The 72,089-nt window shown below is 38.1% G+C and overlaps 3 protein-coding genes, 1 long non-coding RNA gene and 1 pseudogene across 8 annotated transcripts; 2 read left to right on the top strand and 3 right to left on the bottom strand.

Moving 5' to 3' along the window:
- The first annotated feature begins 9,879 nt into the window (after window positions 1-9,879).
- LOC133723568 (uncharacterized) lies at window positions 9,880-30,449 on the top strand (annotated as a pseudogene).
- Window positions 23,355-25,503, bottom strand: LOC133723567 (ACT domain-containing protein ACR4-like). Of its 4 annotated transcripts, none has more exons than XR_009853125.1 (5): window positions 25,113-25,502; window positions 24,511-24,580; window positions 24,295-24,420; window positions 23,779-24,077; window positions 23,355-23,661 (listed from the first exon to the last, which is right to left on the bottom strand). XR_009853125.1 is itself a non-coding variant. In XM_062150425.1 (5 exons), the coding sequence occupies exons 1-4, from the start codon at window positions 25,195-25,197 to the stop codon at window positions 23,996-23,998; spliced, it is 279 nt and encodes a 92-aa protein (XP_062006409.1). In that variant the 5' UTR covers window positions 25,198-25,503; the 3' UTR covers window positions 23,355-23,661; window positions 23,779-23,995. The 4 variants fall into 4 exon arrangements, 1 of the variants encoding a protein (XP_062006409.1); XR_009853124.1 differs by having other exon boundaries at window positions 24,295-24,415; window positions 25,113-25,500; XR_009853123.1 differs by having other exon boundaries at window positions 24,379-24,415; window positions 25,113-25,491.
- Window positions 30,450-32,802: 2,353 nt separating the features above from the next.
- LOC133723343 (heavy metal-associated isoprenylated plant protein 21-like) lies at window positions 32,803-33,765 on the top strand. Of its 2 annotated transcripts, none has more exons than XM_062150156.1 (3): window positions 32,803-33,032; window positions 33,253-33,328; window positions 33,441-33,765. In XM_062150156.1, the coding sequence occupies exons 1-3, from the start codon at window positions 32,961-32,963 to the stop codon at window positions 33,728-33,730; spliced, it is 438 nt and encodes a 145-aa protein (XP_062006140.1). In that variant the 5' UTR covers window positions 32,803-32,960; the 3' UTR covers window positions 33,731-33,765. The 2 variants fall into 2 exon arrangements, with proteins under 2 accessions (XP_062006140.1, XP_062006141.1); XM_062150157.1 differs by having other exon boundaries at window positions 32,945-33,032; window positions 33,176-33,328.
- Window positions 33,766-39,956: 6,191 nt separating this feature from the next.
- On the bottom strand, window positions 39,957-43,396 carry LOC133721508 (E3 ubiquitin-protein ligase SINA-like 10). The gene is made up of 2 exons (XM_062148141.1): window positions 42,937-43,396; window positions 39,957-40,815 (listed from the first exon to the last, which is right to left on the bottom strand). The coding sequence occupies exons 1-2, from the start codon at window positions 43,333-43,335 to the stop codon at window positions 40,129-40,131; spliced, it is 1,086 nt and encodes a 361-aa protein (XP_062004125.1). The 5' UTR covers window positions 43,336-43,396; the 3' UTR covers window positions 39,957-40,128.
- A 25,815-nt stretch (window positions 43,397-69,211) lies between these two features.
- LOC133720195 (uncharacterized) lies at window positions 69,212-70,978 on the bottom strand. Its single transcript, XR_009851734.1, has 4 exons — window positions 70,554-70,978; window positions 69,921-69,968; window positions 69,578-69,639; window positions 69,212-69,376 (listed from the first exon to the last, which is right to left on the bottom strand). It is a non-coding gene; the product is annotated as an uncharacterized LOC133720195 (long non-coding RNA).
- Between the last annotated feature and the right edge of the window lie 1,111 nt (window positions 70,979-72,089).

A 72,089-nucleotide genomic window follows, 5' to 3' on the forward strand; every position in this document is an offset into this window, starting at 1 on the left:
TTGTTAGGTTGAGATGGTTTAAGCATGTGCTTCTGTTTGTTTGTTTTGAGTTACTCACACTGATGTGCTCATATTGTCATATATTTCTATGCCTCTTAATCTTGATATTTATGTTTAGTTCTCTTTATTTATGATTCATTTACATCTTTTAGTATTTTCGTAGGTTTGTTCCATAGAAAGAAGAAAAGAAGCCAAAATGAGCTAACTAGGATTGAAAAGACAATGTGCAATCTCAGACTGGGAATCTGCCTGTGCAGAACACCCAACTTCACCGAATTACTGGGAGTTACCTAGATCTAATAAGACAATGAGGCTTATATGCATGGAAAGCTACGGATGTCTACTTTCTGTAGAATTTTACGGATCTCGATTTCGGTACTTTTGGAGAACGTTATGATTATTTGAGTGAGATAGGTCGGACAGGAAATCTGCTCGGGAATTTACAACCATTCGTGGAGAACTCAAGTTCCGCGGTGCAAGATCATCAATCCTAATGTTTCAAGGAAGTTAATTCAGATGAGGATTCAATGAGGAACTTATTCCTACTTTTATTGAAGATATTTCAAGCTTTTCCACTAGGCCAATAACCTTAATATACAACACTTTTTACACAACGAAAAAAAAAATTTCGTTGTGTGATGTGGGAAAGTGAATCACACAACATGTTTACTAAACTTACGTTGTATAAGGTGGTTAAAATTCTGAATTTTTTTTTTAGAAGGTCATTGCACAACGGTTACAAGAATAATCTGTTGTGTGAATCAAAAAAAAAATGCGGCGGATTTCCCTCCTAGATGGACTCAAATTTGGCTCCAAATTGTACCCTAGATGCCACTAAATTGTACAACAGTTTAGTTACTTGTGTTGTAAGAGTGTACTTGCAAATTATCATACAATGGTTTTTAATGTGCCGTTGTGCAAGTGAGTGGCAAAATTTGGAGAAGTCTCCAAAATGACATTCATTTTCTCCCCAAAACGAGTAAATTTGGCTTCAATGGTTTGTTATGCTTGCAAGTTCCTACAACACAATGAATTATTTCTGTTGTGTGATTGAGAAATGTCTAATCTCAGCGCCAAAACTGAAATTTTGATTGCACAGGCGGGAAATTTCCATCTTTGTTCCCTCAGCTTTGCTACACTTCATACAACATATATAACTCTATATGTTGTCTGAGTAATTAAAAAAAATAAAAAAAATTAATGCGAGGTGCCTTTATACACACTACTAGAAAAATGCCCTTAGACATCATCACTATTAAATCGGTCGGAATTGCACGCGATGTAAAAAAAGGATCTAACATCGGTTCATCAAATAATCGATTTCTATTGTCATTATAAACATCGGTTATCAAATTAGCCGATGTGTAAAGTTTCGTTCGAAAATTTTGAAAAAACGCGGAGGGACCAAGTTAAAAAATTTTAGAGACGCGGGGACCAAATTTTCGTTCCCTCCAACACTTAGTACTTTTCAGACAAAAAACTCTCCAACCCTAGCTAATTATAACGACTCCCACCTTGACTTCGCGCAGCTCTTTCATCTTGCCCGACCTCACTCTCCCCAACCTCACTCTCCCCGACCTCGTTCTACGACCTGAGCCCGTTCTCGGACCCGACCTCGAGCTCCTTCAACGACCAGAGCCGCCTCAAGCTCCTTCACCGACCCAAAGTAGCCTCGACTTCCTTCTTCGACCTGACCACTAATTCATTCTCCGATCTGAACTCGTCATTGTTCGGCCTGAGCTTGTCGCTCTCCGACCTGAGCCGGCTCGAGGTACTTCTCCGACCGCCACCATCATAGGTTCACTCTCTCTCTTCTCTTCCCCACCAATGCTGATTTTGTGGCTGGTTTTGATCTAAAGTTTCAGTCTTTTTTGTTTAATTCTTGTGTATTTGAGTTGGGTTTGCTTTCGAATGGCTTAAAGCTCTGATCTTTTGAGCTGGTGCATGTCGATTCTATTTGATTTTTGAAAATTTTAGTTCTTGGTTTCGTCTCACGAACTTGGGTTTTCTATTGAAACTGTGGTGCTTAGATTGCTGTGGTGCTTAGATTGCTTGGTTTGGTCTCATGAATTTGGGTTTTCTGTCGAAACTATGGTGCTTAGATTCGTTAATTTGGTCTCATGAATTTGGGTTATGTTGGAACTATGGTGCTTAGATTAATCTCAGTTAATCCGTTTTTTATTCTTTGCTTTTTCCAGATCGACATCATAAAATGTCTTTGATTGTTCAATTTTTGTGGTTTTCTTTGTACTTGTTTCATTATCCAAGCTACTATCCTTATCTGTGTTATGTATTCTGCTAGCTGACTTGAGATGTAAATGTGTTATAAGGTTTGGTTAACTTTGTTTTCGTCCTTTGTTTTTGTTGTTAGTGGGGAGTTTGAAGGCTAGGACCTATTACTTTGGAATCGAAGAAGTAAAATCAAAATGCTGTGAAACAGGAACTGTGTTTGTTTGGTGGTGTTCCTCCGCGCCGTATTGTAATTGTATTCACTCGGTGAGACTACACGTACCTTCTCTGTTGTATAGCATGTTTAATGAGTTGGCTATGCCTTTGTCAATTCAGATTATAAGGTGTAGAAACTAATGTAAATATTGAAACTGCAATACCCATTTAGGTCCCTCATCTCCTTTTCCCTTTATATGCTCTGCAATATTTTTAACAGCACTGTAACTATATTTTTTTCTTTTGGTGTTTATGAAAAGTTTCTTTGTTACGAATCAAACAAAAACTTCTCTCAAGTGCAATGGATCCTTTTAGATAAATAACCTGTTAAGTATATTTTTCCCCACAGCTTTCTTTGATCACATAGAGCAATGGAATGATGTTTGCTTTGTTTCTTGTTTCTCTTTCAATTTCTTACTGACCATTGCTATTTTGTGGGTTTAATTCTGCAAGAGAAACTCTTTGGTTGTTGAAGCAATCTTTTATTTGGTGATTTTTATAGTAGGTAGAGTTGGCAGAATGTATATTGGGGTAGCCTGGCCTTAAAGAGATACAGAGCTGAGCTAGTACGTTGGGAAAGGCAGAAAATGCCACTGATCATTGCCTTCTGCCAACTTTACTAAGTTTGCCAGGTACAAACCAATATTTCATTTCCCTTCTAACATGGACATGCTGTTGTTAATCTTACACGAGCTCCATTTGGATTCTTTGACATGTCTATTGGTTTTCTAATGTTCATTAAGAAGGATAGAATAAGATAACATGATTGTGTTGATGCCCTAATATAACTTTGCTATATCCAGACTTTATAGAGGATGGTGGGCTGCCCTATATCATAGTTTGAAGTGTTATTATGAATTAACAGGTCATATAAATAGCAAGGAGAGGTACTTGCTTTCAGCAATAGAACAAGTTCACCTCTTCCTCCTCGGAAACCATAGGTAATACTAGCATCTCTATAAGCCGGCCGCATTAACTACTCTTAAGATATTGCAGATCCTACTCTGCCACATAACCCACGGAAAGCTGTCTTATATTGTCCTTCTGTTACACGTACATTTGCTGGCAGTAAGTCTGATAGGAATTAATGGTTGCCTGTTTCCCTTATAATTACTATGTTTTATTTGGCATGTCAGGTTGTGAATAGTAAAAATCTTCCTTGCGTAGTTCCTTAAGGAATTAATGGTTCTGTTACATCTCTACTTTTGTTGAAAACTCTTGGAATAATGTTTCTTTCTTGACCAATCTAGCTAGTCATCCCTTAGTTGGACTTGGACTAATCTTAGAATTTTTTTGGCTTTCTCCATTGATGCTAGTTGTACAAAAAAATCTTGAGGTGGGCAAGGTACTATCTGTTGATGTTTCTTGTATAGCAGTTGTGACTATCTACAACAGTCAACATCCAAATCAAATACAATGGGCCCATGAGAAGAGCAGTGTTTGGTGTAAGTTGCTTCAATTTCTGGAAATTTGCAGTCTCCTTGTGCTATTGCTGCTATATTGATTACGTACAGTCTCCTTACACATAACTCATGAGTTAGTATAAGGACATGAAAGCAAGTATTATGAGGAGATTGTATTATATCTCTGCTTGCAATATAAAGAGGTCGTTTTAGAGCCCTTTATTGTTTTCCCTTAGTGTCTTCAGCTCTAAAATGACCACATGAATTGAGTTCCACTTTAAATTGTTCCAACTTATTGTATTATGTATTCTACTTGCTGCATTTTTACATTAACATGAGTTTAGATATTTTGCAATGTGATAATCATCTGCTCACATTCTGTGAGATCTCCAATACCAGGATATAAAGGGTCAAATTTCTGGTAAGTTTTTGCAGAATGTATAAAATTTTGCTAGGATGCATCTTAAAGTTGTTTTTGGAGATTTGTATTTTCTTTTGCTTCAGCTAATAACATAGGTCGTGGACTTAACTAACATAGTAGTATCACTTTGAAAGTCCCAATTGTGCGTACATGTACAGATTAAAGTTCTATATTAATCCAGCCTATCCTCTTGCTTTTGCAGATAACTGAGATCCTCAAGCTAGTAAGAAGGCTTTACAGACTCATTCTAGATTCTGCAAAAGAGAGGGAAAATATTGATGGGCGCACCGTTTTCTGCTTCTGCTGGCATATAATATTTACATGCAGCAGCTGCTCATATTTTTGTCAATAATCATATTAATTTTTGATGGTTTATTGATTTTGATAATGGCATGGCACTAGAATGCTATCTTGTTTTGGAATAATTTGTATCAGTTTTGGATATCCCAAGTAGATGGGCATGTATTGGAATACTTTTTTTTTTTTAATGTTGGCTTGGATGATTGAGAAATGCTCCCTTTTAACATTTGATGTATATAGAATGGGTTAGATATATTACTCATTTGATGGTTTGTAATGTGTTTTCTTTCTAATTGATTGCGTTCATTAGGTAAAATGGAGTATTATTGTGCACAAAATATAGAAAATGAAAATGATTGTACAACAGTTTTATAGTGTAGCAATTCAACATTGTTTGAATACACAAAATTAGGCCATTCACACAATGCATTCATTACAATCACACAACGGTAAAAACTAAATTCTATTGTCCAAAACCAATTCACACAACAAGCATACTGCACAACTGAAGTGTGATGGTATATCAGATGACGGTGAAATTAAAAAAATTGTTGTCTGACTAGGCTTTCCAACAACAGCTTTGGAACAAGTTCTGTTATCTGAATGATGCACATGCCACGCACAGCATGACTGCGCGACAACTATGGCTGCCATCTGTCGAGAGAAGGCACAACACTTTTAACCAAATAAGTGTTGTCTGTTTGTGTTTCATACAACGGTGAAACCCGTTGTGCCATTTTTCATCACACAACGCTCCGATACACAACGGAGATCGTCCAAATCACACAACGAATTTGGTCCGTTGTCTGTTAGCTTTTTTGGCCTAGTGTTCCCATTCCAAATGAAGAAAGGAATCTAAACCCAAGTTTAACAAGGAAACTTGAAGCCAAAGCAGCAGAAATCTTCTCTATATAAGGGAGCACGAATTTACATGAGAAGGGGAGTCTCGGGAACACAATGTAGACGCCTAAGGAGCAGAGACGACTCATCCATCTTCCCTTTCCATTCTTTTTATGTTTTTCCTATGTTTTACTTAGTTATCTTTTGTTAAACCTTTTCTAGGGTTAGGATAATGCTCTATCATGATTGTTTATGTACTTTGATGTTTTATTGATGGATTTATAGTTTCTTTATGATGAATGCTTAATCACTATTTGAATTGATGCTTTATGTTTAAGTTCTTTGATTGATCACCTTAGGGCTTTGCATATAGTAATTGGAAGACAAATTTGAAGCAGAGATGCAATATAATTTGATTAGCTTCTTGTGATTAAGTGTGGTAAATTACATTATTACTTGAGAAAGACTAATGGTTTGCTTGATTCCCTTGTTTTCTAAAGCGTAATGAGTCTTGCATGTTAAATTTATACCTGAGAAGGATAAACTGCATAGTTAGGATATAAGATCTTTACCCGAGAGGGAGAGCATCATACACTTAAGGAAAACTATGGTCTAGAGTACCTGAGAAGGACTTAGATACGGGAATTATCATCTAGAGAAACAAAAGAATATGTTAATTGCATTGAAACATAAATAGGATTGTTAGTGGTTGATTCGGAAACCCTAGGTTTTATCATTATTTGTTTGTTTCTTTAATTCTCAAATTATTTGTTTATTGAAAAAACCCAAAAATCAATATCTTCTTTTGCTTGATTGTTTATGTGATTTTGTGTTTGGATTAATTGAGTTAGGGTTTAAATTGATTATCAATCCTCAGTTGGAACGACCTCGTACTTGCACAATATACGATGATTCGTGCGCTTGCGAGTTTTAATTAAAATTTTACAACACACACGAGCTTGCAAAAGCTTACTGGGTTTGTTATTTTAACCCGGTGCACTATTAATCAATGGTGTAGGGGGTCTATCCTGCAGGTTAGGGTGAACATGATGGAGCTGTGGTCCCTTGCCATTGCAGTCGTGAGTTTAGGAACTTATTGTTGTATGTACTTGTTAGTCTTCCGCTATGTACTGAGTGTGGTGGGGTTGTCTACTTATTGAATTGTTATTTCAATTTAATTTGTAAACTTGATGTAATGAAGTATATGACTCTAAAGAACGAATCTGTATTGACATTGTGGGTTCAACGCATCATTTTGTACTTGTTTTAAAACAGAAAAATTTCTAGGTATTTAGTGTTGATGTCTGAAGCATCACGCCCGGAGTATTTGTATTTGTTAATTTATGTTTATGTATTAATTGTGCTTCAAAATCGGGGCATGACAGTGCGCTTCAAAGTGACTCTGAACATGGAGGAATAAGGGTAATTGTGAGAGATGAGGCTGGAAACTTAATGTATTGAGATCCACTTATTATTCCAAAAAAATGTTTATTTTTAGGTATAATAAGTTCTAAATAGAATGCAAATCGGGTTTGAGAAATTGAAGTTGTGTATAAAAGATTTTTCGATGTAAACCCTTCCACTATACCCCACTCTGCCTATTCTTGGTACTAGTAAAGTTTTAAACCGTGATCACATTGTTGGTTATTTTAGAAATTGGACATTATATTTGATCGGAGTGATATTTTCTATGTTTTTAGTATAATTTCCTCTACATTTTACTTAGTTATTCTCTTAACATTATCATTTCTGACTTAGTTTCGTGTTTATAGGTACATTTGAGCTCCAAACGCAAGAAATGAACTAAGAAGAGCTAGAAATGATGGAAATGAAGGCAAGGAGGAAATGAGGCGCAGAAATAACAAAGAAATGGAGAAATGGAAACTTTCCTATTCTGAAACAGGAAATCCCAGTTGAAGTAGGAATCCTAATGCAACTAGGAGTGAGCTCGGAAAAATGATGTTCGGAAATGAGAAATGACAGAGTCCTAGTTGGATGAGGAAACCTGATGACACTAGGAATCCTGGTGATGCTAGGAGATGCTGTGTCTTGAAGATGACTCTAGATAGTTCAAGATTGTTCTAGAATATTGAAGGAATTTCGGCAACAACACAATGTGGATTTTGAATTGAGGGCATTTGGGGAAGTTTGGCCCGAAGTTTGAAGCATGTGACTTGCACATGAGTCTCTAGATCCTTCTTGACGTTTTTGATGAGTCATAGGCCCATTCTACATGCTTTTGCCGTGAGAATTACAAAGAAGATTAGAAGATTTCGGCAAAATATATATTGAGTTATTATTGGATTTTCTTGGGATTTTATGAGAGAAAATAGAGGAATAAGAATTGATTTATGACTCTACATACAAAGGAGGCCGAAAATATGTCTAGATACATGGAAGAATTCGGCAATAGAAGATTACTTGATGTTAATGCTTGGATCCGTGGGGATCCTAATTAACTATAAGTAAGAGAGAGAGAGAGATTGACACGAGATGTATAGTGGTTCGCCTCCGCATGAGCGGGAGACTACGTCCACTTGAATGTTGTACTAGTGTGTCGAGCCTTGCGGCCTAACAAGATTACAAAGTATGTAATGGGATCTATGAATGTGTTGAGTTGTGGGAGGAGGCATTCCTTTTATAGATGAAGGAATGCTTCTCCTTTACTTGTTCTTCGATGTGGGACAAGTACCCACATAATTCTAGTCTAGAAACAAGTAGAAAGTCATGTTGTGGCGGCATCTTGGCAAGGGCGGAAAGGTGGCTTCCCGGTGGCGGATTTGTGACTTCCGGATACCGCCGCGTAGCCTGAACATAGGGCTATACGATGTATGTCTTGGTTGGGCCTTGCCATGTCTTGTGGATGTCCCAAAGTGGGTGTTACTTATGCTTGGTGATGTAGTAAATACTCCATGCATAGTGAGAGGTATCTACACTTGATCTCCAAGTTCATATGCTATTTTTCTATTGGTCGAAGTGATGCAATTCAAGAGAAATTCAAGGGAACCCTAGCCCTTGCCGTTCACTATATAAGGGAGGCTTTGTGGAGACATTCAACACACCACAAAATTCAGAATCAAAAGCCACAAACACTCACCTTTCTCTTCCAAGTTTCGGCAACTTCAAGAAATCCAAAGTTCAAGACCGTGAAGCATCCATTCATCCATTCAAGCATCCTTGCCGTAGCATTCATCCTCTCCACCACCTTTTGAAGCTTCTTGCGTCCTTGAAGATCGAAAAGTGTAACCATGGAACTCTATTTTCTGTTTTCGGTTTTGAACTATGTAAAACTATTTCGGGTTTTAATTAAATTGCGATTTGGTTTTATGTTCTTGGATTATGACTTGCGATTTCTATGGTGGATGAAAGATTGAATTTAGTTATGTGATTTCCAAATACTATGAAGCATGAATTCTGTTTTAGGTTTTCAAAAAGGATAATTGCGATTTCAAAGTATTCTTGCATGATTGTTAATTTCGAACTTCAATCTCAATTGTTATGTGTTAGTTGATCTTTGGATGCATACTTAGGTTGGTGAACATGTAATTGAATCCATATTAAGGTGCTAGCGTTCTAGACTTTAATAATTTCGGTGGAAAACCTATAAATACTTAGGTGAATTAACAATGAGTTTTGCATGCTTAATTAGCGTTCTAACTTGTGTTCTTGACTTGAATTGATCAAACTTTCAATGTGTTTACTGCATTATGATTGTCTTTGTTAGTGATTAGCTACCACTAGTAATTACAAGATTAATAGGGTTAACTATGGTGCGTTCATCTAGTTAATTTAACTAAGGGAAGTAATAAGAACTTATGCATGCGTTCATGATTTGTTCTTGATCGATTCTATGCTTGAATATAATTTGATTCGTGATTTGATGTTTGAAACCTTGCCAACATGTTAGTAGTAGTTAATTACATATTATTTTCGTTCCATTCATTTATTCTATTTGATTCTTGGTTTTGATGTGTCACATGTGTATAATTACTTAGTTGTTAGATAAATCAAATCAAAATCCCCCTTCTTATTTTCGTAAATATTGTGAATATATATTCTTTAATTTGTTTTGCTAACGTTTATTTTTCAGGAATTAATTAGGCCCTAATTCCAGGTTGAGAACGATCCCTACTTATTCTTACTACATTGATAGGGTATTAAATTGATACACTAAATGTGTACGTCAATATTTCGTAAGAGGGTGAGAGATAAGTGGATTTCAATAACATATGTTGGTGAATCATGACATATTGGTTATTGGAATAAAGTCACGTGTCTAAATATCACTAACGTCATGGAATGGGTGAGGCAAAAAAAAAAAAAAAAATTGTAGTTTCCACCAAAAAAAAAAATTATTCCTTTATTTTCAGCGGTCACTCAGGCATGACTCTTAAATTTCTGATGAAAAATCTTCTAAAAAAAAATTAAAAAAATAATAATAATAATGCCGATGAAAAGTAAAAATGATATAACAGAGGCGTTATCTGGTGTTGGTCCGGCGCGTAAGATAAGGTGAGGAATGAATTCCTCCTCACTAATATTGCATCGGTTCTTGTGCTTCAATGCCTCGCCTCCATCTTCTTGTTCTTCTATTCTATGCTTCTCTTCCAACAGGAATAGGAAGCCCCTCGTCTTCTTAGGCTCTCCTCAGGTGGCCTCTCTCACCTCATATTACGTGGATATGAATGATCAAATGTGTGTTTCGTTAATTTTTTTTTTTTTGATTGCCGCTAAATGTGCGTTGTATCGAAGGTCTCTGCAACTGTTCTTGACGCCCTGCCGAATGCATCCGGTGCCCTAGTGTAATACCCCGAAAATTCGTAATTAATTCCTAAATGCTTTGGGAATTATTTAAGAGTTCGTTGATACGATTTCGTGGTTCGTGGATGGAGCGGAAATATTTCAGACGATTATTTATTCGAAAAGTATGGTTTTAGGGGGGGTGCGAAGATTGACTTTTTATACGTTAGGATTCTGTGAAAATTTCCTTCACGAAAGTCGTAGAGCGCGTCGATATGAGTTCGTGCATATGTGGAACGTGAAAATCGGAGTTTGTATGAAGCAGTTATGAAGATTTGAAGTTTGTGGATTTTTCTATAAATATAGAAAAAATCCGGATTTATTCATAAATCCCAAATTTTTCCTCTTTTCATATTTTCCTCCCCAAAACTCTCCGTTCTCTCTCCTCTCCCACGCGGCAGACCTAGTCCACCCGACCCGACGCCAGCAGCGCCGTCGCGCATCCTCTGGCCACGACCCGGCGCTTCCCGCGTTCGCCGCGAGCTGCCCAGACGCCCCGTGGCGTCTACTTGTCCCGCCGGCGCCCCCAGAGCTGGATCGAAGACAACACAGCCGTGCGAAACCCAACCCGGCCGGAGATCCCCGATTCCGGCATTGCACGGGCCGATCCTTCTCAGTTTTGGAATCTCCTCCTCCTTCTGATCATCCCCATATCCTCCTTGCATGATGATTTGGAGTGTAGAGCGATAGATCAAGGTTTGAAGTTTTTGACGGTTCTGATTCAATCTGGAATCTGATCAGAGGGCTGAGATTAATCCAACTTCCAAGCTCGATCTAGGACGATCTAGACCTTGTCTCAGAAAAAGTCAGGTATTAAAGTTGTTCAATTCTTTATTTTGAAGAAGTTTGTAGTTGACAACTTTTGCATCTGAGGTGGTTGGCCGGCGTTGACCGCCGCGTTGACGGTCGTCTGACCTCCGCATGTGGTGGCGCGTCGGACCATATTTTGAGTTTTTATTATCTGGACGATGATCTATACATCCATACAAGCGATTTGATATATTACCAGGTTATTTTAGAAAAAGTTGATAAATAGTGGATTTACATTTTGACGTTACTATTTAACGTTTTTACGTTTATCTTCGGTTTATGATCTGCGAAGATCTGACCATCGGTTTTGATTCAAATTTTGATAGATTGATCATATAAGTATTCTGGAGACCTCGAGTGGTCTCGGATGAGGTTTCACCTCAATCGGCATTACTTTCAGAATTTAAGGGCAAATGGGAGTTCGAAATATAATCATTTTTTATTTGTGGACTAAGTTAGGATCGTATTGTACTTAGGTGATTGATGGAGCGTATTTGAGTCCTTATCTGCGATGAGAAGACGCAGCAGGAGCTAGAGGTGAGTAAATCTCACATGGTTCATTTACGAACCGAATTATTTAATTGTTGGAAATTGTTGTTATAATTGTAAATCGTTTTCAAATTTAATGCTTTGTTTGAAATAATATGAACTCGATCGACTACGGTTCATAGGGCTACGGCTCCCAGGTAAAAAAATGAATTTAAGTATAAAATGAATTTCTTGGTTTTAAAGTATGTGAACTATAGTTGGTATTAGTGGTCATTCCTGCGTGAATGACTACGTATATATATATTTACGTGGAATATATATATTGGATGGTGTGACATTGGTGAAGTAATGATTGAGAGTTGATTGAATTGTTATTTCAAGCATTTCTCTTACGAGCATACAATTATCCTGATGTGTTGATTATTGTGTAAAAGTGTGTTTTGCTTGAGGAAAGTATTTGAGTCGTGGGATTTGTTTTAAATGTTTTGTTCTGAGGGCCGAAGGGTCCAAAGTTCGACGGTTTAATGATAACCGAAGTAGGATTGTTCTGAGGACGGGGGCGTCCGAAGTTCGACGGTTTAATGATAACCGAAGTATGATTGTTCTGAGGGTGGGGGGTCCAAAGTTCGACGGTTTAATAATAACCGAAGTGCAATAGGATTCTATAAATGCGGTGGTGTTGATGGGTGATCATCGACTCTAGTGTGAGTTGTTGACCTGTGTGGTGATCTGTGTAATGAGCTGTGTGGTGATTGACGTTATTAATGGATGTTTTCAGTAAATGTTTCTATTTATTTCTATTGTTGATTTAATTGTAATCTCCTAAACTAAACTTTCGATGCAGGGATTACTAATTGTTACTTAGTGTGATTATATGTTTGGTTGTGTTTGTGGAGTTAAATGTTGTTGCTTTAATTTATCTCACGAGTTGAGAAATTATAAGCATGAGTGACGTGAGTCACTTTATTTGAGTTTACTCATACAGGCTGAAAAGCTTACCTGGTTTGTTGTGTACATTCCCGGTGCACTATTCTATGGTGTAGGGGTTATTGTGCAGGTTAGAATATCGATCAATCGTCATCAAAGCTGAGGTGTACGTTCGGTAGCGTGGACGTGGAAGGGTACTCTTGGTTCTAGTCTTCCGCTGTGTTGTGAGTGTAGAGGGTGCGTTTACTTATTGAATTGATATTCAGTTTAATTTGTAAACTATTGTAATGTAATATGTGACTCTAAAGAACGAGTCGGTATTGACATTGTGAGTTCAGTTTGTTTGTTGCTTAGTTTATTTGAAAAATTTTCTAAGAATCTTCTTGTGATTGTTTGTTCTCACGTTTCGGATTTGAATTCCTTTATTTAAAATTCGGGGCGTGACACCCAGATTCTCTGTTTGAGGTTTGTTTTGGTTCAACTTATGTAACTGCTTAGTTTACTTCACATGTTCTGCTTTCCATTTGTTTTGGCCCATTTTTACTATTCTGTTCCGTTCTTGCTTTATGTTATATAAGGAACCCCATCTTATAATGGGTCTTTAAGGCACTACACAAAATTGTTATGTTTCATCTTGCATTCGTGTTTACATATAATTTAAGGTTTTTTAACATTTTGTGGAAGCAGAGCGCATATTGGATGTTCTAAAATTAAGAAGAGAGTTGAGGTTTTGGTATAGTAGCCTTATCAATTGGTGGCTTGTGCTTTAGTTTTTCCCTTGTCCTTGTGTTGATTCCTCATAAGGCATAGCTAAGGCTTATTTATTTATTTTTCCCTCAGTTCTGCCACTCTTGTTGGAACTTAGGCTTTCCTTGAAGAAATTATCTTTCATACAAGCAATTTTATTTTTCTTATGAATTGACTTTGACTAATTGCTTTGCAAGATAGATGACTAATTTGGTATGATTTAGGTTGCAGCAATTGTGACTCAACCACCTTCCAGGAAGAATAGGGGGAAGAAGGTGTTGCCGTCTCCTTTAGCACAACATGCTCTTGACAGAGGCTTTCCTTCAGACCTCATTTTCACACCTGCACGAGCTGGAGAGGTAATTTGGTGTCATCTTTTGTTATTTATTGCTTATATATATATGACATATATAGCCATTAGTTACAACAGAGTTAACTGTAAAAACATTTTGGTTAGCCTTTATGCTGTATAACTGCAATCTTTCGGTTCTTATACTGATGAAAATCATAAACTCACAACTCTTGTAATAGTATTGCATTGTTCAGTTTAGTGGGAGATAGTTTGAGATGATTATGAAGCTCCACAATTTCATCTTTAAGTGGATATAGACATGTGTGTGTTTGTGCGTGTGTTCGTATATTTTAAATCTTCCATTTACTAAATAATCAACCATAGGATAACACATGAACTCTTGTTTACATGCTCATGGCCCCAAATTATTTGCTGACTTGGTATCTCTTTAAATACGTAATTAGTGTTTTCTTATATTTTTAAATACATGCACTGCAAAACCTTTTAAATTTTAGTCTGCAACACGAGCAATGTTTTATTATTTCATGTTATATCAGACTGCAGTTTACACTGAAATTGTTAATTGATATAGTAATGCTGTGTTTCTCTGTTAGTTATTTCTTTTATTAAGGTTTTAACTTGGATGACATGGAACCTAACTTTGGATCCAATTTGGTTGAGAAATTTTGTATTCTGTTATGGGTAGCATCCCATCGTTTGCTATATTGTTTGACCTATCATATATTTTAACTTGCTGGGATACTAAGTGCAATTTTACTTTGTAGGCATAATTACTAGGACAGTAAAAATAATATGGCATTTCATACATAACCATGGGAGTAGCCTTTTAGCAGTAGCAGTGATCCAATACTGTTTCTTGATACATTCACAACTATAATTTTTTCTAATGTTTTGCATTTTGCTAACAACTGTTTTTTTTTTTTTTTACGAGCAGCATCAAATTCTGAAGAATCTAGCAGAGTTAGTGTTGAAAATGATACCGAGTGTAATGGTGAAGATGAGGTAAATCATATTCATATTCATACTTCTTATTTTATTTGATTAACTTGTGGCACGATAACTACTACAATTTACTGACCATGTTTTCCTTGTTATATTATTTGTTGAAATGTTCTTGCAATGATTTAGAGAACATCACATTATTCGAATAAAATGGGCAAGACTTTATCGAGACTTTTGTTGTTTACTAAGATCGGGATGAGGAACTTTTTGACTTTTGTACTCATTGAATTATGATTTATGAATTTAATCATATCTTAGTTTTATTTGTTGTAGATTTTAATTTTTAAAAAGGCAATATAAAAAAATTATTTTATTGTTTAAGGAAATCTTATGTGTTTGGCCCAAACTCTAGGTTACTTGACCTAGTGGTAATAGGGTTAAATTAGAAGGATCTAGATTCCTATTCAATGTACGATTACTTTCCTTGTATGATTAAGATTCTATGCATTGTAAACCTCTATATAAAGAGGCCCCTATTATCAATGAGTATACACAGCAATTCTCTCTCAATTACCGTTTCTCTAAAACACGTTATCAGCACGAGCCCTAACCCTAGTTTTAGAAACCAAAACCCCAGAAATTGATCAAGCTCCACCGGATTAGCCTTGACTGCGCTACTACTGCCCCCCCCCAGGCCCCGCGTCGCAACTCAACGCTAACCCTACCAGGTTAGCCTCGCTGCCCCTGCAGTGCCCGCAAGCCCTGCTTGCCTTGTGCACTCGCGCGCGCTCGCCTGCCCTTGCGGCCGCGACTCACCAGCGACACCACGACCCTGCGACCCCAGAGTCACCGCAACTCGCCCGCGACCTAGCGACCTCGCGGCATCCCCGCATCATCCTCGGGGTATTGCGGCATCCCTGCAGCATCCTCGCGGCATCCCTGCAGCATCCTCGCGACAATCCCGCGATGCGCCCGCAAACTCTCCCGCGACACGACTGCGACCCCGCAAAACCCCCGCGACCGCGCAACCCCGCGACCATCTCTCTAGTCTGTTTGCCTAAGACTGAAGCTCGCTCTGCAATCCAACGAGGTAAACTTTTCTAAAAGTTCCTGTTTTTGAAGTTTTTCATTCTTTTCTTCTTTTCTCGGGACTTGCAACCTCCCCTCTTCTACCCCCCTTTCTTCTTCATAGGGGAGACCAATAGCCGAACTGTGGGGGTTCGTGCTCACTCCAAGCTTGGAGCTTGTAGAGTCCTCCAAACTTAGAGTTTGTTGAGAAGAAAGCGATCGACCACATACATCATTGTTTCGATCTAATCCAACCCCTCTTGGAATCGAATTTCTTGGAAGCGACTACACTCGGAAATTCCTAATTTCTTCGAAGCAACTACGCTCAGAAATTTTATATGTTTTTGTGGTAGCCTTTCACGCTCCGAAACTAACCCTAATTTCTTGTTCTCTTTCAGGATGAGTAACCTGAACAAATTAGACTTTGCTCCATTGGGAACAACTGGCTCTGTATATCACAGGTGGGTTCGTGATGTCCGCCATCATCTCAAGGTCGATGGATTCCTGGATACGATTCTCGAGCCTAACCAGGACGTGCTAACTGTTGAGCAAGCTCAAGCTTTGGAAGCAAATAGAGCAGCCTTAGAGGCAAATAAGGCGAAAGCCATCATCCTAATGACTCGTAATATGGATGATTCGCTCCAGTACGAGTGTATGAATGAAGAAGACCCCAGAAGGCTGTGTATCTCACTCGAAGAAAGATTTGGCAACGTCCGTGACTCCCTGCTTCCTGACCTAGAAGTGAGATGGCATAGCCTCCGCTTTTGTGATTTCAAGTCAGTTCTTGACTACAACTCGGAAGCACTTCGCATTAAATCCTTAATGGAATTCTGTGGTAAAGAGATCACAGATGCGATGTTGATTGAGAAGACGCTCTCTACCTTCCCCGTCTCTGCATTGATGGTTGCTAAGAACTATCGAATCGATGTTACTGCAAATCGAATCACAAGGTTTCATGAGCTCATTGGAGCTATGAATGTGGCTGAAAAGCATGACAACATCCTTGTGAAGAACTATAATTCGAGATCGAATGTGGCTGAAAAGCATGACAACATCCTTGTGAAGAACTATAATTCGAGATCCGTGGAAACAGAGCATATTCCGGAATCCAATTATAGTCACGCCTCTAAGAGAGGGCGCCAAGAGCGAAACCCTAATCTTAGGGATACTTCTGGACGTTCTGGTCCATATAATCGCTCTACTTGGGAAGGTAACCGCCAAAATAGGCGAACACGGAACCGAAGAGGTAAACGTGGAAAGAGAGAGGAAGGCAACGCCTCTGGCCATGTTGGTGGCGCCACCAACACTAAGAGCCATCTAAATGACGCTTTCAAAGCGCCTCAATCAATGGAGTTCGAGCAAAGAGATGTATGTTCTCGATGTGGAGTGTCTGATCATTGGGCACACATTTGTAGAGCTCGTGAAGAAATTGTCAACGCCTACAAAGCATATTGTGAAGCAAAAGAAGCTCACTATGTGGAACAAAAAGATCAAGAAGATGATCTAGAGTGAAGGGTTGAAGACTACAAATCTGGCTGGGATCAATAGATCGCCAATTATGTATAAGTCTTTATTTTTCCAAGAGATGTAATAGGCAATTGCCATATACTTTGTAGTAAATGCCAATGGTTTAGTCTTTCTTCAAAGTAGGCTCACCCAAAGTAAGTGTGATGTCTAGGAAGGTTCTGAGATTAGTAGTACTTAAGCGAGCCTTGCTCCACCGACATCTCTCTACTCACCTGGTCACATTTATTTTGGAATTACCAAAAGAAGTTAGACGACTACCATTGTTTTGCATTAGCTAGCATTTGGATTAGATTCTCCAAATGGTTAAGAGACAATGATGTACTCTGTTGGCTTATGAATAAAATTTCGAGTTCTTTTCATTATGACTCCATTTTGATTCTGAGCATATGACTTTGTGACTACGATGGATGGGCCATCAGTATTAATTCAAGGACATGGAATAGCCCAAGTTCCACTTGCCAAATGGCACCTTAATTACTGTCACAAAAACTCTCTACGCTCCTAGTGCCAATCGCACCTATGAATAGCCAACGGACCATGTGAAATCGCATGTAGAGAACGGAGATGAGTTCCTTTGCAATACCTCTAATGATTGCGAACGAAGGCACATCTTAGAGAAGTTTATGTGTCTCTCTAGTGGACTCTATGTCACTATTCGAGCTATTAATCCAATAAAAGTTATGAGAGAAGATCTCTTGGATTTAGACACATATTGGCTTTGTCACGACCGGATAGATCATTCTAGTCATGATATGATGATCCGTCTACAAAAGACTTCACACGGACATCTTTTCTCTCGAGCGAAATGAAGCATGAATCAAAAGTTGATTCCTAGACTAAGTGTGACCGACGCTGCTGCCTAGGGCACCGCCTCCGTCCACCACCAGCCTAGGGCCGGCGTAATCCCTATCCATGACGCCATGGATGGCGTCCATCATGGTGATGGCGCCCCAGGTGATGCTGCAATCACCAACTTGCTTCAAAATAGCGTTTCAGACGCTCAGGCCTAACCAAAATTCTCATTGGTTGCTTCTAAAGCCTCTCGCTCGTTTAACAAAACCCGTTCCTTAGGGAAATTAGGACTAAGACCGTCCTATGCAAAGGATATGAAAATACTCATTATGTTCTTACATAGCATCCATGAAGATTCTGTAGACTAGTTCAACCAACTTGCGGACGTTTAAATATCTTATGATATTGGTTGACACGCAAACACGTTGGTCACATGTTGTGCCATTGTCCACTTGTATATGCTGCTTATGCTACACTCCTGGCAAATATCACATGACAGTGGGCTCACTCCTGGGCTCACTCCCCGGATCATCCTAATTCCGTCAATTGGACTTGACGATGCTAGAGAGTTTACATCGAAGACTTTCGATGGTTATTGTATTGGGACTGATGTTGGACATCATATTCCCATGAACACACCCAAAGGTCTCGCGGAAACGACTACGATGGTAGTCCGGACATTGGCAATGCGCACCAATTTCCTTATATCCGCTTGGGGTGATGCAATATCGCATGCAGCTATGCTAATTCGTCTACGACCCACCGCCACTCAATCTACCTCTGCGTTACAGCTAGTGATTGGGTACAAGTATCGTACTTACGCATCTTTGGGTATGCCATTTATGTACCAATTGCGCCGCCACAGCGCTCTATGATGGGTCCTCACAGACGAATGGGCAACTACGTTGGATTTGAGACTCCAACAATCGTCCGCCACTTCATGCCCTTGCTAGGCAATCTCCTTACCGCTAGATTTGCGGATGTCACTTTGATGAGACAGTCTTTCCATCGTTAGGGGGAGATAAGAACACAGATGTTTAGCAGGAACGACAGGAATTGTCGTGGTCTGTCCCTACTATGTCTCATCTCGATCCCTACTAAAGTGACGAGATCACACAAATATGCTGCAAACATGCCTGCAACGAAGGACGTCCCTACGAGAGGACGTAGTGCCACCCTACACGGAGGTAGGCATGCCGCCAACGCCATAGAGAGTGGTACTTTGGCGTTACAGGCCATGGCCCCAGCTAGGATGCATGGAAGGATACTTTGGCACATTGCAATCCTTTGATCATCGACACTCAAAATCCGTCTCATGAGTATCTTCCGGGTTATGGTTATCGTTGGGGGACGCCTCAACGTCAGAACCTATTCCTGAGAATATAGAGCTCTTTGAAAATTACACTAGTGTACATGAGACGTGGGATAGAAACTCCATCATAATTGATGATTTCGTTGCGCATGAGTTTGTCAAGTCAAATGATATCGAACCACGCTCCGTTGATGAATGAATGCCAACGTAGAGAGATTTGGCCTAAATAGAAAGATGCGATCCAGGTTAAGTTGGATTCTCTAACGAAGAGGAAGGTTCTCGAGCCAGTGATGCTAACACCTCCTGACATAAAACCTGTTGACTAATGGGTCTTCGTTAGAAAGCGTGATGAGAAAAAGAGATGGCAATCTCGCCTTATGGCGCAAGGCTTCTCACAAAACGCCCTGGAATCGACTACGATGAGACATATTCTCTCGTAATGGATGTCATTGCACTCCACTACCCTGTCAGTTTGGTAGTTTCCGAATAACTGATTATACAGCTTACAAATGTGGTCAATACGTATCTCTATGGGGATCTAGATACGGAATATACATGAAGGTTCATGGTGAACTTCATTTACCCAAGTCAAGTGGCTCTAGACCACGGAGCGCGTTTTACAAAGACGTTGAAACGCTCACTAAAGTGACTACTTGATTGGGAAGGGATATGCCCGCGCGTTTCCATAACAAGTTTCGGATTCTATTCGCGGTTCATGTTGGACATGATCTTCATTGGAAGCCCTTAAAGAGTTAAGGGAAACCGCTGAACACATGAAATCTGAGTTTGAGATGAAGGATTTTGGGAGAACACGATTATGTCTCGGTTTGGAACATGAGCATCGTGTTGATAGATGCTTAGGCATTTTGACAAGGTCAAACCTTCAAGCACCCCCATGATCGTCTGTAGTCTTGATCCTAAAAAGGATCCTCTTCGTACGAAGGATGATGACGAAGATGCGCTAGGGGCAAAAATGCCCTAGTTAAGTACAATACGCGCATTATTGTACCTAGCTCAATGCACAAGACCGGACATCTCATTTACCATGAACTTGTTAGCTAAGATATAGCTCTGCGCCAATGGGACGCCATTAGATTGGTGTAAAAGATATCTTTCGATACTTGAGATGTACGATTGATATGGGCTTGTTCTATCCCTACAGAGAGACAATGGTTTCAAACCCATCACACACCAGGAACGCCGCCAACACTGGCCTGCGTCCATTATCCCCATCCCAAAACGACATGTGTTTTGGAAGGTTTTGCTGATATTGGGTATCTCTCTGACCCATACAAAGGTCATTTCCAAACTGGTTAATTGTTCACCATGGGTAAAGACAGTGATATCCTGGAGGTCTACAGAAATAGACCCTAGTCGCTATATCTTCGAACAATGCAGAGATCATTGCTCTTCACGAAGTGGTTCGTGAATGTATATGGATTGGATCCATAATTACGCATGTTCGAAAAGTTGTGGTTTGAAGTCTACCACAAATAAGCCTACACAAATGAAGCAAGGCTACATCAAAAGCAACAACACCAAGGATAATCAGCAACAACAGACTCTCCTCAATATCAAAGTGAACTAGGTTCAATGTAAGGACAGTGTGGCAGACTTGCTCACTGAGTCATTGCCTAAATTCCACTTTCGAGAAACATGTTGGTAGCATCGTTTGCGGAAGTTATCTGAACTGCCATGACCGTAGTCATCAGGGGAAGATGCAGACATCAGGGGGAGATGTCTACATGTATGGTCTCGAAACGTGAAGGGTGCATGTTGTGCTCTTTTTCCCCTTCGACCGAGGTTATTTTTGTCCCACTGGGTTTTTGTTACTCGGCAAGGTTTTTAATGAGGCAACGAGAGAAGCACCGCGTTTGGGCAACACAAGGGGGAGTGTTTAAGGAAATCTCCTTTATGTGTTTGGCCCAAACTCTATGTTACTTGACCTAGTGGTAATAGGGTTAAATTAGAAGGATTTAGATTCCTATTCAATGTACGATTACTTTCCTTGTATGATTAAGATTCTATGCATTGTAATCCTTTATATAAAGAGACCCCTATTATCAATGAGTATACACAGCAATTCTCTCTCAATTAGCGTTTCTCTAAAACATTTATTTATTAAATTTTTATTGGGGATTGGGGCGGATTTGGAGGCCTACTCCCCAATGGGGATGGGGACGGGGAATCCCCAACATATTTTTATTGGGGATGGGGTTAGAGAATGACCCCGGAGATGGGGATGGTATTATGATCCCCATCCCCAACCCGCCCCATTGCCATCCCTATATATATATATATATATATATATATATATATATATATATATATATATATATATATATATATATATATTCTCTGTGTTTCAGTACATTACTGTTTCTGAAGGTTTTGACACTTTAGAAAATGGTCATTTTATTTGAAGAGGGCTCATATTTTCTTACTGTATGTGCAGGATATGTTCCTGTCCAGCTTAAGAGCTTTGCAGCCAGAACTTTGCATTACTGCCGCATACGGGAACATTTTACCTAGCAAGTTTCTTAATATCCCGACTTTGGGTTAGTCGAATGAATTTTTCTAACGACGTTTATATTTTTTTCTATTCTGCAACATATGAACACAAATGAACCATATACTTGTTAGTTTACGTTTAGTCATCAAGACATTAGAATTCTGTCTATGACTTTTCAAATGCATGGCTATGTGATAAGCATGTTTACTTGAGTAGGGAGTTATTCCAACGTGCACATTAATTAAAAAGAATCAGGAGAAATTCTGGGCCCGCGTATGCCCTACATGAACTGAGGAAGTACATTTTGAATTCATTATTTATTGTCTTGGCTAGAATGTATTGTGTTAGTTTCATCTGGACTAGACGAGAGTGGTTGGTGGAGTCTCATTGTTAATATTCATTCATTCTGAAGGCATTTGATGATCAACCCCGCCAATCCTCAGCTCATTCCTCTTTTCCATAATATGGACTAAAGTTCCTCCTAGTTGAGGGTGTTAGCTTGGATAATTGCTCTAGGAAAAGTTTGATGCCTGTGCCATGGTTCAGAGGAGTTATTCCAACGTTCACACTAATTGAAAAGAATCTGGAGAAATTCTGCGTTTGCATATGCACCACGTGAACTGAGGAAGTGCATTTTGAATTCATTATTTATTGTCTTGGCTAGAAGGTATTGTTTTTAGTTTCATCTGGACCAGACAAGAGAGAGTGGTTGCTGGAGTCATCTGGTCGATCAGTATTCATGTAAATCATTCTGAGGGCATTTGATGGTCAACCTCTCCATTCCTCACCTCATTCCTTTTCTCCATAATATGGGCTATAGTTCCTCCTAGTTGAAGGGTGTTAGCTTGGATAATTGCTCATGGAAAGGTTTGGTACCGGTGCCATCGTCCAGAGGCGAAGGCCTGATATGTGTCTTTCCCGTAATTGGTGTGTACTGTAGAGATTGTTCTGAATGTGTGAAGCATTTGTTTTTATGATGTGCAGTTGCATCAACTCTATGGAACAGGGTTTTTGGGGAGTCAAATCTGAGTTGGGACAATCCAGCAGATTGTGTGGCCCTATTCTGTGAGAGGCATGAGATATAGAAGTCTTTTTATGGGAGAAAGAAGGGTTTGGTCTTGGGAAGATGCAGTGTAATGGCTGTTTCTCAGGTCATTTGTATGGAGAGAAACAAGAGATACTAGTACATGAATGTTGATAGACATCAGCTAAACACTGATGTCTATTTCAATAAACAACTGATGTCTCGTTAAGTGATGTCTAATGTCATGCTTTTAGACATCGGTCAATGGTCGATGTCTAAACATATTTAGACAACATAGATTTCCAAGAAAACGATGTCCTATGCATACTATAAACCTATGACTACCTAGATTATCGATGTCTAAGCACCAACTTCTGATGTCTCATATTACTTTAACATCAGGGAGTTGTTTTCACCTAATGTGGAACCCTGAAACCAAATCGGTTTTTCACTTATATTTGATGTCTAAGAAGAATTCAACATCAGTTTTTTACTAGTTTATGTTTATAAATTCATCTTTACACCACGAAATGCATTTGAACCTGTTGTTATCCAGTCTTTTGGCATCCCTTTTTGCTTTCAATTCTTACTATAGAACTAATAAATTTATACTTCAAAGTAAGATTAATACAACCGTTTACATATTAAAAGAGCTATTCTTATTTCTCATATCAAAAATAGATAAGAGTAATGAGCAATATTCTTTATTAGCACAAAAACAAATACAATAGAGAGGGGGACATGATGCCTGACCTCTTAGTACAAAAAACATAAAGAACTTCCATAATGGAAAGCACTAAAAGTTCAATTCATCAAAATTAAATATCTTGGCTATCCAAATCAAATTGCTACCCAAGAATTAATATAATTAAAATGTTACATGAATATATAAACACCCTTGGAATGAGAGAAGAACAGCTCTTCCTTACACAAAACAGAGCAGAAAATCCTAGCCCCTTGTGCAAATCCAACAGAGCAAGCAACCCCTCCTTGCATGATTAAAAAAAAAAAAACTTCCAGTGAAACCAATGCAACAAGTAAAATAATGCAAAAACAAAGAACATGGTATTTCAACAAAGAACAGAACAACATTTCAGATAACTTACCTGGCAGAACACAGATGTATTGAAAATGAGAGTGCTGAGGATCACATGAGAATCTGGTTAATCAAGATGAAATATTGCTTGTCCTATTGCCTGAAGAAGCCATATTACTGTAAATTGATAGAAAGACTGCTCTAACATATTCCTCCACATTGCATTACTGATGAGATTTTGCCTCTTTCCAACTGGCGGACACTTCATTAAGTCATTATTTGGAGGCTCAGTTGCAAGTGCAAGTGCTCCCAGTGTGTCCATAATCATGTTCACCCATAATAGCTGAACAGCGGTTAGGGGAGCACTCCCTGAACAATAATACAAGAAAAAGCAAGCAGATGTGAACAACGATTTCAATGATGAAAAGAAAAGGAAGGTGAAGGCTATAACACAAATGGAAAACAAATTTGAGCATGACAACCTGTCGAATAGGCCGAGGAGAAGTTAACAATCAATGCAAAAATATGTGAAAACAAATTAAGAAAGAACAAAGAATTTATATGTGAAAACTGAAAACAAACTCACATAAGAAAAGAAGCTCAACAGAGAAGCATAAGAAACTCAACAAAGTGAAAAAGCCACAAAAGGATGAGAGAGGGTGACCATAACCTTATCACCATAGCATTCTTGCAGGCTTCATTATCAACTACACTAACAAGACAGTAGAGGTGTAAATCTCAAAACAAGTATGGTAATATTTCATTTACTTTAAGCAACAATGAAGAAAATAAGCTTGCAAACCTTGGTGGGTTCATTCTCCTGCGAATTTTCTCATATTCATGATCCATATGTGAAAAGTTCATGCTAACCTCTGAAGAAACCCAAAACAAATTAAAAATCAAATTAGACAAAACGATGGGAGAGAGAGAAAATGCACCAATGTTCCTCAATCTTTCAATTAATTAATAAAACTAGACTTAACAAGCCACACTTTCTCAACCTCCAAATTGATTCTGAGAACAAAGAACAAAAATTCACAAATCATGAAACCAGAAATCAAAGAAAACAACACCTACCCATTTCAGTAGAATAAAAAATATACTCAATGATAAAATTCAATTGAAATACAGTCAAATATTATTAACCAAAAAAAAAAACCATAGCTCCAAATAGTATCCAAATCGAACAAAAATTGAACAAAAAGCAAATTTGAAAACGAGACAACTTTACATTGACACCTAGTATACAGAAAATCCTAATAAGTAAATAGGACTCAGTTACTTCATTCCTCAAGACCCAAAAGACAAGGAGCAGTTCGAGATTTGACAACTACCGCCTAATTCAATCAGAAACCGAATAGGATTGACAAATTGACCTCTAAATTCAAATAAATTGAAAATTACCAACTAAATCCAGATCTGTGGCCAACATTAGAACTATAGGCAGCTCAACCCAATCGATTTCGAAGCCTTTCCCCTTCTTCAGCATGCAAAGAAGCTCGGCGATGGACCTCCCCGTGCTTTTCACGAATTTGATAAAACTCACACCAAATTTCTCTCTTTAGTGGAGGTCGAGGAGATCGCTAGGGTTAATGGAAGTGTGAGAGAGAAAGAGGAGAGAGCGAGAGAGATCAGAGAGAGAGAGAGGTAAACGAAAGAAGGGAGAGATTGATTCGTTACTAGAGTTCAGGTCTTCGGGACGTGGGAATTTAGGTTTTTTTTTTTTTTTTTCTTCATTTATCGTGGAAAGTGGGAAGTTTTCATTCTCCAAACCTTTGAATAAAGGAGTGCGCTCAGCTTTTCTCCAAAATTTCCGCCATTTAGATTTTTTTTTTTTTTTTTTTATATCAGTCGATATAAGACTCGATGTGTATGGTCATATTAGAAATCAGAAATAAGAGAATGCGATGTTAAAATATTTATAACATCAGATTTTGGTTAATCTGATGTCAATTAGGCGATGTCTATGAAGGGATTTGTAGTAGACTTTCAATCATGTCAAGGGTGAAGGAGGAACTGGAGTTTTTGTTGGTTTAGGAAACTCTATGGGCATCACTTTCCTCATAATTCAGTCGTAGTTCTTTCTATTCTTTACTTTAGATCTGGTATGCTGTTGTCGTGAAGTTTATGTTGTTTTGCTTGATGCTATCTTGAGTGCAGTCTCATTTCTTTAGATAATGTTGTCAGTGAACATCTTGTTCCTCATGTTTGTACTTTTTAATTTTTTAAGAAGAATGTTCTAGTGAGAAATAAAATTAAGGTCAGAATTTTGCTTTCCCTCATGGTCATCTCTGCCAGCATTGTTTCTCAATCAAAAGTGACTACCTTCTCAGGCACAGTAAATATACACCCAAGTTTGCTGCCGTTGTATCGTGGTGCAGCACCTGTTCAAAGAGCTTTGTAGGTGTTTTGAGATTTGATATTCCTTATTTCATATAATAATGGAAATTAGCATATATGTTAGCGACATGTAAATTATTGCAAAAATTATAACTTCCGTTAGCCACGTGTAAACTTTCTCTGGATATTATCTAAATTTTTTATTTTCCAAATTAGGATGGTGTCAAAGAAACAGGAGTATCCTTAGCATTTACTGTCCGTGCGCTGGATGCTGGACCTGTGATAGCCAGTCAAAGACTGGAAATTGATGATCAAATTAAGGTATTAACAATGCTTTTGTGGCATTAATGCTTATATGAAACTTATGGGTGCAAAAGTTTTAGATGATTTTATAAAAGAATGCGTAATTCTTAAGTTTGAGTCAAATTCTGATTTTTCTGGAGGAAGTAGTAGTGCACAAGTTGTGGTGGAAGATCTTTGATACATGCTATCTTATGTGTACATGTTTTTTGTATTTCGGTACCGACAAGTTAGTTGAAATTCTTGGCCAAAATAAAGGGAAAATGGTTGACCGGCCTTTATATCTGTGATGCCAAAGTCATGGGTCCAAGTTAGCAATGGTCTATATAGATCAAGCAGTAGCTGTACCTTGAAGCGCAAGATCTACGAAACATGGTGGATTCTGTGTGCTTGAGGATACAACAATGATAGCCAATACTGATGTTTATTCCTTACATTGAAATTTTCCCCTCTGGAATAACCTTTTAGATTATTCACAAATATCAAAATTATGTTAGGGTTGCTGCAACTTCCGAAGCAGTTCCTCATTTATATCTATTCTGGGTAAATGCAGGCACCAGATTTGCTTGCTCTCCTATTTTCTGAAGGTACGCTTTATTCTGTTACTCCCCTTGTCTTAAAAACCTATCTCATGAACTCTCTCTCTCTCTCTCTCGAGAAGTTAGAGGGCGGCTAGGGTTTTTGGGTAAGCTTGGAGGCTCTCGTCCAGCGGCTCCCGCGCCGTACCAGGCTTTGCCTGGTCGGTGAGTGGTGAGTGCAGCCGGGCGGGGATATTTTTTTGATAGCCGTATCTCAGCCTGTGCTGCGGCGGCGTGGATAGAACCTTGACGAGCTTGCAAGCCTTGTGGTGGTCCTACGTTTTCTGATCGCTATGAGATTCTAGAGGGAGCAGCCTGCTGGTACCGGTGTTCTATCCCTTGATCGCGGCGGCTGGCAGGATAGTGTGAGGCGGGGTTTCGACGGGCTTCTTCGGATCGAATATCTGATGGGTGTTTCGGAACCATGCGGGGAGGTGCTTTTGTCGGCGTGCTGGCGATGATGGAGGAGTGGATGGTGGCCGACGGCTACTCGTGGCAGTGGCTAGCGTCTTATAACCGTGGTGGAGGCGTGGTGGCTGCTGCAGCTTGGAAGTTTGGCTAGGGTTTGAGTGCCTTTGGGTCTGGGCTGTGTTTTGGGCCCAATTTCTTTTTTTGTGGTTAGTTCTTTTGTTATTCCATCTCTTACAGGTGGGTGCAGTGGGTCTTGGCCCTGTATACTTTGTTCTTTAGGACGTTACAATGTGCCCATGGATCAGTATTGATGTACACCATAAGGGTCTTAGGCGGATGTACTGATTTTTTGGTGTTGTAGCTTCTTATTGTTCAAGGTGTAGTAGTCTAGGCTAGTAGTCATTTTTATGTGCAGTCAGTGCACTACCTGAGCAATGATTGTAATATGAGAGGTGTTTGTACCCTTCATGCTTGACCGAGTGAGGTCGTATGATTTTATATCAATGGATCAGTCTTCCATTCCCCTCAAAAAAAAAAGAAAAAAAGAAAAAAAAAAAAAAAACCTATCTCATGGATTGTAACTGATTCGAGAACAGTTCTCTTAGTTTTTTATTTTATTTTTGAAGTCTATATTGCCTCTTCAGTTTCATTAACAAGAGCCACATGTAACAGCCACATAAGGGGCTGCATAAGGTGATGAGTCTTATAATAGTATCTATGATCTCCACATGTCTCGTCTAAGATTTAATCTCTCTCTCTCTACACACACACAGTCACACACACATATATGTATATGTATATGTGTGTGTATTTTTTTTTTTTTTTTTTATTTGAAACCTATTCGGTATCCTGTTTCTGAATTTATTTGTATGTCAATAGAAAGTAGATTGGTCTTGTATCATTTCCAAGATCAAAAAAAAAAAAAAAAAAAAACCATAACTAACTAAATTAATAGGTATTGAAAAAATTACAGATTGCTCTAAAGATTCCCATCTAATCTTTCTTTTCCAAAGTACAAATTTACCGCATGAATACCTCATTTGCTTCGAAGATTTCTAAGGCTGCCTCACCAGACGGCCAATTAAATGTTGACATGTCTTACATATACCACTGTCCTGTAGTACATTTACATTGAACAGTCGCTGTTGTGCTCCATAGTACGTTTAGTTGATCTATCCAAGTACAATCAATATCACCAGTCTACTGTTGCTTCAGTTACAAATCATTTAAGTAACCTACTTGCTTATTATGCAGGATCCAAACTATTGATTCACCAGCTCTTCCTTCCATATTTGATGGTTCAGCTAAATTAAAAGCGCAGTCTCAGGATGACTCTAAAGCTACATTAGCTCCAAAGGTAGTTAACTAAGTAGTATGTTTGATTGCTGCAGCAGAGCGGTGGCCTAATAATATGTTTTTTAATGGTTGGTTTCTTGTGCAAGTATAATTTATTTTGTGTTACATAGATTTCTCCTGAGGAGTCATGGCTATCATTTGATCAGGAAGCTGTAGTCCTGCATAACAAGGTATGGTCTTTCCTTTTCCTAAGATTTTATTACAGAGTGACAACATGCAACCTCTATAGGTTCGTGCATTTGCAGGATGGCCTGGAACTCGAGCTAAAGTTGTAGTTGTTGACGATAAAAACGGTCACCGCAATATGCTGGAGCTTAAAATTATCACAACCAAAGTTTGCAGCCATAGCAATATTCAGGTCAACCAAGCAGATGACATCTCTTTTCGAAAGGGTGCATTAGTATTCCCCTGTGGCGGGTCCACATCACTTGAGGTGCGTTTGCATTTGACCAATATCTGATACTGTAGTATTATTGCTAGGATAGGATCATGACATACGGTTATGCCTTCTGTTTTCTGAACCATTTCTAGTGCTCTCCAAGGTGTTGGTCTTGTAAGAACACATTTACCAAAATTGTTTTGGAACACATTCTTGTTGGAGAGGAAATATCTCACATTGAAAAAGTGACAAATAAAATATAACTTATAAGTGGGTGGATCCCACTCAATTGTACCGAGGCCTTTTGTAATTAAAACACAACACCTAACAGGTGGTTAAGTTGGGACAGTATTAGTATAATGGTGGACCACGGGCCACGCTTGTCGCTGTTTAACATGGTATCAGAGCGGGTCTCTCTCCAATTATATCTCCAATTATTCCTTATATTGCAATCGGAATATTCTGATTGGATTGTTACCAAATGTCCGATGTGGGCTTTGGATTGTTATATTGGTCAAGTCTCCGATATGAGACTTGTGTCCCAATTTCCAATGTGAGAATTGGATTGTTAATTAATTTCACGTGCAGACCTAGAGCTAGGTTGTACGTGAGGGGGCATGTTGGAGAGGAAATATCTCACATTGGAAAAGTGACAAATAAAATATAACTTATAAGTGGGTGGATCCCACCCAATTTTATCAAGACCTTTTGTAATTTAAACCCAACACCTAACAGGTGGTTAAGTTGAGACAGTATCGGTACAACGGTGGACCACGGGCCACGCTTGTCGCTGTTTAACAATTCTATCCAAACACCAACTTTCAAAAGTCATGTGTTACTTTCTTGTTTTATTTATTGTTGTGTTCCCCCCACCCAAAAAAAAAAAAAATTAGAAGAAGAAGAAGCCTTTCTATGATCTGTTAGACTGAATCTTACGATTTTGCCTTTTTTTCGTGTAGTTTGTTTATCATCTACCTAAACACGTCGGAAGAATATGAAATGGTGCATTTGATACCACCAATTCTCCGACCAAATGTGCATTGTGCTTTCAAATTGATATTTTTTTTATTTATTTGGCAGCTTGATCAGGTGCTAGAGATTCAGCTTCCTGGTAAGAAGGTTATGAATGCAGCTGCCTTCTGGAACGGTTTACGTGGTCAACAACTTAAAAGATTTGTTGATGAGTAATATTGTTGGTTTTTTTTTTCCTTCTTTTCTACTAATTCATTTAGTTAATGTCATTGGAATTGATACTCGATCAAAGATGGGCAGATGTAATCATGTAATGTTATTAGAAAATTGTTAAAAAGTTGGTATTTGTAATAATACTACTCATAAATAGCAGATTTCTCGAGATAGTTTCTTATGAAGTTTGGTTATAGCATCTAAAAGGGATCATTTCACTTTTGGAAGGAAGAAAGGGTGAGGAAGGAAGTGGAGGAGGGGGCGGCGTAGGATGATAAAATAAATAAGACTTTTTAAAAGCGAGGCTGACACTGTAGAATTCCTGATTCATTTCATGCTCAGATAATAGACAATGCTAAAAGGGCACATTTTTTTTCTTCTCTCTCTCTCTCTTTTTTGAATAAAGCACTTTTCTCTTTTATGATGCGTAAAGTGACATACGAATATTTGGCTTTCCTTTATTAAAAACAAAATAGGCACAGTATATCTAAAGCAGTTTTGCAAGTTTTGAAAAACAAATTATTATAATTTAATTTATTTTATAGAATTCCCAATCAGGTCAATAAATTCAAAAGCCTTTCCAATTAGATTTATGTTTCCTTACGAACAAGGTTGAAAATTTGTCCAAGGTCCAATGTTTCCTAATCATGTTTTCAAGTTAAATTTTGCCCTTGCTTCAATTAATTGTGTTTATTCTATCTATTATTGTCAAACAATAACTAGCTTATTGTCAAAGGATAAACTTTATTACAAAGTCACAAATCCGACAGTAACTATTTTACTATTGAACAACTACTTAATACAAACAAGAAAAACTCTAGAGGTTGAGCAGAGAGAGCGGCGGTAGAAATCCTTAAGGACTTCTTCAGACTCCGTCAGATCTAGCAGTTGTGGCTTCTTGTTATGCCGTCGGCAAGGATTGGCTGGGTTTGTTTGGTATCCGGTAAGGACAGAGGCAACAAGTACAATGTTGGTGCTCGTTGATTTCACGTAAGAAGAAGAGTAGGGGTGGCATTCTGCTGATCGACAGGTCTTGTTTCTGTTGGCTTGGGTTGTGCTTTGGTGGTCGCTACTAGGGTAGTCGGCAAACTTGGTGACTGATGCTATGGAAAGGCCGGCCACTAGAAATCTTGACGGCGGTGATGATAAGTGGGCAGAAGATGGCCAGTGCTTTTGCTAGCTTCGCTTGTGTTTGGGGTTAGGCCTTGGGGCCTGGACTTAGATTTAGGTTATCTAGGTCGATTTCATAGGCTTTCAAGGAGGGTGTCGTGCCACCCTCACTTATTACTTAGTGATTTGGGCAGGCCTGGCCTAAGAGATGGACATTCTTGAGTAGTTGAGTTGATATATGGTCTAAGGCCAATCGTGTTCAGATCATGATTTCTACGGGAGTTGGAAATTATCTGGGATAAGACTGATTTTTTTCAAGCGGCTTATGGATAAAGAGTTGCTCCTATTTGTTTGCTAGGAAGGTGTTCTGTTAGTACCACAATGACATACAAGCTAATGGGAGGCTAGTCAATTTTTTTTTTCCCCTAGGAGACACTGAGTTGTTTGTTGTTTATAAGATAATAGCAAATTCAAAACAGATTTGTAATGAGTTGCATTTACTTGATAGAGTTTCAGGATTCTTGTCTGTTGTCCTATTCAAGTACATGTTACACTCTAGCCCCTTTTTTAATGACTATTAACTCTAATTATATAAATATCCATTTAAAAAAAAAAACTACTTAATACAAAAGAAATTAGAATTGATATCACTTTTTGACAAGAAAAAGTTTATTCTTTGACAATAAAAAGTTTATTCTCTGACAATAAAAAGTTTATTGGTTTGACAATCAATTTCTAATTGTCACAAGCAGACTGGAAATAAACTTCTAATTGACAGTTTTAAGTTGTTATAATTTCTGTCTTTAAATTTAATGCATGTAGTTGAGATCCAGTTGTCCTTCATTGTCCCTTAAAACTATCCATCCTTTTCCATTTATCTATACTATAAAAAAAGGCTTGTGGTTTGGTGTAACTGGCTTCAACAAATTTTGTCGGTTATGTCACCGCTATGTTAAAACAAATAGAGTAACTAGAAGAGCACTCTTTGCCAGTTGGTGCCTGGTTGAATACATTTTTTCCGTTGAGACTCGTGATATCATTTCAACATGTTCTCTAAATGGTTATTGTAATTAGGAGTTTAGACTCATTGTCCTCCTCTTGTATTTGACAGTTTCATTAATCAAGGCTTGAGAGCAACTACACTAGTCCTTTATTAAAAAAAAAAAACATAAAATTGAGAAAGTGAGTGTGAGAAGAAAACTTTCACGTTCTCCTCATTTCAACAATAACAGGTATATCGCATAGATATAAAGTTAGTAATTTTAAAGCAAACTATAATTGGGGTTATAATCTAAATAAATTTAGAAAAAGCAAACTTACAATTATTCCCACTAACCAAACTGATGTATAATAAATTAGACCCAGAGCAAAAGCAGTGTTTATTAGCCGATGCTTTGAGGGCTTTTTATTAGACTGAAGATTCTAACCAATGTTTTCTAGCCAATGCCCCATTTCTAACCAATGCTTTATGGAGCATTCTATTTGACTCTAAAATTCTAGCCAATAAGCAACAAATCTCCTTGTAATTTAGTCATATAAATACCAACTCTCAGAGTTGGAGTGTATCAATCAATCATCTCTACTCTTTGCTTAATGGGTGCTCTTAATTATCTTTCCAACTTTTGCACTGTCACTAGAACAAGGACCAGGAGGAAAACAATGCAGGTACGCATCATAATTATTACATACCAATTGGGCAATAGTAGAATGACTAGAATCATGAAATTAAACACTTCATCCTTGTACTAGTTCTCCTCCCCAGCTTTAATTCCACTCTATCTGCATATATGTATCAATAAATTAAATAGGTGCAGATGCCATAGCTAGTTTCCTCTGAGGAGTTGTTTGCTGAAACGATGGATTCTGTTTTCCCATTGATTCCCAGAAAGTTGAGATCAAAGTCAAAATGGATTGTGATGGCTGTGAAAGAAAAGTTAAGAAGGCTGTTTCGACCATGAAAGGTCTCTCTCTCTCTCTCTCTCTCTCTCTCTCTCTCTCTCTCTCTCTCTCTCTCTCTCTCTCTCTCTCTCCGATTACATCTATAGTCAACAAACCATGCACTGATGTACGCAGGTGTAGAAAGTGTGGAGGTGAACCGAAAACAAAGTCGGGTAATTGTAAACGGGTATGTGGAAGCAAACAGGGTTTTGAAGAGAGTTAAGAGTACGGGCAAAAGAGCTGAAATTTGGCCATACATCCCTCAACATCTTGTCCATTATCCACACGCCTCCGGAGCCTACGACAAAAGGGCACCACCAGGTCACGTTAAGAATACATTTGCTTTTCCGGCCTCTGATGCATCTGACAACAACATTGTCTCATTTTTCAGTGATGACAATGTTAATGCTTGTTCTATAATGTAGAATCTTACAAAATCAATCAACTTGCCTTTAATTTCCTTCTTAATCAATAATACCATAGTTGACTACTTGATTCCAGAGTTTGAATAAATCAAATTCTAAATGTCAATGGACATCAAATGTTTGGCTCAATTGATTTGAGCGTGTTATCAACTTATCTAATGTAGAACAACAAACACGATCATTGAAGTTGGAAAGTATTTACATAGTGGTTTATCGTATATAGAGATTAAGAACTAGCTATGAATCATACGGCTTTAGGTCATTGAAAATCACTTGCATAAACAAATAAAATGAAAACATATGGATTTTGAAAGCAAAGGTATTATGTATCTTTTTTTTTTTTTTTGAGATTTTTATTTAAAAATTAGATTAAGTAATTTCAATGACAAAAAATAAAATAAAAGTAAGATAGATAGAATGATGGAATGCATAACACCATAGGACCACTATGGAGTTCAAGATTTTCCTCTCAAATTTGAAATCATATAAAATGATGATTATTAATTCAAATTATGTTTTCCATGTTTTGTCGGGTCTCTACTTAACATTTAAAGGCTGAAAAGAAAGCTAAATCGATTACTTGTAATTGCAGTGATTAAATCCTAGGCATAAAGAAGAAAGAAAGTGTGGAATATAATCATCATACTGCTCGATTTCAATCCTGATTTCCTTAAGGTTACAAGTAACCGATATTCGGCGCATTAAGTTTCGCCATCGATTGTAACTCTCTAGCAATTATTACCATAAGTATAAGATAAAAAAGAGTACTTTTGATAACAATTACTCTGCGCAACAATTTTAAATACTACCTGACATTCAAGAGAAGAACGATACGCTAAAAACAAGCGCGCAATTTAACCCTGCAAAATGTAGTTGTTAGTATAGAATAAGTAGGGATCGTTCAAGCCGGGGATTGAGGGTACACCTGTAATTGCAAAAATAAATAAAGAATTAAAAAAAGTAAAAAGAATTATATTTACAAAATTATATACAAAAGAAACAAGTAATCAAAAATGGGGGATTTAGAATTAAAATTAAAAATTAAAATAAACAAAATAAAGAAAATGTAAAAACACATATACAAGGGTGGAACGCAAGGAACAAAGATCAAAACCTCATCCATATGAATGAAATCCAATCACAAATCCTATAGTTGATCTTCTATGTCATGAGAAAGAAGTTGACCATGTGAAACGTTAATAAACAAACGATTTCCCATATTTTACTTTCCTTGAATGTTTATTCTAAGTGAAAGCACCTAAATTAAACCTATTGAACATGCAATCATAATCTAAAAAGCTAGCTAATCAAGAACACATTCAACGTATGAAGAACAAAGAAATGATGTCAACCAAAGTGCACAACCTAATATGACAAAGTTCATCTATTTGCAATCCTCCTTAATTGATTTTGACTTTTGTCCAAAGCTTTCACTACTTATGAATTAGGTTCACAAAACTATTAGGTGAATTGTTTACCTAAATCTAGCTTCAATTACATGCATATATCCTAAGTTGGCCACCAAAGAACACATACATATAAAAGTTTTCTATAATCCGAAATCAATTAAGCAATCTCACATAAGCAACATAGAAATCAACACATAGAAATCAGAATTTTATTTCAAAACATATAAATGGGCTTTAAACTTTGCCCTTAACGTCATGTTAACTAGAATTCATAACTCTATGAATCAAACAAAGGAAAACAAAAGAAAGTATGAAATACACCGTGAAAGAAATATGACAAAGCCTTGAGACGAAGAACTTGAAAATCCTTGAAAGCAAGCAATCTTCTAGGGACGACACAAAGGTGGATGGCGGCTAGGATCTTGATGTATTGCATGACTTCTTCTCCTCCTTGGTTGAGACGCAGAGCTTCTGAAGACTAGAGAATGGAGAGAATTTTTGGTGTTTAGAATTATGGGAGAAGTGGTGTGTGAAGTGGTCGATGAAACGTCCCAATGATACTCCTATTTATAGGAGGATGGCAACTTGGTCTCCAAGCCTTCAAGATTGATCCACACAGCATTAGCCAATCAGATAATTTCATATCATCCTTCCCATGTCATCCAACCAATAAGAAGCCTTCAAATTAGCACCTTGATTCTACGGAGATTATTTTTGCATTAATTACATGATTATTTTCAGATTTATCTCCTTAATTTCGGCCAAGGATGGAGTGCAGAGCTCAAGGAATGTATTTGGACCTGTTTTTAACCTTCCTGAATATTGTAAATCCCTTAAAACTCTCCATGATAACTTCAAAAACGTCACTTTCCAGAATCTCTTGAATATCTCACGGCAAAAACACTTATTTCACTTAGAATTCCTTCCTTTTGCATCCAAGAAACCCTGGTATACTTAGGTCTCTTTATTTGCTGCAATATCCCAAGTTTTCTAGAACATTCTTGAGCTTTCTTAGATATCTTGAAGCCACATGGTCTCCTAGTGCTCTGAGGTTTCCTAGCCCCATCAGGACTCCTCATGTCTTCAGGATTCCTAGTCAAACAAGGACTCTTCATATTCTTGAACCTTCCATAATCTTCTTTTGCTTTCCTAGTTCAATTGGGACTCCTTGTAGTTGTATCATTAGGATTCCTACTTTGACTGGGTTTCCTAGTCGGACCAGGAAAACTTCATTTCTTCATTTCAGCTTATTTCTGCATCCTTATGCCTTGCCTTTGTCATCTCAAATCCTTCTCATGTGTCTTTAAGCTCATTTCCTTGTCATTTTCCCCGATGTACCTAGAAAATAGAAACTAAATTCAAAAATGATTAAGTAAAGGAAATAACTAAACAAAATATGGGGAGTTCAATATTAAAATGTTGCATTAAAATGCTCCTATCAAAGAATCACCAGAGTTAGAGTGATCGGGGAACCACAATCTAGAGAATCCGAAATGGAAATAGAATTAAGCAATGAGAAAATTTCACCATACTCATGCCATAATATCAATTGAAGGGAGCCCTTCTAATGAGGACTACTAAAATGAGGATTAGTTGAGGATTTTCTAAATAACAGTTTGGGAGACCTACTTTTCGATTACATTATGGCAAATCAAACGTTAGATGTTTATGTATGCATGAGTGGTCCTCATTAGAAGGGCTTCCATAAATTGAAATACAAATTCTCCAATTCTATATTCCAAGTCCAACTCATCACGACATAGATAAAGGAGGGGTAAACCTAAACCATACATTAAGAGAAAAAAAACTAAAGCAAGAGTACACAAAGCATATGAATAACATCAATTTTTCCCAATTACGAATAGTAAAAGGAGCTATAAACCATTCTAACATAAAATTTCAATTATGTATTCATCTAATTATATGTTTTGTTGTATATCCTCTTATACCCAAAACCATAGCAAACTATAAACACGAATACTCATAGTCAGATGTAAGGAGTCAAATTTAAAGTAAGCTAAAACTGGGAATCCAGATGAAAAATTAGCTTACTTGCAATTGGAAAACTGACCTAATAAAAAATTCTCTTAGCTGCTTGATAAAATCCTTCGGATCCAATGAGAAGAACACAAAACCCAGACCTCTCTTTCTCTCTGAAATACCAAACATCTAGATGGAAACATGGAGCGATAGGATCAGGACAGCAGTGAGGGACAAAAACGTTAAAGAACAAAGAAAAGAGGGCAAAACCGTCACTTCACTGTTTATTTAACATTAATGAACAGTGAATTCACGTTTGAGTTTTAGTATAGAGTATAATATACCTTATTCTTTTACCCAAATTGTTTATATAATTTATAGGACAATTCTTAGGTTCAGCCTTGGAGTGAACGAGCATATTCACCTCTGTTGTCGATTAACATACTTTTACTTAATAAATTTATCATCCAATAGTCCATATCTTAAGTTAGTTTTTAAAGAACATCTCTGTAAAAAATCAATCGAATAAGAAATCGTTTAATTATCTAATTGAATCAAATAAATGGATGGTTCTAACAACACTTAATACTATTATGATGAATCGTCCATGTATTTCATAAAAATGAATAACTCAAAGCTATTCAAGTTGATTGATTTTTTATAGAGCTGATCTTTGTATGATGTTATGCAGCATGAATGGTTGGATTAGAAAATTATAAAGTTAAAGTGCATCAATCGCAATAGAGGGTGAATATTGTTCACCCAAGGGTGAACCTAAGAATTGTCCTAATTTATATAAGGTCAGTTGCATCCTCAAATTGTTCCATACTTGACTATTTGACTATTTTACCCTTCCACCTATTGTTGGTTTTCTTTATAGATTAATCTCTCTCTCTCTAAACTCCAATGTCGCGGTTCTCAATCCTCCTTCGTTCACAGTGTTCCCGCGAATCCAATTCCAAGCCCAAACCCGAAATCGAAACCATTACGATCGAGAATCTGACTCGAATTTCTCTCTTAGATTCTGATCCGAGCTAGAGACAGAGCTCCTGCTCAGATGGGGGTGATCAGATCACCGATCATGTCGTTGGAGTCAATAGCTTCAACCTTCTCGCTGAATAACAGTACTGCTTCTTCACCGTTCATCTATAATCAGAGATCGAAGTTATTTTGTTGACTATCTCAATCAGACACTGCACCAGAGCACCTTTATCTTCCTCTATAGCTGTATTTTCACTCTGATCTCAATAAGTGACACCATATCTGATTTGATTGATTCCGGAGGACTTGGTATTGAAAGAGAGCGGAAATGAAAGCAGGTATTAGTAGTCGCCTAAGACGAGGAGAGTATGTTTTCTTGAGAGAGAGAGAGAGAGAGAGAGAGAGAGAGAGAGAGAGAGAGAGAGAGTCTCTCTAATCAATTTGGGTAAATTTGCTAATTAGTCACTGTGGAGTCTTCTTTTTTTTTTTTTTCATTTTTTGTACAAGAGGTTAAATACAGGAGCCTCTAGGGCATTCATTAGTCCCTGTGGAGTTTTGGTGGAGATTCTTTCACGTTTTCGCAGCAATTGGGAATTACAGTTATTTTTGGTGTTGATAGGAGTAGCTTTTAGTATTGGTGAGAGTAATTTTTGGTGTTGGTCAGAGTAGTTTTTGGCAATGATGAGATTAACTTTTAGTGTTGGTGGGAGTAGCTTTTAGTATTGGTGAGAGTAACTTTTAATGTAGGTAATTTTTTATGTTGGTTAGAGTAGCTTTTGTTGTTACTGAGAATAACTTTTGGCGTTGATAAGAGTAGCTTTTGGTGCTAGTCCGAATTGCTTTTGTGACCTCACCGAAATTCACCAATAATACCTTGCCGAAAGTTGTCGGAGACCTTACCAAAGTTTGACAAAGGACGCCGAAGAGGAGAAAAGGTGATTGGTGGCGTTTTATTCTTGTGGCATTTTTGTAAATATGTTGGTTTTTTATATCTAAAATTTTGAATGTGGTGGCTTTATGATTAGTGGCATTCAAAAATGACCTCATATATGATTGACCTTTTTTTTTTTGTTACAAATTATGGAGCGTCTCAAACTCTCAACAATTTCGCCACAGTTCTGATTTCATCAAGCATAGGGTTCACCCATACTTTGATCACCTCCAAACCTCTGTCCAATAATTCTCAATTAAAGCTCGACAAGGCTGGTTACGCACTCAACTCGGTGGCTGCCAGCACACAAGAATTTGAATAATCCAATATTATAATGCAAATGAACATGAAATTTAGGACACAAAGGCGACCATCTATTGCCCATTTACGTACTTGACCAAACGACCTTACATTCTCCTTCAGAGTCAAGTATTGCAACTAGGTGCTCCGCATGAGGTCCTATGTTTCTGTACAAGTGATTTGAAAGAGGCTCCTAGAGAATCTGTGCTCCGCATGAGGTCCTATTATTTCTGTACAAATAATCATTTATATTTGCTCAAGTAGTTACGTTGAGTCCCAAAGAATCTAAAATGCTGCAACCTTTTTTGGCAACACCTAGGCATCAGCAGTTTACTTGGTCAGGCTTCCCACATAATACAAATGCAAATATGAGCAAAGTAGCCAACTAGCATTTCATTTAATAGAGTGGTAAGGCATAACACTCTGCAGAGGTCCTAAGTTCAACTACTCCCTCCCCCATCGAGCTAACAAAACATAAATGGAAGTTATATACACATCAGTAGAAAGTGGCTCTTCCCAACATGTGAAAAGATTTCACATTCCACCTCAAAGCACAATTTTTCTGGTGGATAGTTGCTCTTTCCAACCATACAAAAATTTCACAAAAGAAAAAAATAACAGAAAATAAGATGAAAGATGTTGCTCTATTCAGCAATATACATTCATAGCACAGTGCAAAATAACAAGATATTAAATCAATTGAAATGGAAGGCATCTATTGATACATATGTTAAAAGAGTGGATCCAACAGTTTACTGTAATTTCCAGCACAATACAGAATTGATAGAAGAACTCATTTAAGTAAGATTGATAGATTGGAAGGACGGAGGGAACTGACCATTACGCCATATGCAGATATCCATCTTGAGCTGGCCACAAGAACTGAAAAAATCACCTGGGATTATAAGGGAGCAAGATGAAGTAGGGCTATGACAATGGCTTGGAGTACTGTTTGTGAAGGACTGTAATCTGAGTAAACATCCCTTGGTTTTAGCAGTAAGATCATAGAAAAAGCCTCCCATAAATCTAGGTTGAATACAACTAAGCCTCACCATATTTCCTAGAATTTCAGTTGTGTTGTCAAGGATAAATAATATGCCATCATTCTGTTCTTGAAGAACAAGAAATTTGTCATTAAAGTTGATTGTAATTGAAAAGCTGCTGTTGTACAGGAAACGTGTTGCAGAGTTCAAATGATTACTGCTGAAATGTTGGTATAACTTCTTCGTTGAAGAGACAAAGTTGCAGCCTGAATGAGGGCATGAACAAGGTGAATGCATACATGCCTTTTCATGTTCATTTTTATTATTGCACGTCATCCATTCTTTGCAACCATACTTGATGTTTTGGCATGACATTCTAATTGATTCTAGAACTTTCTCAATGGCACGACAACGATTATAACCAATGGGCCAGGAACATGAAGGACATTTATTTTTAATCTTCGTGCTGCAGGAGGAGCAAGCTATATGACCATTTTCACACTGAAATTCCAAGCACCAAAAAGTTATTAGTATGTTATATTAAAACTTAAGATATGCCTAACTTAAGAGTTATTAGAAGATGATATACTTGGAAGGGGTAGCAAGATAGAAAAGGATAGAAAGGTATTGTAGATATGCCTAGCTTCAATGATTAATTTACAGAGAAGCAAAAGTAGCAGTATTTAACAATGATTCAAATCATTAAACATAAAAAGATGACCAACGCTGATAAATTGAGATTGTTATATATTAATATCTTGCACTTGAAAAGGAAAAGATGTGACTATGATTCATAATCTTAACTCTTTAAGTAAATAATTGATATCTAACAGAAATCGAAGAAACTAATTCTACATGTCCTTCATGAATATGCCATGACAACCTTCTACCATGTTCAGAACCTGAAACTTCAGCCTAACTTATGCAGGGACAGGAAAAAAAAAAAAAAAAAGAAGACGAAGAGGTGCAACACTCGAAAAACAAATATTGCACCCATAGCAGATGATTCCACAAGATACTAATAATTAGAGGCCTAAAAACAACTTGATGATCATTTGGTTTAATACTAAGGTCAGGTTTTCACTTCCTTCTGTATTCCATTGACCATCACCATACATTGCACATATGATTATCAAGTTTGAAGACTTCAAGAATGGTTATCTCCTTGACAGATTCAGAGTTTTCCCTTTGTGGGATTGGGCACATGGCAATTTACAAGACAACAAAACCCCTAAAATCTGCACAGCTTGGAACTAAATAAATAATCCAAGTGACCAGACCTTACAGAGTCATACATCTTTCCTAATCATATTGATATAAACCCATATTAAACCCTATACAAAGACTGATAAAAAAAATTCATAAACAGACAAAAATCATACACCAGATTTCACATTCAAAAGAAGTAGATGAAAGAAAATTCACTAGTTATCAATAAAAACTGACTTGTGTCCATAAATCAGAAGAGACACTACACAGGTCACCGGGACTTATGCCCATACATCAAATAGATACTATATGACTCGGCTCAAGCACAAAATAACTGCTCATCATCCATGTAAAGAACAAGATGGCATCAACAGGTATATATTAACCGCCTTATTTTAACCAATTACTCTCAGTCTCTTCATGTATATATTCAAAAAAGACTTCAATTCAAAACAAGAAAAGAGTGCAGTGGCATAGGTCCTGTTGGTTAGACAGGTTGTGAAAGAATCGGTTCTTTTAAATCAGTTTAAAACTTAAACGGAAAAATTGTTCTAATAAAATAAGAGTTGGTTTTATGAGATAAGACTCTGGAAAGAGAAAATACAGACAGTAAATATATTCTAGATATTCATGACAGACTGAGCCAAAGTATACCGTAAAACCCATTAGAAGTGTGCAAGGAATAGTATAGATATTCATGGCAGTAAATCCTATTCAAGGCATGAAAGGCAACGCAGAACTAAAATTTAATTGTAAATAGAACCCAGCAACCTTAAGGTACATTTTAAATTCATTCTACAATCTGCAGTATTGATGACATGAAAACTGTAATACGCCTAATTTACTTTATATCTGTAACACTTTTGAACTGGTGTCATTACGAGACAGCCCCTTTTCCACTCCAGCAAACAACTATACCCAAATTCAAACAATAACATTGTCATTTGCACTACGCTGTCAACTTGTGTTACCGAATTGTCCATAGCCAATACTATTACATTTTTGCTTCTACTATAAGTGCCATCTTCAAAGAAACAGAAATCTATGGACATGACACTAAATAAAGTATTTATTCTGACAAGTTCAATTGTCTCTTTAGTGTCAATCGAACTAGAAGTTTATTAAAGAATCATGCCAACTGGTGAAGGGTTGCATTTAACTGGTGCAGAAAAACAAATGGAAATATCCATTTCCATAAACCCACAAGCCCAACTTAACAACAATAACTAGGATGCTCCGCAGTCTATCACAAGAAATACCCATCAACTTAATCATATGAAATGCAACCCGCTTTAAATCATGAACTAACCGGCAAATCAGAATAATATGAACTATAAAAACTCATAATAACAAACAAGCAGTCAACCCCATTATTTGAAAACTAGAATGAGAAATGATTATAAAAGAAGAGACCTGGAAGACGGGGACGGTCAAGGATTCACAGCAAATGGGACAATCAAGCACATCGGGGTCGGTCAAGGTGATGGAAATAGACCTATCCGTGGTGGAAGCAAGAGCAGTCTCTTGAGCAGCCGAGGCAGAACCCAATTCGATGCTGGTCCTCGGCGACTCGTGTATTACGAATTCATCACCTTCAGTTTCTTCTTCTTCTTCTGAATCACTTTCTTCTTCTTCTTCCTCTTCTTCTTCTGTTTCCGATGATGATTCGTCCTCAACAGCCTGTAGCCCACCTCCTCGTCGTTCCCCTATGGCGACAGTAGCAGCTGTCCGAAGAACAAGACGACGTCTCTTCTGCCTGGGGCTGCTCGGTCCTTCTCCATCTTCATCTCCGCCTAACGAGAATCTCGTCATTCCTCCTCTCTCTTTCTTTCCTTCTTTCTTTCTCTCTGCGATCCCCAATTACATAACCTAAATTTACCATCACCCTTATAAAACGTAAAACACAAGCCTTAGCCAGTTAGCCTCTAATTGCACGTGTCCCCACTCCATTCTTTTTCTTTTCTTTTCCTTTTTTTTTTTATCGAAAAATTTCATTCTGTTTTAGGGAAACGATATTTGAAAGATAATTTTGTAGAATATTCTGTAAATATTTACTTTCCTTGTAGATGTAGATTATATTTTCTGTATAATTGTAGGAGATCGTTTCCTATTAGGATTACTCTTGTATCACTTTATAAACCCTATTCTTGGGGGTGAATATTATTGAAGCATTCTAAACATATTGAATTCTTATTTTCTACTTGGTATCAGAGCAGGTTCAATCCCTGCACTGTATTCCTCTGAAACCCGAAACCCGAAACTTGAATCTCGAAGTATTTCACGAACCACCCGGTCAAATTTATTTTTCCATCACCCAAAGCTATCTCAAAATTGCCATAGCCCACCTTGAAAAATTGAAGCATAGCAAATCATAAAAAAAGACGTAGCAGCATAGCATCATAACGTGGGACCACAACATTGTATAATTGTTTAAGCCTAAAGCCCTGCTACAGTGCTACAGTACATCACGTGGGATTTTTTCTTTCCATCTGCTACAACACATTCTGACCCTGCACAATTGTTTAGGCCTAGCTCGGGTCCCACGCAGACAAGCTCTCCTCTAGTCTGCAATTCTGCTGCAGCCGACAAAGCTGAGCCAAGCCGACAAAGCCAAAACCCAAAAGTCGTTGCTTTCTACTCAATGGACCTATCCTCAGGCTTCTCAACTCCTCCACCACGCCGTCCTCCGGGTAAGACAAATCCATATGCAAATACAAAGTGTCCGCTCTGTGGGTTTTTGGGTCACAGCAAGCAACGGTGTTATGAAGTAATTGGCTACCCTGATTGGTGGGATTTCACCAAGAAACCGTGAAAGAACCCTGGAAAAGCTACCGTGGCTACTGCAGAGGAAGAGCAACCATCTAATGCCTCCGCTAATGTAGCACAGTCAGGTATAAGGGGTAAGGTGTCTGTGAATAGTTCTTGGATAATTGATACAGGTGCATCTGACCATATGACTAATGATCCTAGCCTCTTGAAAAAGCTGAAACCCTCCTCTCAAAGTATTGTTTCTACTGCTGATGGTACTCCAACTCCAGTAACCGGAGAAGGCTCTGTTGTCCTATCTGACACATTAACCCTTGACTCTGTATTGGTTGTCCCTTCACTAGCATATAACCTCCTATCTGTTAGCCAGATTATCCTAGCACTAGCATGTATTGTGACTTTTTATCCCTCTTTCTGTGTGTTTCAGGACATTCTGACTCGGCGGATTCTTGGTTATGGTGTCAGAAGGGGGAAACTCTACTACTTGGATCTGACAGCAAGTGGAGAGCAACAGCTGTTAGGACAAGTGAATCAGGTCAATGGGGTAGAGAATGCTAAGGAAACAGTGTGGTTGTGGCATCGTCGTTTGGGTCATCTGTCTTTCAGTTATCTTAAGAAACTACAACCTCAGTTATTTTCGGTTGTTAGTGATTCAGATTTTCATTGTGATATCTGTGAACTGGCTAAAAGTCATCGAATTTCGTATTCACCTAGTCTCAATAGAAGTCCCATTCCGTTTATGAAAATTCATTCTGATGTTTGGGGTCCTGCCAAGATCCCGTCTTTCTCTGGAGCTCGATATTATGTGACTTTTATTGATGATTGTACTCGTATGACTTGGGTGTCTTTATTGAAGAACAAGAGTGATGTGTGTTCCATGTTCAAAGAGTTTCACAAGATGGTGTCTATACAGTACCAACAGAATATTCGAGTTTTCCAATCTGACAATGGCGGAGAATATATTAATGGTCCTATGCAGGAGTTTATGCAATCTCATGGAATTCGACATCAGACTTCTAACTCATATACTCCTCAACAGAACGGATTGGCAGAAAGGAAGAATCGCCAGTTACTTGAAGTTGTCCGTGCCTCTTTGTTTGGCATGCATGTACCTCGTGAATATTGGGGAGAAGCTGTGAAGTCCGCCGCTTACCTCATTAATCGTACTCCCTCTCGGGTAATTGAATTTCAAAATCCTCAGCAGAAACTTCAGAAACTTATGTCACTTCCGTCGTTACCAAATCTTGAACCTCGCGTGTTTGGATGCGTAGCCTATGTTCATATTCCCAAGCCTCAACGCAGCAAGCTTGATCCCCGTGCCCGTAAGTGTATATTTGTTGGTTATGCGGAATTCAAAAAGGGTTATCGATGTTATGATCCTCTTACTGGTACTATGTATGTTTCTCTTGATGTTGCATTTCACGAATCTGAGCCTTATTATTTAGGGGGAGTTTCGGAGTCTTCCCTTCAGGGGGAGAGAGGTTGTGAAGGAAATCCTCAAGATTTATTTGCATTTGAAGAGTTTGAAGAATTAGAAGCTTTGGAATCAAGATTTGGAGTTGGGAATTCTTCTCCAACTGAAATTCCAACTGAAAGCGAAATAGCAAACGAAAAAGAAAAAGAAGAGAATTCTCCAACTGAAACAGAAACTGCTTCCGTGAGAAACGAAAAAGAAAAAGAAAAGGGAACTGCTGCCGTGGGTCCATCCATCTGCCAAAGAAACAATGAAACTGCCGTGGGAAGAGAAATTGGACTAGAAAAAGGAGAAAGTGGAAAAGGAATAGATGGTGATGCCGTGGGGCCCTCCATCTGCCAAGGAAACAATGAAATTGCCGTAGGAAGAGAAATTGGACAAGAAAAAGGACAAAGTGGAAAAGGAATAGATGGTGATGCCGTGGGGTCCTCTAGCCAACATCATAATTCATCAAATATGACAGATGCAGAGTTCTTCCCCCTCTCTACACCGTCAACTAAAGAATCCGCTGCGAATGTTTCTCCTCAGGTACCTTTAATTTCAAATGAATCATCTGGGGTAGATAATATTGAGCCTAGGAAATCACAGAGGGTTACCAAGGGCATTCCTAAGAAACAATATGAACCAGACATCAAAACCAAAGCTAAATATCCTATAGCTAATTACATGTCTAACCATAGGTTGTCTGGGTCACATGCACTTGTTGTTGATCAATTATCCACTGTATCTATTCCTAGTAGTGTACAGGATGCTTTGGCAGATCCTAAGTGGACTCAAGCGATGAATGAAGAACTAGAGGCTTTGCAGAAAAATTTGACTTGGGATATTGTGACTATGCCTGCTGGAAAGAAGACTGTTGGATGCCGATGGGTGTTTACAGTAAAACTTAAAGCTGATGGGAGCATTGACAGGTACAAAGCCAGATTAGTTGCCAAAGGTTACACTCAGCGCTATGGGATTGATTATGAAGAGACGTTTGCCCCTGTAGCAAAGATCAATACTGTTCGAATCTTGATTTCACTTGCAGCAAATAAAGATTGGCCTCTGCATCAATTTGATGTGAAGAATGCGTTCCTCAATGGTAACTTGGAGGAAGAAGTATATATGGACATGCCACCAGGAGTGAAAAATTTGCCTTATGATACTGGCAAGGTTTGTAAGTTGAAGAAGTCTCTTTACGGTTTGAAGCAGTCTCCGAGAGCTTGGTTTGGAAGATTCTCTAAGTCTATGAGGGCGTTTGGATATAAACAAAGCAACTCAGATCACACTTTGTTCATCAAACGTCGTCAGGGGAAGATTACCGCTCTAATTGTATATGTTGATGATATGGTTGTCACAGGGGATGACTTAAAAGAGATGGAGGCTCTACAAAAGTATCTTTCTAAGGAATTTGAGATGAAGGACCTTGGGCAATTGAAGTACTTCCTTGGAATTGAAGTTGCAAGGTCTAAGAAGGGGATTTCTTTGTCCCAACGTAAGTATGTACTTGACTTGTTAGCTGAGACCGGAATGCTTGACTGCAACCCTATTGAGACACCGATCGAGATGAATCACAACCTCGCCATCTATCCGGATCAGGCTCCAACTGATAAAGGAAGGTACCAACGTCTAGTAGGAAGACTTATTTATCTTTCTCATACTAGGCCTGATATTGCTTATGCTGTGAGTGTGGTCAGTCAATTTATGCATTGTCCTAGTGAAGAGCATATGGATGCAGTGTATCGTATTTTGAGATATCTTAAAATGGCACCTGGAAGGGGTTTGTTGTTTGAAAAAAAGGAAGAGTTGGAGGTTGTGGGTTACACAGATGCAGACTGGGCTGGTCATAAGACGGACAGACGGTCTACATCTGGGTATTTTACCTTTGTTGGAGGAAACCTTGTGACTTGGCGTAGCAAGAAACAGAAGGTTGTTGCAAGGTCAAGTGCTGAAGCTGAGTTTCGAGGTATGGCACATGGAGTCTGTGAGATGTTGTGGATTCGTAATGTGTTGAAAGATTTGGGTTTTAAGCTCAAGAAGCCTATGGATTTGCATTGTGATAGCAAGTCTGCTATTGAAATTGCTCATAATCCTGTTCAGCATGACCGGACTAAGCATGTGGAAGTAGATCGACATTTCATTAAGGAAAACCTGGACAGGAAAATCATCCGTTTCCCTTTTGTGTATACAGAAGATCAGTTAGCAGATGTTCTTACGAAAGGAGTGTCAAGGAAAGGGTTTGACAACTCGATTGACAAGTTGGGCATGATTGACATCTATGCACCAACTTGAGGGGGAGTGTAGAATATTCTGTAAATATTTACTTTCCTTGTAGATGTAGATTATATTTTCTGTATAATTGTAGGAGATCGTTTCCTATTAGGATTACTCTTGTATCACTTTATAAACCCTATTCTTGGGGGTGAATATTATTGAAGCATTCTAAACATATTGAATTCTTATTTTCTACTAATTTCTGTCTGTTCTCATTGATAATAGGGGTCTCTTTATATAGAGGATTACAATGCATAGAATCTGAATTGTACAAGGAAATGTAATCATACAATGAATTGATATCTCTAAGATATTCTCCGAGATTCTCTCTCTAATTAAAACTCTATTACCACTAGGTCAAGTAATCTAGAGTTTGGGCCAGACACACAAATAGGGATTTACTTGAACACTCTCCCTTGTGTCGCCCAAACGCGGTGCTTCTCTCGTTGCCTCGCTAAAAACCTTGCCGAGTAACAAAAACCCAGTGGGACAAAAATGACCTTGGTCGAAGGGGAAAAAGAGCACAACACACCATTCAAGTTTCGAGATCATACATGTAGACACCTCCCCCTGATGTCTGCATCTCCCCCTGATGACTACGGTCATTGGAGTTAGAATAACTTCCGCAAACGATGCTACCAACATGTTTCTCGAAAGTGGAATTTAGGCAATGACTTAGTGAGCAAGCCTGCCATACTGTCCTCATATCGAACCTGGTTCACTTTGATCTTGAGGAGAGTCTGTTGTTGTTGATTATCTTTGGTGTTATCGCTTTTGATGTAGCCTTGCTTCATTTGTTCAAAACAAGCAGCATTACCCTAAATGCTCATAGGCTCATCTGTGGTAGACTTCAAACCACAATATTTGGAACATGCGTAATTATGGATCCAATCCATATACATTCACGAACCACTTCGTGAAGAGCAATGATCTCTACATTGTTCGAAGATATAGCGACTAGGGTCTGTTCTGTAGACCTTCAAGATATCATGGTCTTTACCCATGGTGAACACTTAACCAATTTGGGAATGACCTTTGTGTGGGTCAGAGAGATACCCAATATCAGCAAAATGATACGCAAATATACCCAATATCAGCAAAATGATACGCAAATATCATTAGTAGTATAAGCAAATAGGGATCGTTCTATTCCGGGGATTGAGGGTACACATGTCATTGTCAAACAATTAAACAATTAAAATTAAAACAAAGTATAATATTTACAAAAATAAAACAAAATATATACATATTTATGAAAGGGGGGGGGGATTTTTGGTTTTCGTTTTCGAAAAATTAACTAAGTTAAGAAAACAAATAAAACACAAAAACATAAAACGAATGGAATGACAGAACAAAGATCAAAACCGAACCCATGATTAAAATCAATTTAAACTCTAATATTGTCCATCAAAGTCATGTAAGAGGAGTTGATCATGTGAAACGTTAGAAAGCAAACAATTCCCATATTTACTTTTCAATGCTAATTAATCTAAGTGAAAGCACAAAGACTAATCCTATCAAACATGCATTCAAGCTCTAGAAAGCTAGACAATCATAACATGTTCAACGCATGAAACACTGATAGGAGCATTTTAATGCGACGTTTTAACTGCATTTCCTTACATTTCTTGCGTCATTTCCTTAGTAAAACTCTGTTTAGGAAAGTTTCCATTCTTTGATTAGGAAAGTTCCTATTTGTAGAAAGTTTCCATTTTTCTTAGTTTCTATTTTTCATTTTTAGAAAGTTTCTATTTTCGGTAGTTTCTATTTTTCATTTTTTGGAAAGTTTCCATTTTTCTTACTAGTTTCTATTTTCAGGACCTCCGAGCTAAAAAGTGGAAATGAACGCGCAAATGGAAAGAGGAGCTTGCGAACATCAAGACGAACAAATATGAGAGAAAACGGCCCACACATTTGAGCAGAAATGAAGAAACAAGCTTTCCTAGTGCAACCAGGAAACCCTGCGAAATGGAGGAGAGCTTACCAATGAAGTTTCCAACGCAACTATGAAAAGAAATGAAAGAAATGAAGTGTTTTGCGTTGGAAAATAAGAAGGCTTGAAGATGAAGCAACGAGGCCCAAGAACTCTATGGATTTTCGGCAAAATGGATCAAGGCCCACCAAAGCCCATGACATTAGGGTTTGTGACGCAAAACCCTAACCTTAAAGATGTTTGCCGTCCAAAGCAATGAGAGAAACAAGGAAGAGGCGTGGAAAGTCAGAATATTAAAGAGAAATTCGGTAGAGATTTTTGAGGGAGAAATAAAAGGAAGGAGAATATATGTTGAACTCGAAAATCTCTCAAAAGAAGTCTAGATACATTCCTTGAAACCCTAAAGGAAGTTTGGCCGAATTGGAAGTGCAAAATCAGAAAATATCTCAAGGAATTTCGGCAAGTTTATTTAGGGAGATATTCTAGAAAATTATGTGATTGGTTGAACCATGTCATAGGGCTTATGTGGCAAGCTTACATTGGAGGAAGATATGTGGATTAAACAAGTCATTGCCGTGAGAAACTCTAGAGAATTGCACGGCTTGGAGACCAAGTTTGCCGTCCCCTATATAGTCTCTCTTCTTCTCAACGTCAAAGGGGCCTCTCTCCATACAATTTACAACTTAGAAAAAATCAGAAAACTCTCTAGCCTAGCCGTGCTCCTCTCCATCCTCTAGGGCAACCACGAAGTGCAAGCAAGGCCAAGGAAGAAGAAGACAAGCCGTGAACACCATCCATCCTCCACCTTGAAGATTGCTTTCGAAATTCAAGAGACCACATCATCACTTCATTCATCTCACCTTCATCACGGTGTAATCCGATTCCCCTTGTAACTTTGCTTTGTATTTTCGTTGGTTTTGCCCTAGTTGACACACATGTTTGAACAAGTGTTGATTTCTGAAATTTTGTGATTAATTGTTAATTTTCAGATTCATATATTGCGATTTATGGTTGCTTTTGTGTGAGTGTTTGATTAAATTTGCATGATAGAAATCTTTTGTATGATAATCTTGAATGGTTCGAAACATTTAGGGTTTTTATGTGAATGTTGCTACGAATTTGAGAACATGGATCAACTTTTTGGTTTTGTGTTCTTGAATCAATAAGTAGTAAAGGTTTTGTACAAAAACCGAATTTAATCAAAGAAGATTGCAATTAGGTGGACTTTTTCATACTAAGTTGCACATTTGAGTTGATAGCCTTTCTAGGTGCTTATTGCGTTAAACATGTATGATTGACTAGCTTTCTAGGGCTTGAATGCATGTTTGATAGGATTAGTCTATGTGCTTTCACTTAGATTAATTAGCATTGAAAGTAAAATATGGGGAATTGTTTGCTTTTAACGTTTCACATGATCAACTCCTCTTGCATGACTATGATGAACAATGATGAACTTGAATTAATTTTAATTATGAGTTTCGACTTTGATCTTTGTTCTCACATCCCATTGATGTTTTTATGTTTTTGCATTTTAATTATTTAGTTACTTTAGTTTTATTTGTTTTCTTAACTTAGTATTTATTTTCGGAAAAAGAAAACCAAAACCAAAAACCCCCCTTTGAATTCGTAAATAATGTGTATATGTGTGAATATTATACTTTGTTTTAATTTTAATTGTTTAATTGTTTGACAATGACAGGTGTACCCTCAATCCCCGGAATAGAACGATCCCTATTTACTTTATACTACTAATGACATTTCAGGGTTAAATTATGCGCTTGCTCAGAGCGTATCAATTTTTGGCGCCGTTGCCGGGGATTGAAAAATCATTTGTCACTTTGTGAATATATTGTGTTGTTTATATTGTGACCGAAAAAAAAAAAAAAAAAAATTTACTTGTTAATTATTTTGTAATTGTCGAAAATTAGTTAATTAATTACTTAGGTTGTTATTTGTATTGTTGAACACGAGTTTAATTGTGAGTTGTAAATTAAAGAAGGAATAGGTGAAGTCGTGTTTATTAATATTGGCCTAAACCCCTTATTGGTACCTAGTTCAGGTCCCTTAAGGTTGAGGGCGGCCTTTATTAACATTCATTGAACTGTCTTCACACTTAGGACCTTTTACATCCAAGTAAGTATAGCCTATGTGGGGTGGTGTCTAGGAAGGGGACAACGTTCATAACGGGTTATGGATTCAGAAGTGCTTACAAATGGGCGTAAACCACTATGTGGGAGTAGCCTATGCCAAAATGGATCCTACCTCTTGTGTTCGCCCTCCCCTACCTGGCCATTTCAGTAAGGTTGCCCAAAGGATGTAGGAGGGACTTAGTGTCTAGACGATTATACTTGGGCCGCACGTCCACTTGATTTACCGCTTGGAATTAGATTTGATATCAATAATATTTATGACAAACGAAAATGTAAGAATATGTTGTGATACATTAAGGTATATTGGATTAAACATAATTTTGGAAAGGTAGCTGTTACAGCCCATTGCACTCCGAGATTCCCTGTTCCGGTACCTAAGTGTTGAAAATAATTTTAAAAATAAAAGAAGAAAAAGAGAAAAGAAAACGAAAAAAAAAAAATTGTTGTAAATAGTGACGTTTTGTACTTTGTGTGATAGTTTTGTACATATTTTTGTCTAATTATACTTGTAAAGAAATAGAATTAAAGATAATAAAATGGAGTTATGAATTTTGTTAAATACTTAATTGTTGTGAGTGTGTAAAATCGTATGAGTAGACAATGGCCCTTTTGTTAATATTGGCCTTAACCCTTCATTCGTACCTTTCTAAGGTCTTATGAGGTTGAGGGCGGCCTTTATTAGCATTTGGAGAACAATTTAACACATGAGTAATTTCCAAGCTGAGTAAGGGGCATTACAGATGGTGTCTTAGGTTGAGACCCTGGGTGATGGGTTCAAATTGGATCTTAGAGATACTATAGACTGTGCGTAAACCACAATGTGGAAGTAGCCAATAGGGGCGTAAACCTCAATGAGGGAGTAGCCTCCGTAGTATCACCAAAATGAGTCCTCCCTTTCACTTACCTCTTAATCTGGCTATCTGGCCTTCTGAAACAAAGGAAAGTGACTTATGTCTAAGCGACTATCCCTATATCGTAGCTCACCAATAGTAGTGGTTTCTATTGGGCTCGACTTACAACTTGGAATCAATTGAGTTATTAACTATGTTTATAACATTTCCATGTAAAAATAAAATACTTGTACATACCCTTCACATGTAAATTGGTTTGTTTCATACTTCTCTTACTTGTCCAAACTTTGTAAGTCTCTTTTGTTGAATTGTGAATAGTGACGTTTTTCTTGTATAAAATATTAACTTGTATTTTGTGTATTTTGTAATTTACTAACTTGTGTACTTCTTAATGTTGTTCAGGATATCCATGAATGACCGAGCCTTCTAAAATCCCTAGTGCACGAGAGATTGAAGAAAGACTTGCTCGTTTGAAGAATCCTCCACAACTTGAGTACAGAAGAACTTCCTCTTTGCCATTCAAAGATTATAAATTTAACGAGCAAGGGAAGAGGATCTATTCTTCTGAGGAGTCCACATCACCTACACCTACTCCATCTCCACCTTCACGTACACCTTCACCTTTGGTTTCGTCCAATTCCACACCACCACCTTCACCACCACCTGAAGAAGTCAAGGAAGAGAGAATGGCATCCATTAGGGAACTCTCCACAGCAACAGTCGAAGGAGGACCTCCTTCGAGTATTGTGTACCCTGCCCCTGCTGCAGGAAGACAGGCAGAGTTTGAGCTGAAGAGTGGATTATTGCACCAGCTCCCTACTTTCCATGGCCTCAATATGGAGGACGCCAACAAGCATCTTCGAGCATTCCAGGCTGTGTGTGCAAATATGCAACCACAAGGAGCAGATGAGAACATTCTCAAGATGAAGGCATTTCCTTTCTCCTTAGCTGACAGAGCCAAAGATTGGCTATATGAGCTTCCTGCTGGACGTATCACTTCATGGGACACAATGATGAAGGCCTTCTTGGAAAAGTACTTCCCAGCTTCGAAGGTCATCACACTCAGAAATAAGCTCAGTGGAATCGAGCAAGCCCAAGATGAGTCCTATTCTGCCTACTATGAGCGGTTCAATTCCTTACTTGCACAATGCCCTCAACATCAGATGAAGGATGAGACCCTCCTTACATGTTTTTATGAAGGACTCCTACCTTTGGAAAGGCAAATGCTTGATGCTGCAGCTGGAGGAGCTTTTGTGGATAAGTCACCTGCTGCTGGGAAAGAATTGATTGCTAATCGTGCCTTGAATACTCAACAGTATGATGGTGTGAGACAAACCACTCGTAGGGTCAATGAGGTGAGCACTAGTCCTGCCATTGCGGATCAATTGAGCAAACTCACCCTTCTTGTGAACAAAGTGGCGACTACTCAAGGCCAAGGAGGACCTTCTGCTTGTGGGGTATGCTTTACCCAAGGACATCCTACGGATCAATGTCCTCAACTAAGTGAGAATGGTGGTTGGGAGTCTGTGAATGCCATAGGAGGCTATCAAGGGAACCAAGGGGGTCCCCAACGTCCAAGGTATGATCCATATTCGAATACCTATAACCCTGGATGGAGGGACCACCCCAACTTCAAGTGGACCAACAATGAGAATGTTCAGAACCCTCTTGGTGGGACTTTCCAACGTCCTCAAGGACCTTCATTCCAAGGACCTTCTTTTCAAAGGCCTTACATGCCTCCTCAACACAACATAGGGAATTCAAATTCCCACTATGATAAGACGATTGAGGCATTGACTAATTCCACTCAGGCATTGACTAGTGCCACACAGACTTTGCTACAAGGACAACAGAACCACACCAAGGACATTGCTGACCTTAAGAAACAGATGGGACAAGTGGTGGACTTCATGACCAAGTTTCATGAAACTGGTAGGCTTCCGAGCAACACAATTCCAAACCCAAAAGGAGGCTTTGAAGACCCAACCAGCTGAGGACGAGAGGAAACCAAGTCTAGGCTGAAAGACTATAAACATTAAGCGCTGCTTGGGAGGCAACCCAATTCAGAAGTAGCTGTGGAGGAGCCTTCAACGCAGATTTTCTTCTTCTTCCCTACTTCTTTATTTTGTAACTTTTGTTTTTCTTTGAACTTTATTTTCGTAAATTCCATCTCTATATGCTTAAGTGTTTCATTGCATGCTTATAATTGATTACATTGAGGACAATGCAATATTTAAGTGTGGGGGAAGGGATTTATATTTTGAGTCTTTGTCTTTTATTTTTGAGTCATATATATGGAAAAATACAAAAAAAAAATCGAAAAATGTCAAAAATGAAAAAATTTTCGTTGCTTTTGTTTTTGTTTTGAGTCATAGGATGCCTTTCAACTGTCTAGGATGATTCTATATCTCTGAAATTATAACTAAAAGAGGATCACAATATTGAGATGATTTTAACATGGTATTCTTTGGTTAATTGAGATATATGAAAAATGTATGCATGTGTAGTGGATATGGATTGCATGACCTTGGTACAGAATATGAGCATGTTAGGATGAGTTGTGATTCATAAAGCCTATGTGAGATATTTGAGCCATGTTCCTTTTTCTTGGAGTGATAAATGAAAAATATACTCTTATTTTCTTGGCGATGTTTTGATGATCTCATTATTCTTTCATCTTGATTGATTGCTTGCCATAGATTAAGTTTAATGGACTAGAGAATGCTAGAATTCGCTCTTGTGCTTGTTGAGACGTGATATCAATACATGGCCCTGATTCTGGAAGGGATAGAGGCACCCTAGGAATTACCACCATTGCCATATTAACTTGTGTCCCTATTTGTGCCCGTCGTGGGACCCCCCTAGATAAGCCCCTTTGAGCCTACATTAAGCCTTTTCGTTCATCACCCTTAAAATCATTAACCATGAAGCTTAGTATAGGTACAACCCTACCCTTTGTTCTAAGAACTTAGTGGAGCTATCTTTTGAGACATACTACATGGGTTTGGCGCTAAGGATGAAGATTGAGAAGAGGTGAAAGTTCAAGTGTGGGGGTAGACTTGTCCATGAAAATAAAATTATGAGAAAGCCGAAAAAAAATGAAAAGAAAAAATTGTATACGGCTAGAAAATAAAAAGAAAAGAAAAAGAAAGAAAAATGTTTATGGATTAAGTCCCCTATACTTAGTGATTTTGGAGTTCTGCTTTAAATTGAAGGCCCACTACAGAAAAATTCGGCCTTTGTCCATTTCACTAGAGTCAAGGGAATTTACATTGAAGATAGGGCCCAACATGAAGACATTTGGCCCTTTTATGTTACCTCTATGGGGAAGTGACGTTTTTGCAATGCCTTGGTGGAAGATTTCGAGATCTCTACATTCATATGAGCTCTACTAGGTTTTTAGGACACTTTGATAAATCCTTATATTTCGTTTCTTTAAACCTTGAGCCTTGGCCCCATTATAACCCTTGAGGGGACCTTCTTGATCCTTAAGATGGGACAGCCTTTGATGTGGAGATGAGTTACAAGAGTTGAACCTATGGCAGTCCATTCGTGCAAGTAGTTGGTATCCTTCATGAGATCTTAAAAGAAAATATATATGTGCTTTCGTTTCTATATATGTGATACACCTTGTTTATCTTTCACATATACTTGAGTGAATAAGCTTTTACGCATTGCCATGATCTGAGAGAAGAAAGAGGGATATACTTTGTGAGATTTGAATCATACTTGTCTGAAGCATGCTAAGCTTAAACCAAACCCATCACCATTGTTACAACCAAGTCCTACTTGTGTATGTGTGGATTATATGTTTTAATTAACTCTCGAATGCCTAAACATAGATTCTTGGTTGAGTGCTAATCTTGGTGTTGTGAAAGTAAGAGATTGCTGAGACAAATAGTTGAAGGGCAATAGAGTCATTTTGGTTGTTTGAGTCTTTAATTTTCGTTGAGTCTTAGTGTGTGTCTTTGTTTGATTTTGCTAAGGGACTAGCAAAAGCTAAGTGTGGGGGAATTTGATAGGAGCATTTTAATGCGACGTTTTAACTGCATTTCCTTACATTTCTTGCGTCATTTCCTTAGTAAAACTCTGTTTAGGAAAGTTTCCATTCTTTGATTGGGAAAGTTCCTATTTGTAGAAAGTTTCCATTTTTCTTAGTTTCTATTTTTCATTTTTAGAAAGTTTCTATTTTCGGTAGTTTCTATTTTTCATTTTTTGGAAAGTTTCCATTTTCAGTTTAGGAAAGTTTCCATTTTTCTTACTAGTTTCTATTTTCAGGACCTCCGAGCTAAAAAGTGGAAATGAACGCGCAAATGGAAAGAGGAGCTTGCGAACATCAAGACGAACAAATATGAGAGAAAACGGCCCACACATTTGAGCAGAAATGAAGAAACAAGCTTTCCTAGTGCAACCAGGAAACCCTGCGAAATGGAGGAGAGCTTACCAATGAAGTTTCCAACGCAACTATGAAAAGAAATGAAAGAAATGAAGTGTTTTGCGTTGGAAAATAAGAAGGCTTGAAGATGAAGCAACGAGGCCCAAGAACTCTATGGATTTTCGGCAAAATGGATCAAGGCCCACCAAAGCCCATGACATTAGGGTTTGTGACGCAAAACCCTAACCTTAAAGATGTTTGCCGTCCAAAGCAATGAGAGAAACAAGGAAGAGGCGTGGAAAGTCAGAATATTAAAGAGAAATTCGGTAGAGATTTTTGAGGGAGAAATAAAAGGAAGGAGAATATATGTTGAACTCGAAAATCTCTCAAAAGAAGTCTAGATACATTCCTTGAAACCCTAAAGGAAGTTTGGCCGAATTGGAAGTGCAAAATCAGAAAATATCTCAAGGAATTTCGGCAAGTTTATTTAGGGAGATATTCTAGAAAATTATGTGATTGGTTGAACCATGTCATAGGGCTTATGTGGCAAGCTTACATTGGAGGAAGATATGTGGATTAAACAAGTCATTGCCGTGAGAAACTCTAGAGAATTGCACGGCTTGGAGACCAAGTTTGCCGTCCCCTATATAGTCTCTCTTCTTCTCAACGTCAAAGGGGCCTCTCTCCATACAATTTACAACTTAGAAAAAATCAGAAAACTCTCTAGCCTAGCCGTGCTCCTCTCCATCCTCTAGGGCAACCACGAAGTGCAAGCAAGGCCAAGGAAGAAGAAGACAAGCCGTGAACACCATCCATCCTCCACCTTGAAGATTGCTTTCGAAATTCAAGAGACCACATCATCACTTCATTCATCTCACCTTCATCACGGTGTAATCCGATTCCCCTTGTAACTTTGCTTTGTATTTTCGTTGGTTTTGCCCTAGTTGACACACATGTTTGAACAAGTGTTGATTTCTGAAATTTTGTGATTAATTGTTAATTTTCAGATTCATATATTGCGATTTATGGTTGCTTTTGTGTGAGTGTTTGATTAAATTTGCATGATAGAAATCTTTTGTATGATAATCTTGAATGGTTCGAAACATTTAGGGTTTTTATGTGAATGTTGCTACGAATTTGAGAACATGGATCAACTTTTTGGTTTTGTGTTCTTGAATCAATAAGTAGTAAAGGTTTTGTACAAAAACCGAATTTAATCAAAGAAGATTGCAATTAGGTGGACTTTTTCATACTAAGTTGCACATTTGAGTTGATAGCCTTTCTAGGTGCTTATTGCGTTAAACATGTATGATTGACTAGCTTTCTAGGGCTTGAATGCATATTTGATAGGATTAGTCTATGTGCTTTCACTTAGATTAATTAGCATTGAAAGTAAAATATGGGGAATTGTTTGCTTTTAACGTTTCACATGATCAACTCCTCTTGCATGACTATGATGAACAATGATGAACTTGAATTAATTTTAATTATGAGTTTCGACTTTGATCTTTGTTCTCACATCCCATTGATGTTTTTATGTTTTTGCATTTTAATTATTTAGTTACTTTAGTTTTATTTGTTTTCTTAACTTAGTATTTATTTTCGGAAAAAGAAAACCAAAACCAAAAACCCCCCTTTGAATTCGTAAATAATGTGTATATGTGTGAATATTATACTTTGTTTTAATTTTAATTGTTTAATTGTTTGACAATGACAGGTGTACCCTCAATCCCCGGAATAGAACGATCCCTATTTACTTTATACTACTAATGACATTTCAGGGTTAAATTATGCGCTTGCTTTGAGCGTATCAAACACATAGAAAGGCTATCAACTCAAGTGTGCAACTTAGTATGAAAAAGTCCACCTAATTGCAATCCTTTTCAATTGAATTCGATTTTTGCACAAAACCTTTACTACCTTTCGATTTAAGTTACACAAAACCAAAAAGTTGATTTATGTTCTTAAATTCTTGCACCACTCATACATAAACCCTAAAAGTTTCGAACCATTTAGAATTAACATACAAGAGTTATCAATTAAGCAAATTCAATCGAACAATCACACAAAAGCAACTAAGAATCACAATACAAGAATCGAAAACTTCTCAATCAATCATAAAATTTCAGAATTAATAATTTGTTCAAACATATATGTCAACTAGTTCATAACCAACGAAATTCAAAACAATGTTTACAAAGGAGAATCGGATTACACCGTGGATGGAGGATGAAGATGGATGATTAACGTTGTGGTCTCTTGAATCTCGAAAGCAAGCTTCAAGGATGGCGATGGATGATGACTTCTCACGGCTTCTTCTTCTCCCTTGGCCTTGCTTGAACTCGTGGAGATGACTAGAGGATGGAGAGAGGGATGAAGATGCTCACGGCAACAAGAGGATTTTTCTGATTTTTTAAAGTATATGGAGAGTCTAAGGTCCCTTGAACGTCAATATGGGAGAGTATATATAGGAGCACGGCCTCCTTGCTCTCCAATGCTAGCTTGCCAAATAAGCCCTATGAAATGATCCAACCAATCACAAAACTCCATTTTAATTCCCTAATAATCTTGGCCGAAATTCCCTTGCAAATATTCTGATTTTTTTCTCTTTTATTTCGGCCAAACTTCCTTTAGGAATTCTAGGGATGAATCTAGACATCTTTTGAGCCGTTTCTTGATGTCCACACTTTGTCTTTCCTTAAAACTCTCCCCTAGAAAATCTCTTGGCGTAATCTTCTTTTAATTTCTGATTTTCACGCCATCTCCCTTGTTTATCTCTTGGCTTTGGACGGCAAACATCTCTAGGGTTTCTTCATTGCGTCACAAACCCTAATTCCATGGGCTTTTGTGGACCTTGATCCATTTTGCCGAAAATCTAAGTCAATCCATAGAGTTCTTGGGCCTTGCTGCATCATCTTCAAGCCTGGTCATCTTCCAATGCCATGTCTTCATTATTTCGGTCAAGTTTCTTGGTTAGCTTCGGAATCTTGCTTGGTACACTTTCCTCTTTTGCGCAGGGTTTCCTGGTTGAAACAGGAAAGCTCATTTCTTCATTTCTGCTCAATTGTGTGGCCCTTTGCATCTCATTTTTGCTCCCCTTAACATTCGCAAGCTCCTCTTTCCATTCGTGAGTTCATTTCCACTTTTTAGCTCCAAGGTCCTGAAAATAGAAACCGTTAATGAAAAATAGAAACTTTCCTAAAATGAAAAATGGCAACTTTCCTAAACTGAAAATGGAAACTTTCCAAAAATGAAAAATAGAAACTACAAAATAGAAACTTTCTACAAATAAGAACTTTCCCAATCGAAGTATGGAAACTTTCATAAACAGAGTTTTATTAAGGAAATAACGCAGAAAATGTAGGGAAATGCAGTTAAAACGTCGCATTAAAATGCTCCTGTCACAAAACCTTCCAAAACACATGTCGTTTTGGGTTGGGGATAGAGGATGTAGACCTGTGTTTGCAGCGTTCCTGGTGTGTGATTGGTCCGAATCCATCGTCTCTCTGTAGGGATATATAGAACAAGCCTATATCAATCATACATCTCAAGCCTAAATACTGTTTACTCCTTATATTTATATGGTTTCATCGTTTCAGTCCCTGACCTTTGAATTTCACTTAAAAAGTCCCTGAACTCGCAATTTTCTCCCAATTAGTCTCTGCCGTCAAAGACTCCGTTATTTTGTTGATGTGGCGATCGTTTTTCCCCTAAAAAGTCTATTATACCCTCACTTATTTTTTTTAAAATTAATTTTATTCTCTCTCTCTGTTTGTTTTTTTTTTACCTCTTCTTCTTCCACATAGAGCGTCTTCTTCTTCTTCCAAAAACAAACCCAAAATAAACCCAGCTCTCTCTCATCTCTAGACCTTCGACGACGCTGAACAATTGAAATTGAACAAAAACCCCAAACTCCAACCTTGAACAACTAGAAGAAGAAGAAGAAGAGCCCCAAAACGACGAAGATGCCCCTTTTCTCTCTACCTTCTTCTTCTTCACACCCAAATTAATCACCATAACCACCACTGAGCTCTCTCTCCATACCCAACCACCGATCCCATTGCAATCAACATCAAGCCTAAATGCCTTCATATCTTCATGAAATTACCCTTTACATTCTCAGGAAACCCACTTCATCACTTTAGATTTACTAGGCCTGATCTGGAAATACAGTGGAGAATGAACAACTCTTTCATTCTTACGAAACTCTGCTCGTCAGCTAACTTCGGCGGCTAAAAACTCCATCTTTTGTTGCTCAGATAGTCATGACTTCTTCATAAAAGTTGTTCAAAATCGAGTCTTCTAAACTGTATTCAAATTTCATGAAAATCCAACGGTTGAATCTTCCAAAATCAAGGTAAAACCAATGACTGTTCATACAAAATTCTGTTTTGAGAGGAAATGATGAATTGACTCCAATTCGTATTTACATGTCCTATTTCCTTTCAAATCCAGACCCTCTTCGAAATGGGTCGAGTTCTTCTCTCGAGATTGAATTCAATTCATGAAGTACTCATTTCAATCTTGAGCAAGTTGAAGCCATCAAGGAGAGAGAGAGGCAAAGGGAGAACATATGCAATCTGGGTACCTTGCCCAGCCCAACACCAACGCCGCCCAAGCCGCCCAGCGCCGCCGAAACCCGCCTATCTGTTCTGGGTATTTGAGTTTTTGGTAAGGTTTTGCTGAGTGAAGTGTTTTGATTCAAAATCTCATTTGGGTATTTGAGTTTTTGTGAGGTTTTCTATCAAGATCGAATTTTTGGGTTTATGTTAGTTTTGGGGCACACATTTTGATTGGAATTGGGTCTGGTGTGGTTTGAAATGAAGAAAGTGATGGAACTGTACTCGATTGAGCTCACTAGGTTGTGAATGAATCGAAAAAAATTGAATTGAATTAGGTGAGGTTGGTATTTGGTATTTGTGATTATATGGAAATTGTTGATGTAATGAAAGTTGCATGCAAGTGATTATAGTTCTTAATCATCGGACATGGGTATGCATATTCTCGGTCTAGCGAGAGGATGCTGGAGGATGAGAGCTTCCGGATAATAGAGGGTCTTTAACCAGACGGAGATAAACAGAGGAGAGGAGAGATGTGGAAGAAGAAGAGGTAAAAAGTAAAAAAAGAAAAGAAAAAAAAGAATAAAATTAATTTAAAAAAAAAAGAGTAAGTGAGGGTATAATAGACTTTTTAGGGGGGGGGGGGGGAAACAACCGCCACGTCAGCAAAATAACGGAGTTGTTGACGGCAGGGACCAATTGGGAGGAAATTGGGAGTTCAGGGACTTTTTAGGTGAAATTCGAAGGTCAGGAACTGAAACGATGAAACCCTATAAGCATAGGGAGTAAATAATATTTAACTCTATATTTTACACTAATCCAATGGCGTCGCGTCGACGCAAAGCTATATCTAGCTTAACAAGTTCACAACATATGAGATGTCCGGTCTTATGCATTGAGATAAGTACAATAATGCGCCTATTGTACTTAAGTAAGGCACTTCTGCCTCAAGCACATCTTCGTCGTCATCATCCTTTGGACGAAGAGGATCATTTTCAGGATCAAGACTACGGACGATCATGGGGGTGCTTGAAGGCTTTGACCCTGTCAAAAATGCCTAAGCATCTATCGACACGATACTCAAGTTCCAAACCGAGGCATAATCGTGTTCTTCCAAAATCCTTCATCTCAAACTCAAATTTCAAGTGTTCAGCGGTTTCCCTTAACTCTGAAGATCATGTCCAACATGAACCGCGATAGAATCCGAAACTTATTATGGAAACGCGTGGGCATATCCCTTCCCAATCAAGTAGTCATCTTAGTGAGCGTTTCAACCTTATTGCAAACGCGCTCCGTGGTCTGGAGCCACTTGACTTGGGTGGAGGAAGTTCACCATGAACTTTCATGTACATTCTGTATCTAGATCCTCATAGAGATATGTAGTGACCACATTTGTAAGCTGCATGTTCAGTTATTCGGAAACTACCAAACTGACAGGGTAGTAGAGTGCAATGACATCCATTACGAGAGAATATATCTCATCGTAGTCGATTCCAGGGCATTTTGTGAGAAACCTTGCGCCATAAGGTGAGATTGTCATCTCTTTTTCTCATCACGCTTTCTAACGAAGACCCATTAGTTAACAGGTTTTATGTTAGGAGGTGTTGGCATCATTGGCTCAAAAACCTTCCTCTTCGTTACAGAATCCATCTTAACCTGGATCGCATATTTCCATTTAGGCCAAATCTCTCTACATTGGTAATCATTCATCAACGGAGCGTGGTTCGATATCATCGGACTCAACAAACTCATGCGCAACGAAATACGCAGCTACATCATCAATTATGATGGAGTTTTTATCCCACGTCTCATGTACACTAGTGTAATTTTCATAGAGCTCTATATTTTCAGGAATAGGTTCTAACGTTGAGGCTTCCCCCAACGATAACCATAATTCGGAAGAGACATAGTGGGGACAGGCCACGACAATTCCTGTCGTTCCTGCTGAACATCCGTGTTCTTATCTCCCCCTAACAACGAGAAGATTGTCTCATCAAAGTGACAACCCGCAAATCCAGGGATATGGAGATCGCCTTGCAAGGGCATTAAGTGGGGGCGATTGTTAGAGTCTCAAATCCAACGTAGTTGCCCATTCGTCTGTAAAAACCCATCATAGAGCGATGTGGCGGCGCAATTGGCATATAAATGGCACACTCAAATATGCGTAAGTACGATACTTGTACCCAGTCACTAGCTGTAACGCAGAGGTAGATTGAGTGGCGATGGGTCGTAGACGAATTAGCATAGCTGCATGCGATATTGCATCACCCCAAGCGGATATAAGGAGATTGGTGCGCATTACCAATGTCCGGACTACCATCGTAGTCGTTTCCGCTAGACCATTTGGGTGTGCCCAATGACCAAATACTCCACATCGAGAACATACATCTCTTTGCTCAGACTCCATTGATTGAGGCGCTTTGAAAGCGTCATTTAGATGGCTCTTAGTGTTGGCGCCACCAACATGGCCAGAGGCGTTGCCTCCCTCTCTCTTTCCACGTTGACCTCTTCAGTTCCGTGTTCGCCTATTTTGGCGGTTACCTTCCCAAGTAGAGCGATTATATGGACCAGAACGTCCAGAAGTATCCCTAAGATTAGGGTTTCGCTCTTGGCGCCCTCTCTTAGAGGCGCGACTATAATTGGATTCCAGAATATGCTCTGTTTCCATGGATCTCGAATTATAGTTCTTCATAAGGATGTGGTCATGCTTTTCAGCGACATTCATAGCTCCAATAAGCTCATGAAACCTTGTGATCCGTCCTGCAGTAACATCGATTCGATAGTTCTTAGCAACCATCAATGCAGAGATGGGGAAGGTAGAGAGAGTCTTCTCAATCAACATCGCATCTGTGATCTCTTTACCACAGAATTCCATTAAGGATTTAATGTGAAGTGCTTTCAAGTTGTAGTCAAGAACTGACTTGAAATCACAGAAGCGGAGGCTATGCCATCTCACTTCTAGGTCAGGAAGCAGGGAGTCACGGACGTTGCCAAATCTTTCTTCGAGTGAGACCCACAGCCTTCTGGGGTCTTCTTCATTCATACACTCGTACTAGAGCGAATCATCCATATGACGAGTCATTAGGATGATGGCTTTCGCCTTATTTGCCTCTAAGGCTGCTCTATTTGCTTCCAAAGCTTGAGCTTGCTCAACAGTTAGCACGTCCTGGCTAGGCTCGAGAATCGTATCCAGGATTCCATCGGCCTTGAGATGCTAGCGGACATCACGAACCCACCTGTGATATTCAGAGCCAGTTGTTCCCAATGGAGCAAAGTCCAATTTGTTCAAGTTACTCATCCTGAAAGAGAACAAGAAAAAGGGTTAGTTTCGAAGAGGAAAAAGCTACCACAAAAGCATATAAAATTTCTGAGCGTAGTCGCTTCCAAGAAATTAGAAATTTCTGAGCGTAATTGCTTCCAAGAAATTCAATTCCAAGAGATATTGGATTAGATCGAAACAATGATGTAAGTGGTCGATCATAAATTCTCTACAAACTCTAAATTTGGAGATCTCAACAAGCTCTAACTTGGAGTGAGCACGAACCCCCACAGTTCGGCTTAATTTGGTCTCCCCTATGATGAAGAAAGGGGGGGTAGAAGAAGGGAGGTTGCAAGTCCCCGAGAAAAGGAAGAGAAAAGAAATAAAAACTTCAAAAACGGGAACTTTTAGTAAAAAATACCTAGAAATAGGTTGCCGGAAAATTTGACCGGGAAAAGTGGTCGGAAAAAGTCGCCGCCCGTGGCCGGAAAGTTGACCGGAGACGGTCAACAAGCGTTGACCGGTGCTGACGTGGCAGGGGTCCGGATGCTGATGTGGCATTGGGGTCCCTGATGCTGACGTGGCTGTTGACGGTGTGATGACGTGGCAGGGTCTTTGGCAGTGGGCCTCTGGGCTGCGTCAAGTGCTTGGGCCGGTCCTTTTCATCTCTTTGGGCCGCGTCCTTTTCTTCTCTCTGGGCCTCCTCCTTTACCTTTTTTTTTTCTTTCTTTCTTTCTGCTTCTGCATGTTTTTCTAGACAAAGATCAGTCGGCCGGTTCAGTACTTTTTAGATCGATTTTTGTGATATTTCTTCCGGTTCCTGAAACTTCAGATTGAGGGGCTTCTTTTGACAAAATTTGGTGGAAATTAGATGTCCGGAAGATGGTGAACCAGTGGAATATTTGCTCGGGTTGTATGGAGCTTCCGGTGGCCGGTTCGGTAGGTTTCCGGCCGGTTCTTGGGGTGGCGCCGCCAGTTCTGGACTCCTGGGATTGAGTGCTTCAAGGTGTGAGGTGGAGGCAGAAAAGGCTTCAAGGTTTTGTATTCGGATTCAAGGTTTTTAGCGTCTTGAATCAGGGTTTGGCTATTTGTTTCAGGGTTAGGGCTTCGTGTTGATAACATGTTTTAGGGAAATGATATTTGAGAGAGAATTTATGTCTGTTCTCATTGATAATAGGGTCTCTTTATATAGAGGATTACAATGCATAGAATTTGAATTGTACAAGGAAAGGTAATCATACAATGAATGGATATCTCTAAGATATTCTCCGAGATTCTCTCTAATTAAAACCCTATTACCACTAGGTCAAGTAACCTAGAGTTTGGGCCAGACACACAAATAGGGATTTACTTGAACACATTCCAATATAATATTTCAGCAAACAGTACCAAAACAACATACTCCTGAGGGGTCATCATAAAATGTCATTTTACAGAGTACCTAAAAACCTAATCTACAAACAAAATAAGAACCTGCATACCACAGGTACATCCACCTTTTAAAGTTACACACTTTTATTCTAAACAAAAACCATAAACTCTAAAGAAATAAAGAGATCACAGAGTCAATGGTTAATGCGACCTGAAAACAAATTAATTAACTTTAGGAGTAGGAGGTGACTTCTCACCCTCCACTCTCTCCTGAGGCACCAACACCTCTATTATGGCAGCAGTTTCCACCTCCTTTGCACATTCAAATTCAACAGAAAACAGCTTCAAATTCCTTGATATGGCTCTTCCACTTCTTAGGCTTCTTGTCTTTCATATCCATACTTAGCTCACTAGCCAATTTCAATTTTTTATTTTTAAAAAAAATCCCCTTACCCCATCCCACCCATACATATAGTGAGAATCAAACCCATGGCACTTACAATGTTGGAATTATAACTTATCTAGCCAATCTCAATTTATTTTCTACTTTCCTTAGGTCTACCTAACTTCTTTTTCTTACGAGAGATAGAGAAGTTTTCCATGATTATGCTCATTGCCAAGCAACATCACCGTCCAGTTGATGGACCGCATCAGGAAGAGACAAATATTCTTCCCACTTGATGTAGAACATATGGCGACTAGGATTGAAGAGCAGCTTTGATCGCGAAAAAGGAAAAATCAGTTTGCCACAAATTTGGCGTTCGGTGTCAAAATGCTAATTGCTATACCTTTCCGAGAAGCGAACGACGTCAGGAAGAAAATTTGTCGCTTTGTCATGATGTATGGGCTCTTTCGAGGTTGTTTCAGGCCTCAAAATTGCAATTTACTATTTTTCCAGCAATTATGGTTTTCTAGTTCGATTTGGATTTATTTTGTTTTATATTGTGGGCTTTTAGATCTGGTTGTTAATTGCTCTAGGATTTCTTTTCTCATATATAAGCAACCTTAAACGGTTGCAGACTCTATCTTTCATATTATTATCAATCAAAGTGAAAATTTTCTCAAATTTCTCTTGTGGACTCCAAAATTCTTGATTAGGATTTATAGCTTGTAAACTCAAGTTACTTTTTGACTGCGTCACCAGTACTAGTAGCACAGTCTATAGACTTTCTCTTCTTACCAGAAAGTTTCACCACCTCGCCACTCCGTGCACTCATATCCACTTTCTCAGGTTGCACCAAGAGGTATAGTTGCCTGCGGCAGCTCAACCACAAGCTTAGGAGAAGGAGTCCAGCCCTTTAAGAACTCAGATGCACAACGTTGATTTGGTTCGAAAAAGCAGGAGTTACCACAATCCTGGAACCGAGCGATGCTTGCGTTGCCAACGTCCCTTAAACTTCCATGCTTGTGCGACCACTACAATCAGCAGCACTAGACGATGATTGCTCGCCCAGATGGTTTCCATGCTAATCAACTGACATTGACCAGTTCACGGCGGCATGTGGCGGAGATAGGCAGCGATCTAGGCCTAGTTGGCTTGAACCCTAGGTATTAAAGTTGTTCTATTTGGTGTTCTTGACATTTTGGATGGTTGGATTAATCTAGTTCTGAGTTTTGGCCGGTGGTAGTTGTACCACTGACTATGGTGGAGTTTTGACTGCCTTCTGGCCATGTAATGGATAGTTTCTGGTTTTATATATCATCTACTCGTCGATACGAGCATTTCGATATATAATACGTAATTTTTGGAGATCGTATGAATATGTTGTGATTTTTATGGTTTCAAACCGTTTGATGATTCGATCCGTGAGGATTTGAGCATTCATTCGACTTGTGGTTTTGACATATCGATCGTAGGAGTATTCCGGAGACATTGGGTGGTCTCGGATGTGGTTTCGCCTTGATTAGCGTCACTTTTGGGGATTTTAGTTCAAAACGATGGTTTCGGACTTAAATCGCTTGTGATTCGTTACTAAGTTGAGACCGTATGTGATTAGGTACTTGACGAAGTATTCTTGGACGGTTATTTGTGGTTGTGCTGCTTTGTTCTGTATAGAAGACGCAGCGGGAATTTCGAGGTGAGTAATCTCACAATGTTCATTTACGAACGGAGTTACCTTTATCGTTTTGGGAGTTATTTATTCAATTGCAAACTATAGTTGGTATTAGTAGGCATTCCTGAGTGAATGACTACGTATATATATTTACGTGAAATATATATGTAGTGGTGGATTTTGTTGATTGGTGGAAACAATATGCATGAATGATGCTTTTTATTGTTTTGTGTTGTGGCTTTTCGGAAAACAAATGATTGTGAAATGATGATTCACTACTACAGAAAATGCATTTAAGGACGTTCGAAAAACGTCCTAAAAAACTTTAGATGACGCTTAAAAAAAACGTCATCTATCAAGGAGTCATTGTAAGTCATCTTTTAAGACATTCGAAAAACGTCCTTAAATGTCTACAAGGACACTGTAAAAGCGTCATTGTTTCTATAAAAAAAACGTATTCTAATATTTTCAAGGACACTAGAAAGACGTCCTTGTAACTCAAAAAAACGTCATCTGATATCTATAAGGACGCTATGAAAACGTCCTTGTATCTCATAAAAACGTCCTCTCAAATCTTTAAGGATGTGGAAAAAACGTCCTGGTATGTTTTCCATGACACAAAAAAAAATATAAAATATACATATTTACATAAATGATTACGAACCATTATAAATTAATAGCTAAAATATGAGCACATTCATTTTCATAAGTTTACTAAACTAGAAATTACAATCCAATCTAATAACAACTATACAAGTTCCATCAGATCATATTCATCATGAGGGTCCATGAATGTCTTCTACTTTAACTGCAAAACCAATAAAAGAGTAGTAAATAATAGTAACATCGAACACATGTTTGCCTAGAATTTAAAACTTAGAAGTAGTATCAACACATACAAGTGTTCCAACTTTTATCACAGAAATTTAGGCAAAAAAACCCACCAATATTGGAAATCATAAACTTGTACAAGTGCCAATAAATCAAGAAAAAACTAGACGAAATTTACCTCATTAATGAAGAAGGGCCGTGTGTCTTTATGTTTCTATCAAGCTTTAGATCTTTCATTCCCTGTAATTTATATACCCAAAAATTAACAAATGAACTCAGCATCCTTACATTATCACTCAAATAACAAAGAATTATAAGAAAATATTGAAACTGAAAATATGGTACATGATCTTAATTAGATTACCCCTATTGTGTTCACAAGTCCATGCAAACTTCAGCACGAACATAAAGATGTATAAATATATCATTCGTCAACATAGTGAACGTTGCCTACCACATTGATTCAAGCTATTTTCACCAAAATGGAACAAAAAGTTTCAAAAGGTCAATACATAATATACCTCAAAGCCAATGCAGCAACCTCAGAAGAAATGAAGCAACCCTGCCACCTGCAGATAAAAAAAATAACAAAATAAGGTAGTATATACAAGGAAATAGAAAACAAAAACCATATCCCACAAAAAGTGAAGTTGCTTACATCAAGAAATTTCTAGCAACCATCATCATCCTACACAAATAAATCCCAGTCTTATTTAGATTCTGCATCCAAACCACTGAAATTAATTACCTCTTCTGTTTTTTTTTGGTTCAAAGAGATTACCTCTTCTTAACAATATATGATACCCAAGTGCACAAAGAGTAGAGTGCGTACAAGACATCTCAAATAAACAAGAGGAAAAAACAAACTATACAGATGTAAGAACAAATCAAAATGATAAAAATATAAATGACAGTGAGGACCCACCTAGTTGCTATACTTTGAATCTTCTGATTCTTGCCGCATCTTACCTACTAATACCCCCACACCCTACTAAAGGAATCTTCCCCTGATTGATAACAGATAACAAGTCAAAAAGTTTCGAGTTCTGATTCATATATTCAAAATGAACCAAAAAGTGCAATCTCAAGTTCTATGTACACTCTACCTCAGTGTAAACATCATGAATAACAAGTTATACGAAAAGCCAACGTACCCTTGTCAACAGGTACATATCCTTTAAGAGTCTGGTAGAGGTATCAAATAGTGGTTTCCCACTCAAGCCACCAGCTTCAGAAGCCACTGGGTTTCTACTAACAGAGTCTTCTGTCTGGTCTTGAAACAGTTGTGTTTGATATAATCTAGAAACAAATTAAACAAATTTTTAACTCGCAATAAACAAAATTTCAAGAATAAACCCCACATACTGAAATTATAAACTCATCAGTAACATATAGAATACCCTATAGTCATCATTTCACACCATGGGATAATGTAGCCAATTTTCCATCTTTCTCATAAGTTGAGTAATTGGCCATTCTTCTTAACATATGCCAAAGAAAAAGCTTTTTCCTTTTTCCCCCATTTCTCAGAAATCTCAAGGGGGTGATCAAAGACAACGAATTCTTGAGATGTTAATCATAAAGTATCTATTATGCAGAGAAACTTTGATTTTAGGGGAATTTGATTCTACACCCAAATTCACACACCCCTTTTAGAATAAACCCATCCATAAGAGTATTTTAATATACACCCAAACCAATTAATTAGGTTTATTCAAAATAAAAAAACCTATTAAATAGGGTAAATATTAAAACCCAATGTTGTTAAGAATTACTGAAGCTGCCATTATCAAATTCCCCATTCACCTATTAAATAGGATTAATAGCCAAAATCATCTAGCAAATATTATGGAGTTTGATTGACGTTATTGTTGGTATTACCTTCACTTTAGGTTTTTATCAGTACTTAATTTTAGGTGTTTACATTAATGTCATTATTATCATATAATGATGAATTTTTGGTATGTTTCTTCCTATATATAGAAGCTAGTGAATTCATTCGTCATTTTTTCTTTGGGTGGAGACCTTTCACAAAGTTGCATATGATTTCAAAGGATGATTTCAAACGACCTATTCATGAGGTTTATTTCATCATTTTCTTATGGGTTAATCATTTTCTTATGGGTTAAAGACTTTCTTTCAAATAGGTACATATATCATATTCGTAATTCAAATTACCTATTCATCAGATTTATTTAGTATAATATCTTTGTTAATCTTTTGATTTTGTGTAAAGCTTAAATTGGATGGATTTTTAGTAATTAGAAATTTCAATTTATGAATCTGGTATAAAACTTAGTTTCATTCCTTCAAAATAGAATCGTTGTTTCTAATTACCTGATACTTAGATTGCTTTAATATGTAATACCTATGATTTAGATGTTTGTTTTTGTAGTTTTAAATTATTTGTGTGACTCTATATCATAGGTTGTTTATTCCATAACCTATAGTATTGACAATTAATATACTTATATTTTGGATAGATGTATTTAAATCCTAATAGAGTTTTACCTTTGAAATAAATCTATGAAGGTAATTTGCAATTGTATAAGGAATCACAACATGCAGGGCACTAGTAGTTGGGATTTATGAAGACTACATTGCAAAGTGCTAGTCGAGATGACGGATGAAGTGTTATAATGTTCTTTATATTAGGTTCGAAAATGTAAAGTTTATATTTCAATTGTAAA

This window comes from Rosa rugosa, chromosome 7, assembly GCF_958449725.1.
Source record: "Rosa rugosa chromosome 7, drRosRugo1.1, whole genome shotgun sequence".
In the NCBI taxonomy this organism is placed as follows: Eukaryota; Viridiplantae; Streptophyta; class Magnoliopsida; order Rosales; family Rosaceae; genus Rosa; species Rosa rugosa.

Bases quoted from the DNA above. Each gene is read 5' to 3' on its own strand.
- LOC133723567 (XM_062150425.1), bottom strand. From the start codon at position 25,197: ATGCTGAAGAAGGGGAAAGGCTTCGAAATCGATTGGGTTGAGCTGCCT. The intron at 24,421-24,510 runs GTTTGCAAGCTT...CTGTCTTGTTAG, and splicing joins AGGAGAATGAACCCACCAAG to TGTAGTTGATAATGAAGCCT. The intron at 24,078-24,378 runs GTTATGGTCACC...ATTATTGTTCAG, and splicing joins AAGAATGCTATGGTGATAAG to GGAGTGCTCCCCTAACCGCT.
- LOC133723343 (XM_062150156.1), top strand. From the start codon at position 32,961: ATGGGTGCTCTTAATTATCTTTCCAACTTTTGCACTGTCACTAGAACA. The intron at 33,033-33,252 runs GTACGCATCATA...ATTGATTCCCAG, and splicing joins CCAGGAGGAAAACAATGCAG to AAAGTTGAGATCAAAGTCAA. The intron at 33,329-33,440 runs GTCTCTCTCTCT...TGATGTACGCAG, and splicing joins GGCTGTTTCGACCATGAAAG to GTGTAGAAAGTGTGGAGGTG.
- LOC133721508 (XM_062148141.1), bottom strand. From the start codon at position 43,335: ATGACGAGATTCTCGTTAGGCGGAGATGAAGATGGAGAAGGACCGAGC. The intron at 40,816-42,936 runs GTCTCTTCTTTT...TTGGAATTTCAG, and splicing joins TGACCGTCCCCGTCTTCCAG to TGTGAAAATGGTCATATAGC.